General features: G+C 43.4%; 3 protein-coding genes across 5 annotated transcripts; 1 reads left to right on the top strand and 2 right to left on the bottom strand.

Annotated features, from left to right (window-relative positions):
- The first annotated feature begins 9,401 nt into the window (after window positions 1-9,401).
- On the top strand, window positions 9,402-21,735 carry LOC121578613 (fibronectin type III domain-containing protein 11). 2 transcript variants are annotated; one of them, XM_041892976.1, is made up of 2 exons: window positions 9,402-9,487; window positions 20,644-21,735. In XM_041892976.1, the coding sequence occupies exon 2, from the start codon at window positions 20,649-20,651 to the stop codon at window positions 21,645-21,647; it is 999 nt and encodes a 332-aa protein (XP_041748910.1). In that variant the 5' UTR covers window positions 9,402-9,487; window positions 20,644-20,648; the 3' UTR covers window positions 21,648-21,735. The 2 variants fall into 2 exon arrangements, with proteins under 2 accessions (XP_041748910.1, XP_041748911.1); XM_041892977.2 differs by lacking the exon at window positions 9,402-9,487 and adding an exon at window positions 19,611-19,642.
- An 11,911-nt stretch (window positions 21,736-33,646) lies between these two features.
- On the bottom strand, window positions 33,647-35,298 carry LOC121578614 (P2Y purinoceptor 1-like). Its single transcript, XM_041892978.1, has one exon. The coding sequence runs from the start codon at window positions 35,161-35,163 to the stop codon at window positions 34,087-34,089; it is 1,077 nt and encodes a 358-aa protein (XP_041748912.1). The 5' UTR covers window positions 35,164-35,298; the 3' UTR covers window positions 33,647-34,086.
- A 12,849-nt stretch (window positions 35,299-48,147) lies between these two features.
- Window positions 48,148-51,714, bottom strand: LOC121578615. 2 transcript variants are annotated; one of them, XM_041892979.2, is made up of 7 exons: window positions 50,477-51,714; window positions 49,943-50,047; window positions 49,632-49,794; window positions 49,207-49,520; window positions 49,015-49,099; window positions 48,788-48,894; window positions 48,148-48,625 (listed from the first exon to the last, which is right to left on the bottom strand). In XM_041892979.2, exons 2-6 carry the CDS (start codon window positions 49,957-49,959, stop codon window positions 48,841-48,843), a joined length of 633 nt encoding a protein of 210 aa, XP_041748913.1. In that variant the 5' UTR covers window positions 49,960-50,047; window positions 50,477-51,714; the 3' UTR covers window positions 48,148-48,625; window positions 48,788-48,840. The 2 variants fall into 2 exon arrangements, with proteins under 2 accessions (XP_041748913.1, XP_041748914.1); XM_041892980.2 differs by lacking the exon at window positions 50,477-51,714 and having other exon boundaries at window positions 49,943-50,470.
- Window positions 51,715-65,032: the final 13,318 nt, after the last annotated feature.

The following is a 65,032-nucleotide window of genomic DNA, read 5'->3' as shown; positions in this document are numbered from 1 at the left end:
TTCAAACAAAGTCAACACAGTGGCCATTGCTAGCTACCCAACACGACCAGCTAACTGTACTGTAGTAGCTAAATACAATATACTTGTCCTAGCTAGCCAACGTTTAATCATTGCTGCGTCATGAAAGGAACTTGACACAGACACGAATGATCTGTTTAGTGTGTTATCACACTATTGGTGGTTTGTTGTGACCAAGTGTTGGTGCTAAACTGTGTGTTACTGGATGCTAGTTAGCTAGTTAACACACTATTGGTGGTTTGTTGTGACCAAGTGTTGGTGCTAAACTGTGTGTTATTGTTATTGGATGCTAGCATGCTAGTTAGCTATGGTGTCATAGTTAGCTAGCTGAATAAAGTGGGTTGAGTCTATTCCTTTAAACATTGAACCGCTGTGGTTCACAACAATTCTGATTTCTAAAGGTGGAAGTTGGGAGAGTTTTTGTTCGGGTGGTTCAGTGAAACAATTTTAGTTTCTGAGGTAGAAGTTTTTGGTGAGGGAGGCCCTGCTCTCTCCTCTCCCAGATGCTTAGCTCATTTCATTCCGATCTCCTCTGCATTTTTGTAGCCATTTGCTACAGCCTGTCAACTATGCCTCTGCCTATCCCTGTTCTCTCCTCTCTGCACAGGCTACACAAACGCACCACACCGCGTGGCTGCTGCCTCTCTAACCTGGTGGTCCCTGCACGCACCCCACACCTGGAGTTCCAGGTCGCAGGCAGCCTCTGGAACTGCCGTTCTGCTGCCAACAAAGCTGACTTCATCCCAGCCTATGCCAACCTCCAGTCCCTCGACTTCCTGGCGCTGACGGAAACATGGATCACCACTGAAAACATTGCTACTCCTACTGCTCTCTCCTCGTCTGACCATGTGTTCTCGCATACCCCGAGAGCATCTGGTCAGAGGGGTGGTGGTACAGGAATCCTCATCTCTCCCAAGTGGACATTCTCAATTTTTCCCCTAACCCATCTGTCTATCTCCTCATTTGAATTCCATGCTGTCACAGTCACTAGCCCATTTAAGCTTAATATCCTTGTCATCTATCGCCCTCCAGGTTCCCTTGGAGAGTTCATCAATGAGCTTGACGCCTTGATAAGTTCCTTTCCTGAGGATGGCTCACCCCTCACAGTTTTGGGGGATTTCAACCTCCCCTATGTCCACATTTGACTCATTTCTCTCTGCCTCCTTCTTTCCACTCCTCTCCTCTTTTGACCTCACCCCTCTCACCGTCCCCCCTACTCACAAGGCAGGCAATACGCTTGACCTCATCTTCACTAGATGCTGCTCCTCTACTAATCTCACTGCAACTCCCCTCCATGTCTCCGACCACTACTTTGTTTCCTTTTCTCTCTCGCTCTCCTCCCACACTACTCACTCTGCCCCTACACAGATGGTAATGCGCCGCCGCAACCTTCGCTCTCTCTCTCCACTACTCTCTCCTCTTCCATCCTATCATCTCTTCCCTCTGCTCAATCCTTCTCCCTCCAATCTCCTGATTCTGCCTCCTCAACCCTCCTCTCCTCCCTTTCTGCATCCTTTGACTCTCTGTGTCCCCTATCCTCCCGGCCGGCTCGGTCCTCCCCTCCAGCTCCATGGCTTGATGACTCATTGCGAGCTCACAGAACAGAGCTCCGGGCAGCGGAGCGGAAATGGAAGAAAACTAAACTCCCTGCCGACCTGGCATCTTTTCACTCCCTCCTCTCTACATTTTCTTCATCTGTTTCTGCTGCTAAGGCCACCTTCTACCACTCTAAATTCCAAGCATCTGCCTCTAACCCTAGGAAGCTCTTTGCCACATTTTCCTCCCTCCTGAATCCCCCCTCCTCTCTCTCTGTGGATGACTTTGTCAACCACTTTGAAAAGAAGGTTGACGACATCCGATCCTCGTTTGTTAAGTCTAATGACACTGCTGGTCCTGCTCACACTGCCCTACCCTATGCTTTGACTTCTTTCTCCCCTCTCTCTCCAGATAAAATCCCTGCGACTTGTGACTGCAGGCCGCCCAACAACCTGCCCGCTTGACCCCATCCCCTCCTCCCTTCTCCAGACCATCTCCGGTGACCTTCTCCCCTACCTCACCTCGCTGATCAACTCATCCTTGACCGCTGGCCATGTCCCTTCCGTCTTCAAGAGAGCGAGAGTTGCTCCCCTTCTCAAAAAAACCAACACTCGACCCCCACTGATGTCAACAACTACAGACCAGTATCCCTTCTTTCTTTTCTTTCCAAAACTATTGAGCGTGCCGTCTTTAGCCAACTCTCTTGCTATCTCTCTCAGAATGACCTTCTTGATCCAAACCAATCAGGTTTCAGGACTGGTCATTCAACTGAGACTGCTCTTCTCTGTGTCACGGAGACTCTCCGCACTGCTAAAGCTAACTCTCTCTCCTCTGCTCTTGTCCTTCTAGACCTGTCTGCTGCCTTTGATACTGTGAACCATCAGATCCTCCTCTCCACCCTCTCCGAGCTGGGCATCTCCGGCGCGGCTCACTCCTGGATTGCGTCCTACCTGACCGGTCGCTCCTACCAAGTGGCGTGGCGAGAAGCTGTCTCCGCACCACGTGCTCTCACCACTGGTGTCCCCCAGGGCTCAGTTCTAGGCCCTCTCCTTTTCTCCCTATACACCAAGTCACTTGGCTCTGTCATATCCTCACACGGCCTCTCCTATCATTGCTACGCTGACGATACACAACTAATCTTCTCCTTTCCCCCTTCTGATAACCAGGTGGCGAATCGCATCTCTGCATGTCTGGCAGACATATCAGTATGGATGACGGATCACCACCTCAAGCTGAACCCTGGCAAGACGGAGCTGCTCTTCCTCCCGGGGAAGGACTGCCCGTTCCATGATCTCGCCATCACGGTTGACAACTCCGTTGTGTCCTCCTCCCAGAGTGCGAAGAGCCTTGGCGTGACCCTGGACAACACCCTGTCGTTCTCCGCTAACATCAAGGCGGTGACCCGCTCCTGCAGGTTCATGCTCTACAACATTCGGAGAGTACGACCCTGCCTTACACAGGAAGCGGCACAGGTCTTAATCCAGGCACTTGTCATCTCCCGTCTGGATTACTGCAACTCGCTGTTGGCTGGCCTCCCTGCATGTGCCATTAAACCCCTACAACTCATCCAGAATGCCGCAGCCCGTCTGGTGTTCAACCTTCCCAAGTTCTCTCACGTCACCCCCCTCCTCCGCACACTCCACTGGCTTCCAGTTGAAGCTCGCATCCGTTACAAGACCATGGTGCTTGCCTTTGGAGCAGCGAGGGAACGGCACCTCTGTACCTTCGGGCTCTGATCAGTCCCTACACCCAAACGAGGGCATTGCGTTCATCCACCTCTGGCCTGCTGGCTCCCTTCCTCTGCGGAAGCATAGTTCCCGCTCAGCCCAGTCAAAACTGTTCGCTGCTCTGGCACCCCAATGGTGGAACAAGCTCCCTCACGACGCCAGGACAGCGGAGTCACTCACCACCTTCCGGAGACATTTGAAACCCCACCTCTTTAAGGAATACCTGGGATAGGATAAAGTAATCCTTCTACCCCCCCCACACACACAGCGGAGTCGCTCACCACCTTCCGGAGACATTTGAAACCCCACCTCTTTAAGGAATACCTGGGATAGGATAAAGTAATCCTTCTACCCCCCACCCCACAGCGGAGTCACTCACCACCTTCCGGAGACATTTGAAACCCCACCTCTTTAAGGAATACCTGGGATAGGATAAAGTAATCCTTCTACCCCCCCCAAAAAAAAATGACGTAAATGTGCCCTTGAGCAAGGCACTTAACCCTAATTGCTCCTGTAAGTCGCTCTGGATAAGAGCGTCTGCTAAATGACTAAAATGTAAATGTAAATGTAATGAACGCAATGCCCTCGTTTGGGTGTAGGGACTGATCAGAGCCTGAAGGTACGGAGGTGCCGTTCCCCTCACAGCTCCGTAGGCAAGCACCATGGTCTTGTAGCAGATGCGAGCTTCAACTGGAAGCCAGTGGAGTGTGCGGAGGAGCGGGGTGACGTGAGAGAACTTGGGAAGGTTGAACACCAGACGGGCTGCGGCGTTCTTGATGAGTTGTAGAGGTTTAATGGCACAGGCAGGGAGCCCAGCCAACAGCGAGTTGCAGTAATCCAGACGGGAGATGACAAGTGCCTGGATTAGGACCTGTGCCGCTTCCTGTGTAAGGCAGGGTTGTACTCTGCGAATGTTGTAGAGCATGAACCTACAGGATCGGGTCACCGCCTTGATGTTAGCGGAGAACGACCGGGTGTTGTCCAGGGTCACGCCAAGGCTCTTTGCACTCTGGGAGGAGGACACAATGGAGTTGTCAACCGTGATGGCGAGATCATGGAACGGGCAGTCCTTCCCCGGGAGGAAGAGCAGCTCCGTCTTGCCGAGGTTCAGCTTGAGATGGTGATCCGTCATCCACACTGATATGTCTGCCAGACATGCAGAGATGCGATTCGCCACCTGGTTATCAGAAGGGGGAAAGGAGAAGATTAATTGTGTGTCGTCTGCTTAGCAATGATAGGAGAGGCCATGTGAGGATATGACAGAGCCAAGTGACTTGGTGTATAGCGAGAATAGGAGAGGGCCTAGAACTGAGCCCTGGGGGACACCAGTGGTGAGAGCACGTGGGGCGGAGACAGATTCTCGCCACGCCACCTGGTAGGAGCGACCTGTCAGGTAGGACGCAATCCAAGAGTGAGCCGCGCCGGAGATGCCCAACTCGGAGAGGGTGGAGAGGAGGATCTGATGGTTCACAGTATCAAAGGCAGCAGATAGGTCTAGAAGGATGAGAGCAGCGGAGAGAGAGTTAGCTTTAGTAGTGCAGAGAGCCTCCGTGACACAGAGAAGTGCAGTCTCAGTTGAATGACCAGTCTTGAAACCTGACTGGTTTGGATCAAGAAGCTCATTCTGAGAGAGATAGCAAGAGAGTTGGCTAAAGACGGCACGCTCAAAAGTTTTGGAGAGAAAAGAAAGAAGGGATACTGGTCTGTAGTTGTTGACATCGGAGGGATCGAGTGTAGGTTTTCTGAGAAGGAGTGCAACTCTCGCTCTCTTGAAGACGGAAGGGACATAGCCAGCGGTCAAAGATGAGTTGATGAGCGAGGTGAGGTAAGGGAGAAGGTCTCCGGAAATGGTCTGGAGAAGAGAGGAGGGGATAGGGTCAAGCGGCCGGCCGTCACAAGTCGCAAGATTTCATCTGGAGAGAGAGGGGAGAAAGAAGTCAAAGCATAGGATAGGGCAGTGTGAGCAGGACCAGCGGTGTCATTTGACTTAACAAACGTGAATCGGATGTCGTCAACCTTCTTTTCAAAATGGTTGACGAAGTCATCCACAGGGGGGTGCAAGAGCAGGGAGGAGGGGAGGAGAAGGTGCAAAGAGCTTCCTAGGGTTAGAGGCAGATGCTTGGAATTTAGAGTGGTAGAAAGTGGCTTTAGTAGCAGAAACAGAGGAAGAAAATGTAGAGAGGAGGGAGTGAAAAGATGCCAGGTCCGCAAGGAGTCTAGTTTTCCTCCATTTCCGCTCGGCTGCCCGGAGCCCTGTTCTGTGAGCTCGCAAGGAGTCGTCAAGCCACGGAGCAGGAGGGGAGGACCGAGCCGGCCGGGAGGATAGGGGACATAGAGAGTCAAAGGATGCAGAAAGGGAGGAGAGGAGGGTTGAGGAGGCAGAATCAGGAGATTGGAGGGAGAAGGACTGAGCAGAGGGAAGAGATGATAGGATGGAAGAGGAGAGAGTAGCAGGAGAGAGAGAGCGAAGGTTGCGACGGCGCATTTCCATCTGAGTAGGGGCAGAGTGAGTAGTGTTGGAGGAGAGCGATAGAGAAAAGGATACAAAGTAGTGGTCGGAGACTTGGAGGGGAGTTGCAGTGAGATTAGTAGAAGAACAGCATCTAGTAAAGATGAGGTCAAGCGTATTGCCTGCCTTGTGAGTAGGGGGGGACGGTGAGAGGGTGAGGTCAAAAGAGGAGAGGAGTGGAAAGAAGGAGGCAGAGAGAAATGAGTCAAAGGTAGACGTAGGGAGGTTAAAGTCACCCAGAACTGTGAGGGGTGAGCCATCCTCAGGAAAGGAACTTATCAAGGCGTCAAGCTCATTGATGAACTCTCCAAGGGAACCTGGAGGGCGATAAATGATAAGGATGTTAAGCTTGAATGGGCTAGTGACTGTGACAGCATGGAATTCAAATGAGGAGACAGATGGGTCAGGGGAGAAAGAGAGAATGTCCACTTGGGAGAGATGAGGATTCCTGTGCCACCACCCCACTGACCAGATGCTCTCGGGGTATGCGAGAACACATGGTCAGACGAGGAGAGAGCAGTAGGAGTAGCAGTGTTTTCTGTGGTAATCCATGTTTCCGTCAGCGCCAAGAAGTCGAGGGACTGGAGGGTAGCATAGGCTGAGATGAACTCTGCCTTGTTGGCCGCAGAACGGCAGTTCCAGAGGCTGCCTGAGACCTGGAACTCCACGTGGGTGGTGCGTGCAGGGACCACCATGTTAGAGCGGCAGCAGCCACACGGTGTGAGGCGTTTGTATGGCCTGTGCAGAGAGGAGAGAACAGGGATAGACAGACACATAGTTGACAGGCTACAGAAAATGGCTACAATAATGCAAAGGAGATCGGAATGAAATGAACTAAACATCTGGGAAAGCGAGAGAGCGGGGCCTCCCTCACTTACGTTTCACTGAAACACTCAAATATAACTCTCCCAACTTCCACTTTAGAAATTATAATTGTTGTAAACTACAGCGGTTCAATGTTTTCTAGGAATAGACTAACTTAGTGTATTCAGCTAGCTAACTTGGTACAGTATTCTTCCGTGAAAACCGTCCAGGGCACCGAATCCTATGATGCCATATCCAACTAGCATGCCAGCCTCCAATAACACGGTTTAGCACCAATACTCGGTTACAACAAACCACCAGTGTGTTAACACGCCAAGCAGATCATTCGTGTCCGTGTCTAACGTTGTGTAAAGTTTTGGGTTAGTTTTGACAGTTTGAGTGAGTCCGTCGTCAACTTATTCAGCCAGTTAGTTAGCTAGAATAGTTAGCATACTAGCTAGCCATTGCTCTCTGCCAACGAAAAACCCCTCCTCCCACGGCACGAACACACAGAGAGAGCCAAGCTAACGTTGACTAGTCACCCATGTCCCGAATTCCCTTGAACGACTCTGGTTACCAGTATGTAAAAACAAAACACAAATGTAGGTTATAACTTACCCTTAGTAGCTACTGTTAGCCAGTTAAGTGCAAAGCTAGCCACTGAATCGATTCAGCCAGTTCGCGTCTGTTCACTAGGTCATTCCAGCTATTGTTTAGTTAGCTATCCAGGTAGCAACAAGCTAGCTACATTTCGACTACAGTAGCTACTAACTACCTAACGCTAATGCTTCAGATAATGAGGTTTTAAAAACTGCTGAATGGTAGGCAGCTAGCTGGCATAATTACAGGTACTCTTAAGCGTGAAATAACACTGGAAACAACTATCCACAGTTGCTAATAGTTACCAGTAGCTACCCGCTAGCTAGTCCAGGTAGTGGGTTAGCTAGCCTCGTGCTTCACCGGTCTCAGCCGAATACAATACTTACCTACAATAATTACCTACAATAACCTATGATAACTACCTAGATAAACTACCTACAATACCTAACTACAATCTAAATACATGGTTTAAGCTTTACTCTACACCATATAAGCCAAGCTTACCTCCCGCCAGAGAGAGACACAACCTCACCCGACGACTCCTTCAGAACATATCAAATCAATGTTTATTGGTCGCGTAGGCTACACAGATTTGCAGATGTTATCGCAGGTGCAGCGAAATGCTTGTGTTTAGAGGTTATTTTCCTGGCACCAGTCCTCCAGGGCTCTCACCTCCTCCCTGTAGGCTGTCTCATCGTTGTTGGTATTCAGGCCTACCACTGTTGTGCCAGAAGAGGCCTTATAGAAATGCTTTGCAATCAGAACTGTCTGTAGGCCTATGGTCAGTTATGATAATTTCAATTAATCTAAAACAGAAATGGCATAGTTTTTCTTTATGTATGCTTTTATCAACATTTAGTCCTAATGTCATCGATAAAGGCTATCGAATGACTGACTCAAATGTGATATTTGGGAATAATTATTGGTCTTACATTGGTCTAAGGCACTGCATCGCAGTGCTAACTGTGCCACTAGAGATCCTGGTTCGAATCCAGGCTCTGTCGCAGCCGGCCGCGACCGGGAGACTCATGGGCGGCGCACAATTTGCCCAGCGTCGTCCAGGGTAGGGGAGGGAATGGCCGGCAGGGATGTAGCTCAGTTGATAGAGCATGGCGTTTGCAACGCCAGGGTTGTGGGTTCGATTCCCATGGGGGGCCAGTATAAAAAAATATATATATATGTGTTCACTAACTGTAAGTCGCTCTGGATAAGAGCGTCTGCTAAATGACTAAAATGTAAAATGTAAATGTAACAATTCATTTCCAATTGAAACGCAGCTAGCCTTTTGATTTGGAACCTGGTTAAGAAAAGGGCACCCTTGAAAATAACAATTTCCTTCAGCTGATTTTTCAGTAGGGTACTTTACCTCATAAGTTTGTTATTACATTTATAATTACATTTATTAAAAGTACATTTTCTCTTTGAGAAGTTATTGGTACAAGATGGCACCGACAGACATGGCAGCTCTGTTTCTAGCTCCTAAGTACAAGCATTTCGCTACACCCACAATAGCATCTGCTAAATATGTGTATGTGACCAATAACATTTTATTTGATCTTCCCAAGTGCACTGCTCCATGGTATGTATAGCCTAATGAACACACACACGTGAAATAAATTGGGACTGGTTTTCCAATGTTAAGATACATTTGTGTGTGTGTGTGTATACAGCTTTATATCAAAGTCCTAACAATTGTTTTGAGGGTTCAACCCTATAAGTCTTTGTTCAATCAGATGGTGTGCTTAACAAGTCATTACTGCAGTTCCAGTGGCAGTTGCATTACTGCCACTTTGTGGTCGTCTATAGATGGTGGAGGTGTCAATATTCTCTCCATCATAGGCCTACATTTCGGTTTACGTCCTTCTCTGTTTCTCTCTAAAAAATATATATATTATCTACTGGGAAACATAAATATTGGAATGAAAATGTCTTGCATTTCATGGTATTGGTGTAGGCCTGACGGGTGTAAAAATAGGTTAGTAGTGCAAAGTCATTCGAAAAGACGCATGATCTCGCAAATGATTGATAGGCTAATAATCGAATTATCGGACATTCAATTTCCAACACATTATAAAGAGGTATAATATGTTTTTTTAAAACATCGTTGACAATCTTGAGAAATTATGCCAAGACCTCTGGCTACTGTAATCGTCTCAAGTATGACCTCATAATGTTGCGCCTGTGTCATTTGTTCGTAGCTATGGTAACTTTGAAAAGCACCAATAAACCAATAAAAACAACATTTGTTTTCAAACTATTCGTGGTGCGAACGGCAATGCATTAGACCGAACAGGTAAGAAATTACGCTTGAAATACAGTAGGCCTAATGAACACCGTCGGTTGGTCAAAGAGAATTGAGCTTCTCTGTGAAAATAGCTTCTCTGTGCATGTTTTGACCACTGTACCGAAAGCCTAGGCCTTCTGTAAAGTTGTACGATGTTTTTAGTAGAGAGGAAGAGGCGAAGCGAGAGGGATAACTGGGCCCAAAATCTGTCTTGTCCATCAGGTGGCGGTTTTTAGTTTTATTTTTTTTTGCTCACCAAGCGATTAGTTTTTTATGGAGGTCAATGAGAGTGTCGAATTTGGTCAACAAAAAATGTAATGGCTTATTTGCTTCGTGAGGCTTATTTGATCGAATAGAATTGTCGTAATGATTATGTCGTTACGAGTGTACTGATATACCTGCTAAGTAGGACACGTGACATCCCGGCAACTTTGAGAAAAAACACGTTTTATTGGAGTTGTACCTGTTACTCACATGCGTATCTGCCCTTTCATTGGCTAGAAGGGTCACACCTGATCTCGCCTCCTCCCGACTGCTTTCCATTTTTGAATGCATTTATTTTCATTGTTAGAGCAGCCATTTGAGTATCTGGTCAATATAATGGATAATCTGTGACTATAGCCTATCTTCTGCTTTCAGTAGTCATTTGGGGAGTGAAGATTAATATATTTTCATGTGGGCGAATTTCCTGGTGCTACTGTAGCTAGGAATGAATCATGACTGAAAAGCTATTATGCTAGCCTATAATTTGATGAGCATAGGCCATAGCATACAGATTCAGTCAAATATTGGCAGACTGACCCTTGCATGAAGAAATATTTTTCAATATTTGAAAAATATTTTGGTGTTTACATGTGTATTTGTTTGACTTGTTACTTTATTCCTAGTTATATGTACATATCTACCTCAATTACCTCGTACCCTTGCACATCGTCCCGGTACTGATACCCCGTGTATAATTTATCGTTACTCTTTATTTTATTACTTTTATTATTATGTATTTACTTTTTCAATGTACCCTGCAATCACACCTGCAACCCTGTACATGTGACTATTAAACACTCTGAATCTATAATTTTTCTATTTTCTTTCTCTCTGCATTGTTGGGAAGGGCCTGTAAGTAAACATTTCACTGTTAGTCTACACCTGTTGTTTACGACAAATAAAATTGGATTTGATTGGATTTGATTTACAACTGCGCAGGACCCAAAAAATTATAATCTGAACTGAAATTGAGATTTTTCCCTTCAAAGTCAAAAATGGCCTGGACAAAATTATTTACAATTCTGATAAATTTAGTTGGAGGAGGTTATTCTCGTTTACTGTATAATTTATCTCACGTGGTAAATTGCAGGTGCCTACAGGGGAAAAATAGCCATTCAACCAGTTTTTAAAAGAAAAAACATAACATTCTGCTCCATTGAACTTCATTGTAAAGTGTGACGGTGGCAAAATATTTGACCGCATCTGTAAATAACGATTTTGCTGTATATTTTATTTATTCAGACATATTTTAACCAACAAGCTGTCAATGTATTATTTCATTTAATTTTGGTTTTCATTTAGGATTTTTCGTTTAACCAAGTAATCAATTGTTTTTTATAAAAAGGCCAAACGTTGTCCAACTTACTTTCGGTCTTGCTGTATTTGTTTTGAGGGTGGAAAAAAAGTTAACATTGATCATAGGTTAGGCCTACTTCTTAAAGCGCTCTGTTTGGTCCAGCCTATATCTCAGTCTGACCTTTGAATCAGGAACATTCCACACCCCTTCCATAGAACTGGAGCTCCCCAATGTTTTGATTGTGAAACATGCTGGCATGCAATTGTGATGCAAATGATAATGAGACCTATTGGCCTCATAAAGTATTCACACCGGTTGACTTTTTCCACATTTTGTTGTGTTACAAAGTGGGATTGAAATGGATTGAATTGTCATTTTTTTGTCAACGATCTACACAAAATAATCTGTCATGTTAAAGTGAAAGAAAAATTCCAACATTTGTACAAAAAATCATGAAAAATAAACACTAATATATCTTGATAAGATAATCATTCAACTCCCTGAGTCAATACATGTTAGAATCACCTTTGGCAGGGATCACAGCTGTGTCTTTCTAGGTATTTACATTTACATTTTAGTTATTTAGCAGACGCTCTTATCCAGAGCGACTTACAGGAGCAATTAGGGTTAAGTGCCTTGCTCAAGGGCACATCGACAGATTTTTCACCTAGTTGGCTCTGGGATTAGAACCAGTGACCTTTCGGTTACTGGCACAACGCTCTTAACCACAAAGCTACCTGCCGTCTCTAAGAGGTTTCCACACCTGGATTGTGCAACATTTGCCCATTATTCTTTTGAAAATTCTTTAAGTTTTGTAAAATTGGTTGTTGATCAGTGCTAGACAACCATTTTCAGGTCTTGCTATAGATTTTCAAGCAGATTTAAGTCAAAACTGTAACTCGGCCACCCAGAAACATTCACTGTATTCTTGGTAAGCAACACTAGTGTAGATTTAGCCTTGTGTTTTAGGTTATTGTCCTACTGAAAGGTGAATTCATCTCCCAGTGTCTGGTGGAAAGCAGACTGAACCAGGTTTCCCTCTAGGATTTTGCCTTTGCTTAGCTCCATTCCGTTTCTTTTTTATTGTGAAAAACTCCCCAGTACTTAACAATTACAAGCATACCCATAACATAATACAGCCACCACTATGCTTGAAAATATGGAGAGTGGTACTCAGTAATGTGTTGTATTGGATTTACCCCAAACATAACACTTTGTATTCAGGACAAAAAGTTAATTGCTTTGCCACATTTTTTGCAGTATTACTTTAGTGCCTTTTTGTAAACGGGATGCATGTTTTGGAATATTTTTATTCTGTACAGGCTTCCTTCTTTTCACTCTCTCAATTAGAGTAACTATTATATTGTTGATCCATCCTGTTTTCTCCTATCAAAGCCATTAAACTCTGTAACTGTTTTAAAGTCACCATTAGCCTCAACTAGCTACTTGCTATTAGCCACAGCTAGCGGTGTTTCACCCAGAACATTGGATTTTTTTCCGCGGGATTAATTTTAATCACTGGACATTGATCACCGGATATTCGGCCAGTCTGCACAGCGCGTTATCGACCTAGAACATATCAGTTTTTCCGCCGGAATCACTGAATCACTGGACCTTTAACTCCGGATTCATCGCTACCAGCTGGCTACAACAAAACGGACGCTGTGGTCTGGCTAATCATCCTGAGCTAGGCCCATCTCCCGGCTATCTACCTCTCTGTCAACCGGACGGGACCACCTAGTGTTGACACGGAGCCCCGCCGATCCTACACGACTGGTCTGCCGACGAAATCGTCTGATGTGGTTACGACGTTAACCACGAAGATTCCATCCATCGGCTAGCCCTGGCCCGCTAGCACACGCTATCCGTGGCCTCTTACTCACTAAACTGAACTAGCTACTGAACTAGCTACTTGCTATTAGCCACAGCTAGCGGTGTTTCACCCAGAACTTTGGATTTTTTTCCGCGGGATTAATTTTAATCATTGGACATTGATCACCGGATATTCGGCCAGTCTGCACAGCGTGCTATCGACCCAGATCATATCAGTTTTTCCGCCGGAATCACTGAATCACTGGACCTTTAACTCCGGATTCATCGCTACCAGCTGGCTACAACAAAACGGACGCTGTGGTCTGGCTAATCATCCTGAGCTAGGCCCATCTCCCGGCTATCTACCTCTCTGTCAACCGGACGGGACCACCTAGTGTTGACACGAAGCCCCGCCGATCCTACACGACTGGTCTGCCGACGAAATCGTCTGATGTGGTTACGACGTTAACCACGAAGATTCCATCCATCTGCTAGCCCTGGCCCGCTAGCACACGCTATCCGTGGCCTCTTACTCACAAGTGCTTCACCACCGGACCTTATGATAACTCAGCTATACAGCTGATATCTGCTGGACTGTTCCTTTTTACGGTACTACATCCTGTTTATGTTTAGCCTCAGCCCAAACATGGTTAGTTTATTGTTGTTTCGGTTATTTCTAATTGTACTATATCACTGTAGACCCCCCAGCCTAGCTAAACCTGCCTTAGATAGCTCCTTTGTCCCTCCCCCCATACACTCAGAGACCGACTCAATTGATGCCTCTAGAGATACTATCTCTTTCATTGTTACCCAACGCTTAGGTTTACCTCCACTTTACTCATATCCTTCCATATCCTTGTCTGTACATAATGCCCTGAATCTTTTCTATAACACCCGGAAATCTGCCCCCTTTATTCTATGTACCCAACGCACTAGAAGACCAGTTCTTAAAGCCTTTAGCCGTATCCTTATTCTAGTCCTCCTCTGTTCCTCTGGTGATGTAGAGGCTAACCCAGGCCCTGCAGCCCTCAGTATCACTCCTACTCCCCAGGCGCTATCATTTGATGACTTCTGTAATCGCAAAAGTCTTGGTTTCTTGCACATAAATATCAGAAGTCTACTTCCTAAGTTTGAGTTATTCACTGCGTTAGCACACTCTGCCAACCCTGATGTTCTAGCAGTGTCTGAATCCTGGCTCAGGAAGGCCACCAAAAATTCTGAAATTTCCATCCCCAACTATAACATTTTCCGTCTAGATAGAACAGCCAAAGGGGGTGGAGTTGCAATCTACTGTAGAGATAGCCTGCAGAGCTCTATCATACTATCCAGGTCTGTGCCCAAACAGTTTGAGCTTCTACTTCTAAAAATCCACCTTTCCAGAAATAAGTCTCTCACTGTTGCCGCTTGCTACAGACCCCCCTCAGCCCCCAGCTGTGCCCAAGACACCATATGTGAATTGATTGCCCCCCATTTATCCTCAGAGTTTGTACTGCTTGGTGACCTAAATTGGGATATGCTTAATACCCCAGCCATCCTACAATCCAAGCTAGATGCCCTCAACCTCACGCAAATTATCAACGAACCTACCAGGTACAACCCTAAATCCGTAAACATGGGTACCCTCATAGATATCATCCTGACTAACATACCCTCTAAATACACCTCAGCTGTCTTCAACCAGGATCTCAGCGATCGCTGCCTTATTGCCTGCGTCCGTAACGGGTCCGCGGTCAAACGACCACCCCTCATCACTGTCAAACGCTCCCTAAAACACTTTAGCGAGGAGGCCTTCCTAATTGACCTGGCCCAGGTATCCTGGATGGATATAGATCTCATTCCGTCAGTAGAGGATGCCTGGTTGTTCCTTAAAAGTAATTTCCTCTCAATCTTAAATAAACATGCCCCATTCAAAAAATACAGAACTAAGAACCGATATAGCCCCTGGTTCTCCTCAGACTTGACTGCCCTTGACCAGCACAAAAACATCCTGTGGCGTACAGCATTAGCATCAAATAGCCCCCGCGATATGCAACTTTTCAGGGAAGTTAGGAACCAATATACACAAGCAGTCAGGAAAGCAAAGGCTAACTTTTTCAAACAGAAATTTGCATCCTGTAGCACTAACTCCAAAAAGTTTTGGGACACTGTAAAGTCCATGGAGAATAAGAGCACTTCCTCCCAGCTGCCCACTGCACTGAGGCTAGGAAACACTATCACCACCGATAAATCTACAATAATCGAGAATTTCAACAAGCATTTTGCTACAGCTGGCCATGCTTTCCATCTGGCTACCACTAACCCGGCCACCAACTCTGCACCCTCTGCTGCAACTTGCCCATGCCCCCCCGCTTCTCCTTCACACAAATTCAGACAGCTGATGTTTTGAAAGCGCTGCAAAATCTGGACCCCTACAAATCAGCTGGGCTAGACAATCTGGACCCTTTCTTTCTAAAACTAGCCGCCGAAATTGTCGCAACCCCTATTACTAGTCTGTTCAACCTCTCTTTCATAACGTCTGAGATCCCCAGAGATTGGAAAGCTGCCGCGGTCATCCCCCCTCTTCAAAGGGGGTGACACTCTAGATCCAAACTGCTACAGACCTATATCCATCCTGCCCTGCCTTTCGAAAGTATTCGAAAGCCAAGTTAACAAACAGATCATCGACCATTTCGAATACCACCGTACCTTCTCCGCTATGCAATCCTGTTTCCGAGCTGGTCACGGGTGCACTTCAGCCACGCTCAAGGTCCTAAACGATATTATAACCGCGATTGATAATAGACAGTACTGTGCAGCCGTCTTCATCGACCTGGCCAAGGCTTTCGACTCTGTCAACCACCGCATTCTTATTGGCAGACTAAATAGCCTTGGTTTCTCAAATGACTGCCTCGCCTGGTTCACCAACTACTTCTCAGATAGAGTTCAGTGTGTCAAATCGGAGGGCCTGTTGTCTGGACCTATGGCAGTCTCTATGGGGGTGCCACAGGGTTCAATTCTTGGGCCGACACTTTTCTCTGTGTATATCAATGATGTCGCTCTTGCTGCTGGTGACTCTCAGATCCACCTCTACGCAGACGACACCATTTTGTATACATCTGGCCCTTCATTGGACACTGTGTTAACAAACCTCCAAACGAGCTTCAATGCCATACAACAATCCTTCAGTAGCCTTCAACTGCTCTTAAACACTAGTAAAACTAAATGCATGCTTTTCAATCGAACGCTGCTAGCACCCGCCCACCCGACTAGAATCACCACTCTCGACGGATCTGACCTAGAGTATGTGGACAACTACAAATATCTAGGTGTCTGGTTAGACTGTAAACTCAACTTCCAGACTCACATAAAGAATCTCCAATCCAAAGTTAAATCTAGAATCGGCTTCCTATTTCGCAACAAAGCCTCCTTCACTCATGCTGCCAAACATGCCCTTGTAAAACTGACTATCCTACCGATCCTTGACTTCGGCGATGTCATTTACAAAATAGCCTCCAACACTCTACTCAGCAAATTGGATGTAGTCTATCACAGTGCCATCCGTTTTGTCTCCAAAGCCCCATACACTACCCACCACTGTGACCTGTACGCTCTTGTTGGCTGGTCCTCACTACATGTTCGTCGTCAAACCCACTGGCTCCAGGCCATCTATAAATCACTGCTAGGCAAATCCCGCCTTATCTTAGCTCATTGGTCACCATAGCAGCACCCACCCGTAGTCTGCGCTCCAGCAGGTATATCTCTCTGGTCATTCCCAAAGCCAACACCTCCTTTGGCCGCCATTCCTTCCAGTTCTCTGCTGCCAATGACTGGAACGAATTGCAAAAATCTCTGAAGCTGGAGACTCTTATCTCCCTCAATAACTTTAAGCATCAGTTGTCAGAGCACCTTACCGATCACTGCACCTGTACACAGCCCATCTGAAATTAGCCCACCCAACTACCTCATCCCTATATTGTTATTTATTTTGCTCTTTTGCACCCCAGTATCTCTATTTGCACATAATCTCTTGCACATCTAGCATTCCAGTGTTAATACTATTGTAATTATTCTGCACTATAGCCTATTTATTGCCTTACCTCCATAACTTGCTACATTTGCACACACTGTATATATATTTTCTGTTGTATTTCTGACTTTATGTTTTTTTTTACCCCATATGTAACTCTGTGTTGTTTTTATTGCACTACTTTGCTTTATCTTGGCCAGGTCGCAGTTGTAAATGAGAACCTGTTCTCAACTGGCTTACCTGGTTAAATAAAGGTGAAATAAAAATAAATAAAATAAATAAATGGTGAAATCACTGAGTGGTTTCCTTCCTCTCCGGCAACTGAGTTAGGAAGGATCAGTGGTGTAAAGTACTTAAGTAAAAGTAAAAGTGGGGAAAAAAAGTATTTAGTCAGCCACCAATTGTGCAAGTTCTCCCACTTAAAAAGATGAGAGAGGCCTGTAATTTTCATCATAGGTACATGTCAACTATGACAGAATCCAGAAAATCACATTGTAGGATTTTTTATGAATTTATTTGCAAATTATGGTGGAAAATAAGTATTTGGTCACCTACAAACAAGCAAGATTTCTGGCTCTCACAGACCTGTAACTTCTTCTTTAAGAGGCTCCTCTGTCCACTCGTTACCTGTATTAATGGCACCTGTTTGAACTTGTTATCAGTATAAAAGACACCTGTCCACAACCTCAAACAGTCACACTCCAAACTCCACTATGGCCAAGACCAAAGAGCTGTCAAAGGACACCAGAAACAAAATTGTAGACCTGCACCAGGCTGGGAAGACTGAATCTGCAATAGGTAAGCAGCTTGGTTTGAAGAAATCAACTGTGGGAGCAATTATTAGGAAATGGAAGACATACAAGACCACTGATAATCTCCCTCGATCTGGGGCTCCACGCAAGATCTCAGCCCGTGGGGTCAAAATGATCACAAGAACAGTGAGCAAAAATCCCAGAACCACACGGGGGGACCTAGTGAATGACCTGCAGAGAGCTGGGACCAAAGTAACAAAGCCTACCATCAGTAACACACTATGCCGCCAGGGACTCAAATCCTGCAGTGCCAGACGTGTCCCCCTGCTTAAGCCAGTACATGTCCAGGCCCGTCTGAAGTTTGCTAGAGTGCATTTGGATGATCCAGAAGAGGATTGGGAGAATGTCATATGGTCAGATGAAACCAAAATAGAACGTTTTGGTAAAAACTCAACTCGTCGTGTTTGGAGGACAAAGAATGCTGAGTTGCATCCAAAGAACACCATACCTACTGTGAAGCATGGGGGTGGAAACATCATGCTTTGGGGCTGTTTTTTCTGCAAAGGGACCAGGACGACTGATCCGTGTAAAGGAAAGAATGAATGGGGCCATGTATCGTGAGATTTTGAGTGAAAACCTCCTTCCATCAGCAAGGGCATTGAAGATGAAACGTGGCTGGGTCTTTCAGCATGACAATGATCCCAAACACACCGCCCGGGCAACGAAGGAGTTGCTTCGTAAGAAGCATTTCAAAGTCCTGGAGTGGCCTAGCCAGTCTCCAGATCTCAACCCCATAGAAAATCTTTGGAGGGAGTTGAAAGTCTGTGTTGCCCAGCGACAGCCCCAAAACATCACTGCTCTAGAGGAGATCTGCATGGAGGAATGGGCCAAAATACCAGCAAGTGTGTGAAAACCTTGTGAAGACTTACAGAAAACGTTTGACCTGTGTCATTGCCAACAAAGGGTATATAACAAACTATTGAGAAACTTTTGTTATTGACCAAATACTTATTTTCCACCATAATTTGCAAATAAATTCATAAAAAATCCTACAATGTGATTTTCTGGATTTTTTTTCTCATTTTGTCTGTCATAGTTGACGTGTACCTATGATGAAAATTACAGGCCTCTCTCATCTTTTTAAGTGGGAGAACTTGCACAATTGGTGGCTGACTAAATACTTTTTTCCCCACTGTACTTAAGTTGTTTTGGGTGGTATCTGTACTTTACTTTACTACTTATCTTTTTGACAACTTTTACTTTTACTTCACTACATTCCTAAAGAAAATAATGTACTTTTTACTCCAAATGGTCCAATTCACACACTTATCAAGAGAACATCCCTGGTCATCCCTACTGCCTCTGATCTGGCGGACTCACTAAACACACACGCTTCATCTGTAAAGTATGTCTCAGTGTTGGAGTGTGCCCCTGGCTATCTGTAAAGTATGCCTCAGTGTTGGAGTGTGCCCCTGGCTATCTGTAAAGTATGCCTCAGTGTTGGAGTGTGCCCCTGGCTATCTGTAAATTAAAAGAACATGAAAATTGTGCCGTCTGATTTGCTTAATATAGAATTTGAAATTATTTATACTTTTACTTTTGATACTTAAGTATATTTTAGCAATTACATTTACTTTTGATACGTATGTATATTTAAAACCTAATACTTTTAGACTTTTACTCAAGTAGTATTTTACTGGGTGACTTTCACTTTCACTTGAGTCATTTTCTATTAAGGTATCTTTACTGTTACTCAAGTATGACTATTAGGTACTTTTTCCACCACTGGGAAGGATGCCTGTATCTTTGTAGTGACTGGGTGTATTGACACACGATCCAAAGTGTAATTAAAAGCTACACCATGCTCAAAGGGATATTTAATGTCTGCTTTTTTGTTTTTACCCATCTACCAATAGGTGCCCTTCTTGGGATGCATTGGAAAACCTCCCTGGTCATTGTGGTTGAATCTGTGTTTGAAATTCACTGCTCGACTGAGGGACCTTACAGATAATTGTGTGGGGTACAGAGATGAGGTAGTCATTCAAAAATCATGTTAAACACTATTATTGCACACAGAGTGAGTCCATGCAATTTATTATGTGACTTGTTAAGCACATTTCTACTCCTGAACTTATTTAGGTTTGCCATAACAAAGGTGTTGAATACTTATTGATGCGAGACATCAATTTAATCCATTTAAAATCCAGGCTGTAACACAACAAAATGTGGAAAGAGTCAAGTGGTGTGAATACTTTCTGAAGGCACTGTACTTAGTCCTATTTCATGATCTTCAGCATTGTCTTACAACAGATGGCACGACAGCTGTCACATTAGAATAACACCACCTGTTGGAAGAGAATGGATCTCTAGCCTGTTAGTTTTTTTCCATAAAGTTGCATCATTTCAACTGTCAAGTGTTGAACCACAAAATCTTTCTTTAGGGGTTGACAGTTTGTGGCTTTTATCTTGAAAGAAGAAATCTAAAATCTGTCTTCAATGGAAAGCCTGACCAAAAAAATTACTAGCCAAGCTTATCGTTGCTTATCAATCTTCAGAGTACATTCAGTGTAAAGAAAAGTTTGTGGTCATACGCTCATACTTTAAAAAAAGTAGGCGCCTGGCTAATGAAGTATACTTAAAAATAACAGAATGTCCTGCACACTGTGTATGCGTCCAATTACCACCTTTATTGACAATGTTTCCATCCACAAGGATATTCTACAGATCAAACGGGCTGAGTGCGCACATACCCAAATAAATATACACATTTCACCCCAGGTTACAGTGTATAAGATGAGAAATCGGTCGATGTGCCCTTGAGCAAGGCATTTATCCCTCATTTGCTCCAGGGGCGCCGTACTATTATTGGTGACCTTGTAAAACAACACATTTCACTGCACCTATCTGGTGTGTGTGACAATAAAACATAATATTTTTTTCATTCAGTTTAACCTTCACATAAGAGAGAAAACATGTAGCTAGCCAGAGATGTTGAATTATATGACTAAGGAAAATCTCCATGTATGTTTTGCAGCTGACATGAAAAGAATGATGAACCCCCCAAGCGATGACAGTGACGTCAGCGAGCAGCGCCACCCCATGAAGACGCGCTGCGCTGGTGGCCAGGGAGGAGACAGCCCCGGCATGGACCCCAAAAAATGGATCACCTTCAAAGACCTCCACGACCAGGTCACACAGCTGCTCTCCACCAAGCTCAACCCATGTAACATCAAGCAGTGCAAGTCCAAACTGGACATCCTCAAGAAGTGCTCCTACTACCTGGAGGTCATGCGCCAGGACACACTCCACCAACCAGACCCACAGCAGCAGCAGAACTACCTGTCCAACTCCACCATCCTCCACCTCATCGACCCCTGGAAGTTCCAGCGCATGAAGAAGCTGGGCCACAGCCAGGTGCAGATCCAGCTGAGCCTGCTGGAGGAGCTCTATGAGCAGTTCTGTAAGGGCAAAGTGGAAATGGAGGCCATAGCCAGCCAGAGCGACTATGGATATCAAGAGGTCGACCACATAAATGGGAGGATAGCGCATCTCATTAAGGCGTTGACGGACTTTGACTCGACACTGATGCCCGGGGAGCTGCACACAAAGCATCGGCTCATCTCCGAGACGGGCAGCACCAAGATGCCCCAGATCCATTTGAGGCTGTCCGTCAAAATGCCTGTGATGTTCGACACGTCACGCTCGGAGGCTCTGGCCGACTGCGCCCGGCTGCACTGGGAAATCGCCGGGCAGGAGCAGCAGGAGCCCAGGGAACAGTTCGAGATCCGCTACAAGCTCCTCCAGCCGACTAACACGGAGGAAGGGAACCAGCTAGGAACGGTGACCTGCAACTCCTACTGCATACAGGTCAACAACCTGTTGCCGCAGAGGTGCTACGAGTTCACAGTGAAGCGGGCTGACGCCTGCTGCCTGGTCTACGGGTTCTGGAACGACACCATGGTGCTCAGAACCACGCCACTATCCCCAGGGGGCTTCACCGGGAGCCAGGAGAAGAGGAGGAGGCTGTTCCCCTGGTAATGGGCTAGCGGGGTGTGAGTGCATAGCAATATGAAAATAAAGACATTTTAACATTTTTTTATCTCTCTAATAAAATACATTGTCAAGATTTTTGGGAATCGAGCCTAGTCCTTTAATCATGATACAGAGCAAAACAAATATTGTCCTTGAGAATGTATCTGATATGTTGTTATGGCATTGTTATGTCTTCCTCCTAGCCTTATTGCCATACCATACATAACACCTACAACTGTGGACAGAGTGAGAAAGGGTTTTTCATTTCCAATAGCAGCGTAAAGATAGACATTTCAATACAATAGCGGAGGTCCATAAATATGACGGCCCCCATGCACATGGCACAAATGCCTTGTTTGCTAAATTCGCCGTATTGTACATTGTTCTCCTTTTTTTTTTTGCATTGTCTTTAGCAGAGTATACATTATCCCAATTTTAGCTCCAAGACCGTGGAAATTTACAGTATATTGGTGCATTGAACCATGCTGTGCACCGTAGTTTCATAACTCTGTGGATTGTGCTAAAACAATGACGTCATATCTGAATTCCGCAATCTTTATGCACTTTTGCCATTGCAGATTAAATACATTGTTGATACTTTGCGTTCAAGCAGTGCTTTGACGGTTAAGAAAATATTTTTTTTTTTGTGAACTGTGTGTGGTGTAGCATCTCTGTGATCAGGGTTACTCACAATCAAACAATCTGATGTTTAACTTAATACACTGATGTTTAACTTAATACATTGATGTTTAACTTAATACACTGATGTTTAACTCAACACACTAATGTTGAACTTAATACACTGATCTTTAACCTATCACACTGATGTTTAACTTAATACACTGATGTTTAACTTAATACACTGTGTTTATGCAATCATATAGGTTATGTAGAGCAGTAGGGATTGCCTCTCTCCTAACAAATGGAAAATGCTAATATTTATAATGTGTATATCTACGAAAACACGTGTGAGGCCTTAGTAAGCCCTAGACAAAACAATGGTTGCATCCCAAATGGCACCCTAGTCCATATATAGTGCACTACTTTTGACCAGAACCCTATGGACCCTGGTCAAATGTAGTGCACTACATAGGAAATAGGGTGCCACTGTTGGAAGTGGATTTATACGTTTTATATATTTTATACTCTTGTCTTAAATATCATAGTCACTTTTGCATTCAGTGTGATATTGTTGGGAAAGTTAATAACAACTAATGAAAATGATTTATTCTCTCTCTCACAAACACGAGCCAGTGAGCAAGCCCCTCCACAGCTCGCTAAGAGATTCAAGGACAGATGGGCAGACAGACACAAACAGGCTCTCTTAAGCTGAACATGCCATTATTGTACTAACAATGACCTATATTAATTGGGTAACTAATGACTATGACCTATGATAACCAACTAATAACCAGGATTATGAGACCTTAAGAACACAAACTTTCATAACCAGCATAACACTGAAAACACTAACACTTAGTAACAAAAGCAACATGTACAGGTATGCTGAGACAGAAGAGCAAATTGTCTGAAATAGGCAGAAAGCAATATAAACGTGATGACAGATGATTGATATGCAATTCACTCACACTGGTGATTCTCAGAGAATGTATCTCGTCACATACAGTATATTTCCCAGAGTGTACAGACTTGTTTTGAAGATCATTTAGAATACTCCATTGTTCATTATCAAGCAGCTAGTTTTCGTCTTATTCGCCAAATCCCATGGTTTAGCCTGTCTGTTATCAGACAGCTACAAGATTGATTTGTTTCTATGATACATTTTCCAGACATGATTAATCTTCTCCTGTCTATGTAAAAACATCATTTATATTTTGCACACTGTCTACCCACCGTTCTATATTAACCATTCAAGTAGAAGTCTTGCGTGACAATCAAAGGAGGAACTCTCTACGACCTTCTCCTAAATCTATGGGTTTATAATACAATGTCATATTCTCCTGTGTACATCATGACATTAAAGAAGTTGAAGTGAAGTTTCAATTGTGGTCCTCGCCATTCTTTCACAGCCAATCTCATATCCGGCCTCCCAAGTATCAAAACGGATAGAGGGTATTGTGAAATATGTGCATGTTTTATAGTGCATGAGAACCTTGCAGCATTAAGCCCAAGAACACGCCTATACTTCCTAGTGTTTTACATTGCGTCATTTATTGGGTGTGTGTGAATTATTTCACAAGAAGGGCACTGTATTATAAACCCTGTAACAACTCGCAGCATTGTGGTGCGGAAATTTCTCCAGTTCATTTCAAGTCCAGGTCAGCGTTTCACCCCAGGAGGTTACTCTGCCTTTCCCTAGCCTGGTCCTAGATCTGTTTGTGCTATCGCGTCACATCCTCCTCTTCAACTGTGTAATCCTGTTTACTGCCATGTCATGAGCCAAAATGCAAACCAGAGAGGAAGTGCAGTGTGTCATGGACTCCAAATTAATTAATGAGCAGCCTCCAGATCCTGTTGACCACTGCAGAGACAGCACTACAAGGGGCCAGAGCTGGTTGTGACTAGATGGAGTATAGCCAAGACCAGAAGTACATTTACGTAGCAGGTTAGGAGAGCATTTTAACTAATCCTAACCCTAATTCTCCTAACCTGCCATGTTAATTATCCTAACCTGCTGCGTAAATTCTCCTAACCTGCCATGTTAATTATCCTAACCTGCTGCGTAAAATCTCCTAACCTGCCATGTTAATTATCCTAACCTGCTGCGTAAAATCTCCTAACCTGCCATGTTAATTATCCTAACCTGCTGCGTAAAATCTCCTAACCTGCCATGTTAATTCTCCTAACCTGCCTTGTTAATTCTCCTAACCTGTCATGTTAATTCTCCTAACCTGCTACAAAAAGGTAACTTCAGGTCGTAGCTGTATACCACCTACAGATGTATTATCTTAATTTGAGCCAGTTTGCTACAGCAGGCAAATAATCCTGCAGCAACAGGAAATTTGAATTATTCTGGGGATTGTAATTAATATACATTTATGTAGGGGTTGATGCATTTTTCGTTAGGGCAAATCAAGTCTGACATTTTAAACTGGAAATTACAAACATTTGAAGCTTTATTAAACCCTGAATAGATACACATGGCGAGGCGTGGCTTAATGTTACCATGCCCCCAAGTAGCCTACAGCCATAGGGTACTCCCGTTACTCAATTAGCCTAACTTTGGCATCATCCTAAGCAAACTAATGACACTTTTTTGTTTTTGTTTCAATAAACGTTTTCTGCTGCCTCACGTGTCGTTATTAACATTCTTGGCTGTCACAACAACAAATTATTTACATGATACTTATTCTGACACTAATTTGTTACCCGACCTGCTAACATGGACAGTAAAGCTAGTAATGCTGTCGCATTATACTAACGTCACTGTCTGCACAGTTTCCTCACACCAAAGACTTTAAAAATAAGTATTGAACGCACAGGAAAGTTGATAATGTGAGATTTCAAAACTTTTAAAACCATGACTAGAGAGAGACTCAAGAATTGTTAGCATTGTTAAGTATTTTGCTAGCTCGATCGAATTCTCCGTTAGCTAGTTAACTAGCTGACGAACTAACTAACTTACTATCTATGAACTAATGTTTTCCCTCTACAGTATGTAGTTACTTTTCAGAATGAGACAATTAGGTGAAAATGAGGCGTTCAATTAATCAATCAACTGTATTTATAAAGGCCGTTTACATCAGCAGATGTCACAAAGTGCTATACAGAAACCCAGCCTAAAACCCAGAACAGCAAGTAATGCAGATGTAGAAGCACGGTTGCTTTTAAAACTAGTGGATTCAGGGATGAAGTGTAACGTTAGTTGGAGCTGGGCCTGGCTTAAGCTGGATGCCACTATAGAGGTGAAAGGAACACCACACACTTTCCCTCTTTCTCACTTTTATCAATACAGTGGATATAAAGGGGTATGCCAGGTGTACTCTTTGCCTGAAAGAGATCAATTATGCCAACAAAGGGTCTCATGCTCTGCTGCTGGCACATTGTAGAACAGATGTCCACAGGCAGAACGTGTACAATGTAATAACGTGCAGTGTGGCCCAAAGCTATTGCTTTTGTTGTGTTGAACTTGACACACAGTTGTGTGTGAGTGAGGGGGGATTCTTTTAGTTTTTACTCAGTGAACGTTATTTTTACACACATATAGCCTTGTGCACTTGATCAATGTCTACTATAGTGGGCACTATAATTGTAGCCACTATAATAGATATGTTTTGTTTGTTTGTTTCATTCTATTTCTACTTTAAGATGTTTTTTTCCCAAGTGCAATATTTAGATGTGTGTGGTCACAAGCGTTCTATTACGAAGGCTGTCATGGCTAACTGCAATATGAATGTATTGTTTTTTCTCTGGACTTGAGTGTCATTTGCAGTAAAGTCTAGGCATCAAATAACATTGGATTGCTTTCTTTACATTTTTTAGCTGTGCGTTAGGTTCACATTAACCACTTTTTATTTTACACACAGAGACTGATCATGTAGATCATATTCTTTGTTGTTTAATTAGTAAAACCTGCATTTCAAAAAGGGATTCAGCCTAAGTCACTAATAATTAGCATTTTAAAGCTGCAGTTTTTAAAAAAAAAAAATATTTTTCAGTGCAAAAAAAAAGTGTCACCTTTTTGGGCCCTCAGGAGTTTGCATCCCTGGACGCAACGAATACAGCAAAGAGCTGCTGTTTATATGAGTAAGTTGTTATTCAGCACTGTCAAAAGTTTTATAAGCCATAAAATGCGCATTCTCCCTACTTCCACTCATGCAACAACCAGAACTGCAGCTGCAGTGAATGATAGTAAAGTATTTCGATAAGCTTGCGGTGTTATTATTTGCGTCTTGTCTTTTTTTATGTCAAGGAATATTTCACTTTCTCTGGTCAGAGGAGTAACAACATGAATTGGTGCATGAGGCAGAAATAATGCAGTGCAACTTAAGTTTCACCATCAGCTGGAAGACTGTGTCCCTTCAGCGGAGGGAGGGAGAGTGGAGGGACGGTGAGTGGGATGAAAGGCAGCCCTACCGCTGCTCCCTCCCTCCCCTCAGACTGACCATCAGAAGATAGCCCTATTTGGTAAAAGACCAAGTCCATATTATGGCAAGAACAGGTCAAATAAGCAAAGAGAAATGACAGTCCATCATTACTTTAAGACATGAAGGTCAGTCAATACGGATCATTTCAAGAACTTTGAAAGTTTCTTCAAGTGCAGTCACAAAATCCATCAAGTGCTATGAAGAAACTGGCGCTCATGAGGACCACCACAGGAATGGAAGATCCAGAGTTACCTCTGCTGCAGAGGATAAGTTCATTAGAGTCACCAGCCTCAGAAATTGCAGCCCAAATAAATGCTTCACAGAGTTCAAGTCACAGACACAAGTCACAGACACCAATAAGAAGAAGATACCTGCTTTGGCCAAGAAACATGAGCAATGGACATTAGACCGGTTGAAATTTGTCCTTTGGTCTGGAGGTGAAATTGGACATGTTTGGTTCCAACCGCTGTGTCTTTGTGAGATGCGGTGTGGGTGAACGGATGATCTCCGCATGTGTAGTTCCCACCGTAAATCATGGAGGAGGAGGTGTTATGGTGTGGGGGTACTTTGCTGGTGACACTGTCTGTGATTTATTTAGAATTCAAGGCACACTTAACCAGCATGGCTACAACAGCATTCTGCAGCCTGCCCGCCCATTTGATCAATGCCAAATACATTTGAGTGACAACTAAGAGATATGCTATCTGTGGATAACAGTCGTTCAAGTTCAGCATAGCTAGCTAACTAGCAAAGCAATTCACATTTCTTGCTAGCTAATCAAATGACACCTGCATCTCTAGCTGTAGTCACCGAAAAACGATATGAGGGGAAAAAGTCGGTCACTTACCCACTCTTCCAATGACATGACATCCTCCCAGCAGATAGCTAGCTAGCTAACGTTAGGCTCTGTGTTTTTAACTTGCTAAATAAATAGCTGGCTACATAAATAGATACGCTAGCCCAGGGGTGTCAAACTCAATCAGCGCAACGGCCATATTGAAAAAACAAAACTAATTTGAGGGCCAGACATAGCCTATTTGTTTTTACAAAAGAATGTGCAACTGCGACCCAAACTGGGCATTGTTTTATTATAAAAATATGTCCCTTTATAAAGTCCACTTACTATACCTAGACCAGCATCACCAACCTTTTCTGATTTAAGATCACTTTCTGTGTCAAAATGCAAGCAGAGATCTACCGCTCCGAATTTCTTAAAAACAGGACTTAAAAACGTAACCCTATGCAACATTAACCAATTAAAAGCAGTTCTGCAGCAATGAGGTTTGTGCAGTAGGCTATAGGCCCAATACATTATCACTGCATTTGGCTTCGCTTGAATTGCCCTGCCAATGTTGTTATTCTCAGACCATTTTGAAATTATATTTAAAAAATATAAGGTATATGATCACACTGGTAACAGATCATTTGTTGTAAACTGGACACAATATATTTACATAAATGGCATACTGTACCCAAGAAGGCACACTGTAGACAAATACAAATCAGGTTGATTGTAGAGATTTTTAAAATAATGTGTTATCATAGTCCCGTGTAGCTCAGTTGGTAGAGCATGGTGTTTGCAATGCCAGGGTTGTGGGTTCGTTTCCCACGGGGGACCAGTATGAAAAAAAAAAAAAAAAATGAATGTACTCACTAACTGTAAGTCGCTCTGGATAAGAGTGTCTGCTAAATGACTAAAATGTACGTTCCCATTCAGTTGTCAAAACGTGGGTTGGGACAAGCATGCATTGGCAGGCAAGCTGCAGAAGGACAAATTATTCCCCATCGTTTTGGCAAAGCGTTCTAATGATCTAAAGCCGCACTGTTGCTACTGCCTCTAAAAACACAGTCCAGTTCAAAGTGAATGATTGCAGGCTCGTGTGGGAAATGGCTTATTTGCATATAGGCCTACTGTAGCTCTGATTGGCTATGGCGCACCGGTCTGTGTAGACTCCTGTCCTGGACAATACAGATGTTTTTATTAGGTTTTATTTACTTCAGTGTCTATTAATTGTCCAAACACGCAGCCGCTTTCCCACTCTATATTGCTATAGAATTTTCACAAATACCTTACTACGTCATTCCCAAACATTCTATGAATTTATGAAAAGGTGAAAATGACCGTTTCTAAGTTCTCGCTTGTCAGAAAAAAAAAAAAAAAAGGTTTCATATTCTCCTTGTGGGTGTATATGAACAGATTTTAATAAGATTTCATGTTGCTAAAACCCTGTCAGTTCCACTTTAAGACGACATGAAAGTATATTAAAAACGACCAACCAAGCATATACAAAATGTTTATAGAATGATAAAAAAAAATGAAAAGAATACAGCCGTTGTCAGGTTATGAGTAAAGTAGGAAATGTAACATGGGTGTAACGGGAGTACCCTATGGCTGCACCCTGCTAGGGGGCGTGGTCACGTTAAGCCATGCCTTGCCATGTGTATCTATCTATACACTACGAGTTTGTATTTCCTGCTGTGCAGGAAAATTCTCAGCAACAAAAGACTGCCCGAGCTGGACAGCAAACCGGGGTTCAAACTGTATTCGAAATCATTCAAATACTTTAACTGTGCTTGATTTAGCTGGCCTGTTGCAATGGAACCAATACAAAAGTCGCAAATGTGCAAACCCCCTCCCACCTGGCATTCCAGGCAGGCTTTATCCTAAAGCAAACACTCAAAATATTGAAAAGATTTCAAATAGCATTTGAACCCAGGTCTGCTGGACAGGACAAAGGATATGACAGAGAAACTGTAGAAGTCAACAACAAAAAAATAATGAGAATTTTGCAGTCATTATGGTTTTTTCCCACCTCATTAACATCTCACCTCTTCCTGTTTTACTTCTGGTGATGAATGGGTTTTTTGGGGGGTGGGGGTTTGTTGCTCGCTAGTATGGTTTCATTTACCAGAAACAGTTGTTGTGAGGGGAACAGATTTTATCAGGTCTGTTCTTGTAAACGGTGACCATTTTAATTTCAGATTAAATGAAAATACCGTCTTTACTTTTATTTACGGTCACCTCTGGAGATGAGCAGGTGTTTAGAGTTTCCCTTGTCTTGCATGGCCACCCCTGATCATGAAACACACTGTACAGCATGCCTCTGTCCTTGACAATTTTTTTGATTTAAATTAACAATATTTAGCCACTGATTCTTGAAGGATATAACTTAAAAATACCTCATGAGCTTAGTTCAACTGTCGAACCCCGTCAAAAAACCCAAATATAAGCTTGTCTTACTCCAATGTTTACACCAAGTAAATGTAAACAAACACAATATAGCCTCAAACATAGTTAAAAAAATATGTTTCATATCATGGAGTGTCAGTCCTTGCATCCATAGCTATGTCTATGAATTTGAGAGTGGTTACAGTAAGTAAGCATTTGACTCTTATGTATGTGACAAATAAAATGTGATTTGATTTGAGTTCTCCGGCAACATCCCTCAGCTTTTTACCAAAACAGGGGCATGGAGTACGCTTTGTTATTGTTTCTACTGCTGATCGCCACTTTAACAAGTGTTAAATACGTTTTTTTTTTGTTGATAAATTAGTACATGAAACTCTGTTGTACAGTATGTGTGACTGATAGAAGATCCTTAGCCTGGTCCCAGATCTGTTTGTACTATCATGTCAACTCCTTGTCACTCATTGTCATACTGTTATTCTTAGCTGATCTTGTGTAAATTTCCCCGGTGTACATATGTATAGATTGCATTTCATTATTGCTACAGTTCTATTTGGGTTGTTAATCAGATTCGTCCTGCCGTTCTTGATGTCTTGTCTTTTTTCCCCGCTTACATTTAAATTGTTTTACATTTTACTGCATTGTTAGCAGTTAGTAACATAAGCATTTTGCTGCACCCGCTATAACTGTCACGCCCTGGCTCTGGGGACTTTTATATGTTGAGCCAGGGTGTTCGTTTCTATGTGTTAGTTTCTGGGTGTTAGGTTCTATGTTTCGTTTTCTATGTTCTTGTTCTAGGTTATGTGTTTCTATGTTGGTCAGGGTGGTTCCCAATCAGAGGCAGCTGATTCTCGTTGTCTCTGATTGGGAACCATACTTAGGCAGCCTGTTGGCACTTTTGTATTGTGGGATCTTGTTCCGTGTAGGTTTGTGTTTTATGACCGAGGACTTCACGTTTCGTTTTGTTGTTGTATCGTGTTGGTAAAGTACTAATTAAAAGATGTACGCATATCACGCTGCGCCTTGGTCCACTTATTACGACGATCGTGACAGAAGATCCCACCAAAACAGGACCAAGCAGCGTTTCCAGGAGCAAACGCCGGAGGTAACGTTGGTAGATGTCCTCCTCGGTTGGGGGAGGATAACGGAGGAGGAGGCCGTCCGTTACCGGAGGGCGATAAAGGGGGAGACCCAGGCAGGAGAGGAGAAGCGGCGCCAACCGGGCCGTCATCGGACAGGCGAGAGGCAACCCCAAGACATTTTTTTGGGGGGGGGCACACGGCATGGACAACGGGGCTGCTGGAGGCAGCTACAGGGCGAGATTGTGGACTAGGAGAGAAGGCCACCAGGTTACGGGGGCCATTGGTCATTAGAGGGAAGGAGAGTGTAGAGGCACGGCGAGAGGTACTGGGGTGTGTTACCAGTCCGGTCCGGCCCGTTCCTGATCCCCGCACAAGGCCAGTGGTGTGTGTTTCCAGTACGGTCCGGCCTGTTCCTGTCCCTCGCACCAAGCCTGTGATGCGCGTCGCCAGCCCGGCCCGGCCTGTTCCTGCTCCTCGCACCAAGCCTGTGGTGCGCGTCGCCAGCCCGGCCCGGCCTGTTCCTGTCCCTCGCACCAAGCCTGTGGTGCACGTCGCCAGCCCGGCCCGGCCTGTTCCTGCCCCTCGCACCAAGCCTGGGGTGCACGTCGCCAGCCCGGCCCGGCCTGTTCCTGCCCCTCGCACCAAGCCTGGGGTGCGCGTCGCCAGCCCAGCCCGGCCTGTTCCTGCCCCTCGCACCAAGCCTGTGGTGCGCGTCGCCAGCCCGGTCCGGCCCGTTCCTGCTCCCCGCACCAAGCCAGTGGTGCGCGTCGCCAGCCCGGTCCGGCCTGTCCCTGCTCCCCGCACCAAGCCAGTGGTGCGCGTCGTCAGCCCGGTCCGGCCCATTCCTGCTCCCCGCACCAAGCCTGTGGTGCGCGTCGTCAGTCCGGCACAGCCCGTGCCTGTTTCACCGGTGCCTGGTCAGGTACCGGTCAGCTGCTCCACACCGGAGCCTAAGCAATCCGCTCCACCGATGTCCAGTCCAGCTCCAGCCAGCGGGGCCAGACCAGACCAGGGGCGCTACGGGGGGTTAGTTAGAGGGTGGTGGTCACGCCCGGAGCCGGATCCGCCTCCGAGGCGGAATGCCCACCCGGCCCCTCCCCTGTTGGGTTTAGTTGGCGCGGTCTCAGTCCGCGCCTTTGGGGGGGGGGGGGGTACTGTCACGCCCTGGCTCTGGGGACTTTTATATGTTGAGCCAGAGTGTTAGTTTCTATGTGTTAGTTTCTGGGTGTTAGGTTCTATGTTTCGCTTTCTATGTTCTTGTTCTAGGTTATGTGTTTCTATTTTGGCCAGGGTGGTTCCCAATCAGAGGCAGCTGATTCTCGTTGTCTCTGATTGGGAACCATACTTAGGCAGCCTGTTGGCACTTTTGTATTGTGGGATCTTGTTCCGTGTAGGTTTGTGTTTTATGACCGAGGACTTCACGTTTCGTTTTGTTGTTGTCTCGTGTTGGTAAAGTACTAATTAAAAGATGTACGCATATCACGCTGCGCCTTGGTCCACTTATTACGACGATCGTGACAATAACACCTGCTAAACTGTGTACATGACCAATAAACTTAGATTTGATTTGACTCAATAGCAAATCGTAGGTTGATGGTTTTCTTAAACTGCTGACCTCAGTGGAGTGCCTGGTGAGGTCATTCCCTAGCTATGAATGATCTAGGTCATAGATTCAAATCATTGCGCCGCAGACTTAAAATTAAATTAGACTTATTTTGGCACCGTTTTCTCATAACACAAACAGTCATCCACTAGGCCTGCACTAATGCCAACCCCAGCATCCTCAGGAATGGTCTCAGTGGTCTGTGAAGGTAACAGAGAGGAGAGAAATATCACTGCATGCTTGTGCTGCTGGAGAATGAGACTTCTCAATAAGCCTGGGTGAATTCAATTAGATTATTTATCATCAATCTCTTACTTTGACTTGGATGATTCAGTCATTCACTATTTTCTATTACTCCTGCTCGTAAGTCTAAGTGGACAATGGCACTAACATTAGCCTAAAAAACAGACCTGTCTTGTGCTGACAATCCACTCCTTGTACTCGAATGCTAACAGACTTGTGGTTTGCTTTGTTTTTATCAACTGTTCTTACGTGAAAGTTATTTATCCAGAGTATAAACTGCTATCATCCTAGCCAGTCAAACAGTCCCCCTCTTTTATGTAAGGATGAGCGAAAATGTTTCTGTGTCTGCCAAGAGAGAGTAGACACATTTTTATATAAGATAATTCTGGAAACTAGTAGTTGTTCTCCTATTTTCACTGCTCTATTTGTCATAAGGTTTTAGGTTTATCCCAAAGGGCACCCTATTCCCTATATAGTGCACTACTTTTGACCAGAGCCCTATGGAGGAATAGGTTGGAAAAAGGTTGCCATTTGGGACATACCCTATGTTTGCTCAGTCTTCTCAATAAAGTGAGCCTCAAATCCGTGTTCTGTAACCCACACCCGAAATGCAACTGACCAGTCATATGACATTAATAAACATGTATGACATACATTTCTTGTGCATTTTTGTGTTGAGGGATTGTTCCCCTTAAGGGAATCAGTTCAAATCTTCTGTTTCCCCTGGGAAGACAAGAATTGTGGAGGAGTATATATTTTCTCAAGCACAAGGTAAGATGGACAAAATCCTTTGAGCTTGATACCTTTTTATTGTTTATGGACAACAGAGATAAATACTTCCGCTAGTAGGCTATGTGTAATAAGCTGCTGGAATGCCTGTAATTCTTATGCAATATCTGAAATGCATATTGAGTTTATGTTTATTTCAGTGACATAGTATTTCACTTTACACATGGGTATTTACACATTTTTATCTAAGATAGTTCTGGAAACCAGTAGTTAGCCCTGCATATCACTGACTAAATGCATGTAACAGTAATTCGCTTTACACAAGGGTATTTACACATTTCAATATATTAGATAGTTCTGGAAACCCGTAGTTAGCCCTGCATATCACTGACTAAATGCATGGAACATTATTTCACTTTACACAAGGGCATTCAACGACAAAAAGGAGTTCACGTTTACACAATAAAATACTCTGAGAATGAGCATAGCATATTTACATACTTACAGGCCTTTGGTACAATAATGGCGTAGACAACCTCAAATACTAGAATACTCAAATACTGACAGTCAAGTTTTGGGTTAAAATAACTAACTGATCAAAGTTTACTGGTTGAGATTCTTCTGTTGCTGGATCTGCCTCAGGTGTATTGCGGTAAATCACAGCACCAGTCCATTGAACAAGAGACATCCTGGCTCGATTGCTGAGATTATGAAAACGCATGATGAAATCATCATTTCCAACTAAGTAAATTAACGGATTGATTGCGCTATTCATGCAAACCAGGCCACGGCTGATTTGATGAGCAACATAAATATCATCGAAGCTTGCTTTGCAGGTCCCTTCCATTTTCAAAATCCTTATTTTCAAATTGAGATTTCTCAAAACATGGTAAGGGATAAAGCAAATTGAGAACAACACAGTCAAGATGATGACTAGTTTTAGACACCGTTGTTTCAACAAAGTATTGACATTGGCTTTGGTGGCAAGAACCACTACTATATGTCCATAGCAAGCCAGAATGATCAGTAACGGTATAACGAATCCGGTAATGGTCCAGCCAATACTGTACGGAAGGTAATCCTTGATAAAGTCGTCGGCTGTTGAGTCATAGCACGAATATGAGGAATTTGTCCCTGTCTTGTCAAAGAACATATCGGGAAGTATCTGAATGAAAACCAAAATCCAGACAAGAAAACTTATTGCCACGGAGTGGCGAGTGTGGATTTTCCCCATCACTTTCATTGGGTGCACAATACCGAGGTATCGATAAATACTGATGCATGTCAGGAACCCGATGCTGCCGTAGAGATTCAAATTGAAGCAGAATCTAGTTATCCTGCAGAATGCTTGTCCAAATATCCATTTACTGTTTAGCGCGTAATAGACAACCAAAAATGGTAACGTAAATAAGTACAGCAAGTCAGCTATTCCAAGGTTGAGAATGAATATGTTTATACTCCCAATTTTCTTCCAGCTTGTACAAACAGTTTTTAACCCACAGAAGTTTGCAAATGTCCCGACGACAAACACCAGCATGAACACCGCGGGTAAAAATCTGTGCGTAAAAGGCAGGTTAATTCCTTCACATGCTGTCATGTTGAGAACGTGTATGCTGTTGTTCTCTGACATTTTCCCCGTCTTTCTTTTCGATCAGAGTGAAGTTCAAACACAAGTTATAGAATATGAATCGATGACGCCCAGAAGGTAATGAAATCAAACTTGGTCATGGAAACACTTGAAATCATAGCCGTCCACCATCATGTTGAGCACGGTGAAACCAAAGATATACACCCAGTGAGTACAGAAGTCCATGGACGTTGAAAAGACATAGAAATTTGGTCCATCTGCCCTGGCCTTGATTTTAACGTCCACAGACGTTGTTTTTAGGTCCGGACCGGCCTTGATTTCAACGTCCACAGACATCCGGACCAGCTTCAATTTGGCCCAAACAAAGATGTCTATGATTGGTTAAGATTTGGTCCGTTCCAGACCACATCTGAACCAATCATAGATGTCTATGTTTCACAAGTTTGGACAGCACAGTACAATAGAGCACATCATAATACAGTACAGTAGAGCACAGTCAAGTAAAGTACAGTATAATATACTATATTGTACTGTCCCCTATTGTACTTTACTGTACTGTTCTCTACTGTACTCTACTGATCTAAACTCTACTGTGCTCTGCTGTACTGTTCTGTGCTGTCCAAATTTGTGAAACATAGTAGATGCCTATGATTGGTTCAGATTTGTGGTGTGTTCAAGACAACTGGGAACTCTGAAAAAAACGAGGTCAAATCGTGGTCGGAATGTCGGTGCTCTAGGAAGATTCCAGAGTTTCTGAACTGGAATTCCAAGTTGGATCACCATGCGAATCTATTTTTTCCAGACGGAGCTCGTTTTTCAGAGTTCTCAGTTGTCTTGAACGCACTGAAGTCGGCTGTTTTTGGGGGCGGACACTCTTATGCAGAGCAACTTACAGTCAGTGCATTCAACTAAGGTAGATAAACAACCAAATATCACAGTCATAGCAAGAAAACCTTTTCTCATTGAGCATCCTTGATAAAGTCGTCGGCTGCCTTTTACGCACAGATTTTTACCCGCAGTGTTCATGCTAGTGTTTGTTGTTGGGACATTTGCAAAAACTTTTCTGTATCTGTTTTTTTCTGTTTGTCTGAAAACTTTGAACATGGTCACTGCCAGTTTTAAAGCTTTTGAAAAAGCTAACTTACAGTAACAGATGGGAGAAATAATAAATATTCCATACTGCAATCTTCAGTTTGCTCAATTTTCCTGTTTTAATTGTAATAAAAAATGTTGAATGTAATATAATGCTTTGTTCATTGTGTCACGATTCTCTAAAGCAGAACCCAGAAGCAGACCAGGACAAGGTGAGTTGAATGAAGGTGAGTATTTATTTAAAGACTTAAATGTGGAAGCAGGAGAATCCAGGTGACAGAGCTGGCAGTGGAGGTGAGTTGGTGGGAGTGACTGGGCAGATCCAATGATGTCTCTGAAGCCACAGACGACCAGGCAGCGGTGGAGTGAATGTTCCGGGAGAGTAACTGTAGACAGAGTAAACAAAGGTGAGTTCACAGCAAGCAAAAAGTACAGAACAGCAAACCTAACTCTTAGTAATCTGAGGCTGATACGCAGGCACAACATACTGTTCATGGCTAACGATCCGGCAGGGAATGGATGTCAGGTCAGAGCTTATGAAGTGGAGAGGTGATGATCAGGACCAGGTGTGCAGATAGCTGATGAGATGCAGGTGCGGGTAATAGAGAGATCTCCCACCTAGCTTTGTCGCCCGGCAACCAGACAGGGTGCGTTCAGGAAACTCAGGAAAAAAGATTCCAGGACAGAAAACAGGCAACTCAGGCAAAAACAGACTCAGGAAGCGGGATTCATGACACATTGACATGAACAAAAATATAAACGCAACATGCAACAATTTCAACGATTTTACTATTTTAATTGTAATTAAAAATGTTGAATGTAATATAATGCTTTCTTCAATAACATTAACAAAAATATAAATGCAACGTGGAACAATTTCAGCGATTTTACTTAGTTACAGTTGACACGCCACTTTAATAAATGGAACACTAGTCACTTTAATAATGCCACTTTAATCATGTTTACATATCTTGCATTACTCGTCTCATATGTAAATACTGTATTCTATACTATCTATTGCATCTTAGCCTATGCCGCTCTGACAATGACATGCTCATCCATATATTTATATATTCTTATTCCATTCCTTTAACTAGATTTGTGTGTATTAGATATTTGTTGTAGAACTGTTAGATATTACTTGCTAGATATTACTGCACTGTCGGAACTAGAAGCACAAGCATTTCGCTGCACTCGCAATAACATCTGCTAACCATGTGTATGTGACCAATACATTTGATTTGATTTGATTTATAAGGAAATCAGTCATTTGAAATAAATTCATTAGGCTCTAATCTATGGATTTCACATGACTGGGCAGGGGTGCAGCCATGGGTGGGCCTGGGAGGGGCATAGGCCCAACCACTTGGGAGCAATGCTTACCCACTGGGGAGCCAGGCCTAGCCAATCAGAATACGTTTTTCCCCACAAAAGGGCTTTATTAAAGACAGAAATAGTCCTCAGTTTCACCAGCTGTCCGGGTGGCTGGTCTTAGACGATCCCACAGGTGAAGAAGCCGGATGTGGAGGTCCTGAGCTGGCGTGGTTAAACGTGGTCTGCGGTTGTGAGGCCGGTTGGACGTACTGCCAAATTCTCTAAAACGACGTTGGGGACAGCTTATGGTAGAGAAATGAACATTAAATTATCTGGCAACAGCTCTGGTGGACATTCCTGCAGTCAGCATTCCAATTGCACACTCCCTCAAAACTTGAGACATCTGTGGCATTGTACTGTGTGACAAAAGAGTGGACTTTTATTGTCCCCAGCACAAGGTGCACCTGTGGAATGATCATGCTGTTTAATCAGCTTTGCGATATGCAACACATGTCAGGTGGATGGATTATCTTGGCAAAGGAGAAATGCTCACTAACAGGGATGTAAAAATAATGTGTGCACAAAATTTGAGACAAAAAAGCTTTTTGTGCATCTGAAAAAATGTCTGGGAACTTTTATTTCACCTCATGAAACATGGGATCAACACTTTACATGTTGCGTTTATATTTTTGTTCAGTATAGATATAAGTGAATGTATATATGATTCAAATATGACCAAAAAAATACTTATTTCAACGTCTGTAAAATACCTATTTTCAATGTCTGTAAAATATGTAAATTATTTTCAACATCAGTAAATGACATATTTTCAATGTCCATATAACATGGCTTTTCAATGTCCAGAAAATATGTATTTTCAACATCCGGAAAAAGGTATTTTCAGCTTTCATTCAGAACCGAAAATTTACCTGATTTCAAATTCTGGAAATTAAGTCTAAAAGACGTATTTTCGATGTCATTTTGCTCATTGAGCGCCCACTTCCTGAATGGGCACTTCCTTAATTCCATAGATTACTCGAAGCAATAAGAATTTGTTCTTAACTGACTTGCCTAGTTAAATAAAGGTAAGAAAAAAATGACTGACAGCTAAGCTTGCATACAAAGGTCATTTGGAATTGACAGTAACCTATTCTTACCTAGCTACTATAGTTTCCTTTCCATATTTACTTTGAGGTAACCGACACAGCTGCAATAGGCCTCCACCACCATCCGTCACTTGTCCTCTCTCTGTCTCTCACTCACACACACACAATCATTGGTCAAAAATTAACATTGTTATTACACATTCAAATGTATTTGAAGTAATGCAAAGAATTTGACCATGTTTACAGGGTAAAAAGGAACCACACAGCGCAAGTTTGTTTTAATCCTACCCTTCGATTCTCTGCTTAGATCGTTGTCCACTATTTTCACTGACAGGGCCTGCTCACCTCAGGCGTCGGGCTGTTTCACTCTTCAAGGTCCTATACTTTAAAGCCAGGGTATGGCTCTTCTGTAGGCTGTGAGTGGGGACTGAGGACAGTTGTAGTGGTGGCAGGAGCAGGACTCAATCATCATCACCTGCTGGTGGCTCATCCTGCCCTGGGGGCAGCGAAGGCCATGCGGACAGTCCTGGTGCGGTACAGGCTGCAGCAGCGGCCGTCCGGACACTGTAGGCCACAGAACCGGGATCTATAGGCCCGCGTGCTGAAACAGCCCTGGTGCTCCAGACGAATGGGTAAAGGAGACATATAGCTGCTCTCGCAGGCACCCGTTCTTTGCAATACACATGCTGTACATAGCCTAGTGGGCTTCAGACAGCAATTAATAACGGTGAATGATTCTGATTGATATCTTGCATTAACTTGTATTTGATCAATATGAACTATGAAATATTTTGACAACAATTCTTCTGATGGCATAGATGTATGATCAATTGATGGTCAATGTAAGTACAGGTACATGTAAACCATATCAAGTAATTCATCCCATTTGCCAAAAAGTGAGGTACGAGAAGGAAAGCAAACCGTTTCTAATGCACAAACTGTGTCCATCCATCTCGAGTGGCAATCCATCCTACCTGAACCAACCTCGAAAACAAAGCCGACAGTCTGAGCAGTAAGAGTATTTGCAAAGTGTTTGAAGTAAAGAAAGGTGAAGATGCGGCTTGGCTCCCACTCACCTCCTGCGACCTGCTGCGCTGCACGGCGGTGGCCTGGCATAGCCTGACCTGGCACAGTCTGGTCTGGGTCTGCGGGCGGCAGGCCCAGTTCTGGTTTGAACTGCGGGTGGAGACACCTGGACCACAGCTGCGGGAGCAGAGGCTCCAGTCTGTGATTTGCTCGATGCAGTTGGAGCTCAGGCACTGGCCCTGAGAGTGAGCTGCATCACCACCAAAGTCCTGACGCAACCTCTCCCTCTCTGATGGTCTCTCCACTGGGTCTTGTTGAAAGACAAGGGCAATGTGATGCCTTTAGGCGATTTGCATACTCATGGGATTTGTAATGTGATGTTATTGTGGTTGGATATGGCTATGCTATTACACACAAAATAAATGTTATGAGTAATGAATTAAAAACAATTATTGTTCATTAACCAGTTAATGTAACTAAATGTAATAAAGAATGTAATCTACATAATCCCCAAAAGTAATTATTTATCATGAGAGGGCCATAAACAATAACTAGTAATGCTTCATACTCCAATAAAGATTAAAATCTCACCTTTCTGATAAAACATTTTATAAATTGCTGAGGTGTAGTCACAGGACACAAGCTCAAGTACACAGTACAAATATGCTAAAAATATGAAATATTTTATATCACGTATTTCCTATTCAACTAAACTGTATGAATAAGGCTTGAAATGACTTATATTCTTTCTAAATATAGTATAATATTTAAAAACACTCACAAAAGCTCTGACGAAGGCCAAGAAGCCGATACGTAAAGCTGTGGTCCTCTGTAGCTCAATTAGTAGAGCATGGCGCTTGTAACGCCAGGGTAGTGGGTTCGATCCCCGGGACCACCCATATGTAAAAATGTATGCACACATGACTGTAAGTCGCTTTGGATAAAAGCGTCTGCTAAATGGCATATTATTAATAAAGAACAGTGATACTATCAAGAGCACCTGCAACAAATATACACTGCTCAAAAAAAATTAAGGGAACACTTAAACAACACAATGTAACTCCAAGTCAATCACACTTCTGTGAAATCAAACTGTCCACTTATGAAGCAACACTGATTGACAATAAATGTCACATGCTGTTGTGCAAATGGAATAGACAACAGGTGGAAATTATAGGCAATTAGCAAGACACCCCCAATAAAGGACTGGTTTTGCAGGTGGTGACCACAGACCACTTCTCAGTTCCTATGCTTCCTGGCTGATGTTTTGGTCACTTTTGAATGTTGGCGGTGCTTTCACTCTAGTGGTAGCGTGAGACGGAGTCTACCACCCACACAAGTGGCTCAGGTAGTGCAGCTCATCCAGGATGGCACATCAATGCGAGCTGTGGCAGGAAGGTTTGCTGTGTCTGTCAGCGTAGTGTCCAGAGCATGGAGGCGCTACCAGGAGACAGACCAGTACATCAGGAGATGTGGAGGAGGCCGTAGGAGGGCAACAACCCAGCAGCAGGACTGCTACCTCCGCCTTTGTGCAAGGAGGAGCAGGAGGAGCACTGCCAGAGCCCTGCAAAATGACCTCCAGCAGGCCACAAATGTGCATGTGTCTGCTCAAACGGTCAGAAACAGACTCCATGAGGGTGGTATGAGGGCCCGACGTCCACAGGTGGGGGTTGTGCTTACAGCCCAACACCGTGCAGGACGTTTGGCATTTGCCAGAGAACACCAAGATTGGCAAATTCGCCACTGGCGCCCTGTGCTCTTCACAGATGAAAGCAGGTTCACACTGAGCACGTGACAGACGTGACAGAGTCTGGAGACGCCGTGGAGAACGTTCTGCTGCCTGCAACATCCTTAGCATGACCGGTTTGGCGGTGGGTCAGTCATGGTGTGGGGTGGCATTTCTTTGGGGGGCCGCACAGCCCTCCATGTGCTCGCCAGAAGTAGCCTGACTGCCATTAGGTACCGAGATGAGATCCTCAGACCCCTTGTGAGACCATATGCTGGTGCGGTTGGCCCTGGGTTCCTCCTAATGCAAGACAATGCTAGACCTCATGTAGCTGGAGTGTGTCAGCAGTTCCTGCAAGAGGAAGGCATTGATGCTATGGACTGGCCCGCCCGTTCCCCAGACCTGAATCCAATTGAGCACATCTGGGACATCATGTCTCGCTCCATCCACCAACGCCACGTTGCACCACAGACTGTCCAGGAGTTGCCGGATGCTTTAGTCCAGGTCTGGGAGGAGATCCCTCAGGAGACCATCCGCCACCTCATCAGGAGCATGCCCAGGCGTTGTAGGGAGGTCATATAGGCACGTGGAGGCCACACACACTACTGAGCCTCATTTTGACTTGTTTTAAGGACATTACATCAAAGTTGGATCAGCCTGTAGTGTGGTTTTCCACTTTAATTTTAAGGGGGACTCCAAATCCAGACCTCCATGGGTTGATAAATTTGATTTCCATTGATAATTTTTGTTTGATTTTGTTGTCAGCACATTGAACTATGTAAAGAAAAAAAAGTATTTAATAAGATTATTTCATTCATTCAGATCTAGGATGTGTTATTTTAGTGTTCCCTTAATTTTTTTGAGCAGTGTATTTTGAATTTTAAATATAGTATAATCAAATTATAGAATGACTGACTAACATATTTTATCCTTATAACTATAAAATACATATTTGTATGTTCAGTGCATATTTTGTACATATTTTCTGATGGTCTCTCTTGAGCAAAACGTCTGCCCCTGTCGCTGAGAACGTCTCACATAGCTCTAGCTTGGCTTCCTGAACTCGTTAAGAACTCGCCTTTCATCTCATTTTAACCTCGTTCGTCTATGACAAACAGATTACTGGCTATTAATCGATCTCTGAATGTGCTACAGCGACGAAACCACTCTCTCCTGCTGTGCTACGACGTAAGGATTCTATTAGTGGCTGTGACGTATGGTTCAGCCAGGCGTTGAAGAGCGAATTAAAATGGTAGGAGGGACATCCCAGCTTCAAGTGGTGTCAGATTTCCCATCCTGCTGTGCGAGTGAGAATCAGGGTGACCGCTCAATGCAAGCCATTTCGATATATGGTATACACAGATCGATTTATAAGCGAACATGTTGGTCGGAACCGGTACCGGAACCACGTAGGTCCCCAAAACAGGTTCTTTACATCTAAGAGGTTTTAAATATGAATATTGTGGTTTCAAATGCTTTACTATATTTGACTGCAGGATTCAATACAGCCTGTCTACTGCTGTGCTGTAACTACTGTACTCCTTGCACACACTACACGCCTTTGAAGCATATACAGTAGGCTAGCTGCAAAAACGGGAAATACTTTACTTGAAGGGGGTATCTGTGCATAAGGCATTCATAACACCTTCATGAAACCAGTCATAACATGTTTTAAGAACGTTGTTATGAATGATACTGTAACATTCATAAAGCTGTTATGACTGCTTTCATAAAAGTGTTATGAATGCTTTATGTAAAACCCTGTTCAATTAAACTGTTAACCAAAAACAGAGTCAAAATTATTCAATGATGTTATTTCTCAACTGGAATGCTACTGTGTAAATACTGCCATGCAGGTGCAATGGAACTGCGCCCTTTTGTCCAAAAGGAAATAGCTTAAATGCATCCACATTCCTCTGTGTTGTGAGCCTCAGGATGTTTATCATGGCAAACAACATGTAAATCTCATTGCAGCACCAAAGTTATTTCAAGACTTTAAGCAAGTTGTTGCTACATATTTTCAACATTTTGACCAAGGGATACTGTTCTCTGTGTATTTTGTTACTGTGATATGTTACATGTGAGCAAATAATAGGAATAACTCAGAATTACATGTTATATGAATTAATGAAAGAAAAGTAAATATGCATATTCGGACCACTTTATTTGGAAAGGCCCCTACAGATGATTTGTAGATGCTCAAATTGATTTTACTTTGCCAACCTGTAGTTGTTGTTTTTAAAAAATCTTGTTCTTGGAAAGAAAATGGACAGTTGATGGAAAGTTCAGCCTGATCACCAGCTTTAGGCTTCCTTTCTAGATGTTTGTACAAGGTAGTTGGGAGCAATGTTCCCTCTAAACTGTGCAGCTCCCCTGCCGCGCAGAGCGCAGAAGAACCATCAGCCCACAGAGAGAAGCATGAGATTGGACTTCAGTCAACTTTCTCGAGCTTTCCCTGTGTGTTAACACTATCAACGTTTCTCTTTACTGTGGCAATTGTGATCGAATCAAGGCAATATTAGCCACTTTCAACGCAAGAGATTTTGTCATAGGTGGACCACATCTGAGTAGGATTCTATTGCATTGACACACACCCGTACTCTACACAGACCGGTGCGGCATAACCAATCAGAGCTGCAGTAGGCCTATGTGCAATTAGACCATCTAGACATTTACTTTGAACTGGACTTTGTTTACATCTGTGGTCATGAGCAGATGCGCTTGTTTTTACAGCTGTGGTCGTGAGTAGATGGCTTGTTTTGAGATCAAATAAAGAGCTGCATGTGCACATTTTGTTCATATCCTTTGCTAGTTAGTGAGTTATTAGCCCAGTTATAGATCATTTGTAGTCAGCAATAGGGGAGTGATTGCTTCCTACAAGAGCACAAAATGTGTACATTTCTAGACATATTTAAAAACAATGTTTTATTGCCTTAAAGCAGTCCTTCTCAAATAGTGGGGCGCGCCCCCCTGGGGGGGCTCGGCGCGATGCCGGGGGGGCGCGTGTGACCCTGGGGAACATGCTTTTTTTTGCCGCAGGGAGTAGTTTTTTTTTGCACCGAACAAGAGCACACAGCACAGAGCAGGAGATATGAAGTGCAGATAACAAACCCTTAGGAGACACCATGGAAAAATATTCAACAGGGATGAAAAGAAAGGCGGAGAGAGACGGAGATACTGAGACAAACGTAAGTCTCCCGAATGCTAAGACGAGGAAATATGATGAAGCGTATGTAGCGCTTGGCTTCACTGTGACTACGGTGGGAGACGAGGAAAGACCGGTATGTTTACTGTGTCTAAAAATGTTGGCAGCGGACAGCATGAAGCCAAATAAATTAAGGCGTCACTTAAAGACATTACACCCCAATCACGCTGATAAGCCGCTTGAGTTTTCAGCGAAAACGTGCCGAAAATTGCAAACAATCGTCCCGCTTTGTGAATGCTACTTCAGTAAACCAGCGAGCACTGTTGGCATCATATAAGGTGGCGTTCCAAATTGCTCAGTGCAAAAAAAAACACTCCATAGCAGAGGAGCTGATACTGCCTGCAGCATTAGACATGGTCTCTGTCATGCTGGATGACGCAAGTGCTGCAAAAATAAAAACTATCCCTCTGTCCAATGACACTGTCGCCAGACGTATAAATGACATTGCTAACGATCTTAAAGAACAGCTGGTAGATAAACTCAAAGACAAACGTTTTGCCTTACAGTTCGATGAAGCAACAAAGACTGTTTGTTTATCGCTTATGTACGTTTTGACATGACAAACTCCCTGTGTGAGGATCTACTTTTTCGTAAATATGTCAGGGACAGAGCCACAGCTGAAGAGCTATTCAAAATGCTGGACTGCTTCCTGACTGAGAATGGGCTAAAGTGGGAGAACTGCATTGGTGTTTGCAGTGATGGTGCACAGACCATGGCAGGGATGAGAAAAGGACTTCGGGCACTCATCAAGAAGGCCTCACTTAATGCTGAGTGGACACACTGTGTTATACACAGAGAAGCACTGGCATCAAGGCACCTTTTCTCTGAATTAAGTGAGGTTATGACTGACATTGTAGGTGTAGTCAATTTTATAAAGACCAGACCACTAAAAACAAGAGTCTTCTCTGCTATCTGTGAGGAGATGAGAGCTGAACATCAAGCTGTGCTGTTTCACAGTGAAGCAAGGTGGCTGTCACGAGGAAAAGTCTTGTCCCGAGTTTTTGAGCTCAGAGAGCAGATAAGAATGTTTTCGGAGCAGGAGCACAAGTATGACCTCGCAGAAAAATTTAGTGATGAGAACTTCCTGGCAAAACTGGCCTACCTGAGTGACATATTTGGAAAGCTAAATGAACTAAATCTACAGCTTCAAGGGAAAGATAAACACCTCCCTCAGGTCACAGACAAGATCAGCTCTTTCACTCGAAAGCTTGCAATGTGGGGCAGGCGACTTGATGAAGGAAATACTGATTCATTCGAGAACCTGCATGAATTTGTTGACACTACTGACTATGATGCCACCTCAGTGATTCCATATATTAAGGAGCATATTTCATCACTGATGGGATTCTTTAAAAAGTACTTCCCTGAAAACAGTTCCCAATATGACTGGGTGAGAGATCCTTTCAATGCACCAGCTCCAACTGGTTTCAGCTCTGCAGAGGAGGACCAGTTCATTGATATGACGTCTGACTCCACATTGAGACTGAGGTTCACATCACAGACACTGAGTGAATTCTGGCTGAGTGCAGAGAGGCAGCATCCACTCATAGGGCAGAGGGCCATGGGCATTCTTCTTCCTTTTGCAACATCTTATCTTTGTGAGACTGGCTTCTCTGCTGTTGCTGCACTGAAGACCAAGTACAGGTCCCAGCTAAACATTGAGCAGGAGCTGAGAATTGCAGTATCATGCTTCAAACCCCGCTTCGAAAAGCTGTGCACTGCAAAACGTGCTCATTGTAGCCATTATTCCTGACTTCCTCATTTTGATTTAAAAAATAATAATAATCAGCACAAATTGTTTTATTCATTTTTGTTTTATAGGTCAAAGTGTTTCATATATTGTGCTCCTGAGTTAATGTTGCTGATCAATTTGAATGTATTATTATTTATTGATTATATTTTATTTTATTTTTCAGTATCAAATGGTCAAAAAAAATTTACAGTTTAAATAAGGTTTGAATTTTTTTTTTAATTTCAGGCAAATTTATGCACTTTTAGTATTTTCTGTTACAGACTAAAAAACAATGTTAATAAAGTTTATTCTTTGTTGTAAGTTGATCTATATTTTATATACAGTTGCGGCGGAGAGTTGGGGGGCGCTAAATGTTTACTTCTTCCTAGGGGGGGCGTAACAGAAAATAATTGAGAAGCACTGCCTTAAAGGGACATTGTAGTATTTTGAGACAAGTTTGAATAAGCTAAGTAGCCAATAGGCAGAGGGCAGAGGATTTTCTACAGTATTTTAAGCTTTCATACAGCATTATGCTAACCTTAACAGGAGTTATGCCTCAACTTAACCCTAGAGGTTCTTGCATTGTGCAAGTTATAATTGGACCATGGAACGTCATGATTTTGATGAGCGAATGAGCCCTGCATCTTGGTCGCGCATTTGGAAATATGCAAATTAAGCATGTGTCACCCAATTATTCATTCAAATAGGATAAAGTTGAAGTCTTATTTGCCTTTCGTCTATCGAGTACTGTACCTACTGCTATGGTGTCTGGGTAAATGTTGTTGTCGAGGCTGTCACAGTTGGGTCTAACAGTTGGCAAGACAGCACAAACAGATATATCTTACAGTTGGCATGACAGCACAAACAGACCTCTACAGACCTGTGAAAGGTTAACAGGGTAGCACTGTACTCACTGACACACTCTCCACTACCTCCGGGGTAGCTGGTGCTGTAGTCGCAATACAGGCCCCTCTGGCTGTCACCCACAAACCTCTCTGTGCAGCCTGGCACACACCTGGCAGCAGCGGCACCCGTCCAACACCATGGGCACCTCTGGAGGGCAGCGTGGCGCAGGCCAGGGGCAGTAGTGGCACGGGCATGTCATGCCAAATAATGTCCCCCGGCCAAAAAGTGTCCCCCTCTGCGTCACAATGTGATTCAATAAACTATTAATGTTCGTTGCTATATCAATCAATCAATCACATTTTTTTTTATAAAGCCCTTTTTATATCAGCGGTGTGATGACCTAATGATTAGAATTCTGGAGGTCATTACAGCCTAAATGACATTATTTTCATCATCGCTATGCAAACAAGGCTGATTTCCACTACAATTTTGCTTTTCAAACAAGTTTGGTTTAGCTAATAAAATGAAAACATTACTTCGAACTACTTTTGGGTACCTTGTTAACATTACAACATGAAATCTATGTCTTAAACATTGCTACGTTTCAGAAATGGCAATGAAAATGTGTAATCTGCTTGACACATTAAAGTTATTTACCTTACAGATCACAAAGTCGTCAGCTAATTTCCACTCCATTCATATGTAAATCCGTTTGATTCATACACTGGCTTGTCTGGCTGTCATGTTTTTATTTAAATCTGCCCTTCCCTTATCTACACTGACATAATGTAATTTCAGTAGTCCTCTTTCATGATTAATTTTTTTCTATCTCGCATAGCTCATTAGTACATTCTTGTGGTTGAATATATATGTATCTATTTTAGGACCTAGGATACAACAATGAATAATGTAGGAATAAATAAATACCATCAAAGGATACCTTACAACTTACAATAATGAACACCTTGTGAAACAGCTGTGAAAATCAACCTGTCAATATTTAAGATTTTAATACATAAACTTTTATATTTTTTGGGACAGTTGTGTCATTAATATATTTGCACACATTTTTTGTATACTCACATGGCAAACATAGACTAAAATACAGAATGTTGGTGTGTGTAATAGAGAGGAGGTGGGTGCTGTGTGGGTGGGAGGTTCTGCCTGTCACATGTTCTCAACAGGCAGCCAGTCTCAGAAAGGGGACTCAAAGAGGGAGACTGCAAAGTCCAGGCACTGCTGCTCTCTTTGTTCTGAGTGTTTGAAAGTGCTAGTGTTTTTAGTTCATCTGTGTATCTCACATATTATGTGCCCAGTATGATAGAGCAAGAAAACTTTCTTATCAGATAATGACAACAACAGTAGCGTAGATTATGTAATGAAAAGTTGGAGGGTTGGTTGGTAATGGAGGACATCAGGTGGATCCACGTCTGGGTGTTGGGCAGAACCCCTAGATCCTGGAGAACAGGAGCAGAGTTAAAGGGAACAGGGGAGGAGACAGAGACGTAAACAAGCAAACACACAGGTTACACTTTACTGTGAGAAAATTGGATGGATTATTGCAGTGTTAATCAATGGGAGATATGTACTTTTCAACACTTTTGGAAGGTATAGCCTACCTCAAGCTGGTCCCCCTCCGACTCAGCGCACAGAGAATCAGACTGATCCGAACTCACTGGTTCTGGTGGATGGGATACCTCCTGGGGGGCTCGGACAGTCGATGGTCCTAAAGTCATTTGGAGAGGTAAATTGAAGAGGTACATTTTTATAAGCTCAGCATAACTACCATTTCTTGCTTTCTCAAATGTCAACCAAAGCTTAACATATTTTGTCTATTGGGCTTCACCGAAGTGTAGGGCGTCAGTGCTTTCAGTGGTCGACTGTCCATCTGCTTCAACTGGAGAAGATTGTTGGCTTCCACCGAGGTAACCCTATGAAGACAAAGATAAAAATATCAGTGTTAGGAAAACTAAAACTAGCTTCAGGTTATTTTGTGTGCAAATGCAAATAGTTATTATCTGAGATGTTTTATATTCACCTTAACAGATGGTGACCCCAGCTAAGAGCGAAAGAGCAGTGAGGTTTCCCAGGTCTCGCCTTCCTTTCGTCCTTCTTCCAAACCAAGTAATTCGCCCGGATGTCGTAGCACTTGGTCCCCTTCTTGATTCTGCTCCGGTAGCTCTCCTTCTGTTTCTCCTGCACCTTGTCGATGTTCAGTCTCACCTTGATTGATAACATTTTTACCTGGTCAAAAACCTCCACATCCTTCTCAGTCCGTGCCTGAAGCTGGTCCTTGAAGGCGTTCTGATCTGGTTCGACAACTTCCACCACATCAGGTTGGGTTTCAGTGATCTGAAAGTGCGTTATACAAAAATAGCTATAGACAAACAACAACACTAAGTCAATCACAAATTTGAAAGACTACAGTATATGCAAAATAGTATATACAATTGCATTGTTTACCTCAGTCAACAGCTGCGGTTCCCGTCTGTACTCGGTTGAGGCCTGGATGCTGCTGTTGTGTGCAAAGAGAATTACCTTCAGGTTGTTCTCCCACCCTTCCTGGTACCAATCAAGGGACTTGCCCATGGCAGTCTTGAGGGTCTGATTGGTCCATTCACCAATCCTGGAGGAGGGGGGAGAAAAGTGATATCTATTGACAATGTAAGATATTGAAATATGTCTGATTATGTACAATGGAAAAACAAAAATGAATTGTAAAAAATGAATAAAACAAACCATTGGTGACAGAACATAACCTATAACATCCGTACCTTGTTCCAGCGTTCATGACCTCGGTCACTCAAGATGACCTCAAGAGAACCGTGGGTGTTGAAGATAACCATTATCGCCTTGGAGGTGGCCTCACCAGTCTCGTCCTTGATGGGTATCATACAAAATTAAAACAAATTTTAGGTTCCAAGCACCCTTTTTAATGGGTTACAGAAGGGAATTTAGAGTTCAGCACGTACTCTTCCTTTACTGGAAAGATAAAAGAAAATCTCCTCGAGGGATGCCATTGAAGTGCAAGCTACATACAAAGAGAAAGCTACAATAACAGTTACAGTAGCTAGCTAGCTAATGTTAGCTAAATAAAACTGTCTGTCTAGCTAGCCAGCTACTGTAGCTGGCTATCTGACTAGGCAGGCTGAGGTAAATAAGTACAGTAGCTAGCAACGTCAATCTAAAAACAGCTTAAATTATTAATTCCTATTTAACAATATTTTATTATATAAAGACAAATATATGGTAAAGAAAGAGTGTTCTCTTTCCAGTCTTTTCGATCCTCTGAAGCAGCAGGTAGTCACCATCAAAAACACGTCCTTGGAGAGCGATTCTGAGGTAATCATTTTGCACGGACTGAGCAAGCGCTTATGAGGTGAAATAGAACGAGAACTGCCCGTGTCCTCCTTCCTTCGCGACCACTACGAGGTAGTGATGGGTCATGCGCACAAGCATCGGCTCTGAGAGCCGGCTCTTTGTAGTGAATCAGAAGAGCCGGCTCGCATCGAGTGAGAGCCGGCTCCCAGTTTTTTGCCCATTCGCTGCTTAGGTTTCACTTTCACAGAGGTCTGTTATGATTGGCCAGCATGGCGACCAGCATGCGGCATTCACGTGAGAATTAAGGATGTGTAAACAGAGAGGGGGCGGGGCAGACACACCACTTGACTCCACTGCAAGTGAAGAGAGAGACAGAGCGGACTGAGGAGCGTGTGTGCGTCTTGCATTGTCGTGTCGTTTAACTATGAGTGACACTAGAAAGCGAAGCAGCATCTGGCTGCAGTTTAAAGATATTGGGAACAAGAAAGCAGAGTGCCTTCACTGCAAAACGAAGGTCACTATAAGAGCAGGTTCCACCACAAACCTGCATAGACATACAAGAACTGTCCATCCTACAGTGCAGTTAGAGGAGAGAGGGCAAGCCAGCTCACCATCTACTGATCCTGGTGTGTCTCATACCAGAACAACAGCTGCTGTAACGTCTACTGCCATCCCCATGCGTGCAAGTATAACCTCTCCTACTGCAACTGATGTGATGGAGGGGAGACTATGTATTGTTGCCACATCAGTTCCTTCTGAGAGAATCTTCTCCAAAACAGGGCAGATACTCACGGAGAGGCGAAATCGTATCAGGCCTATCAGCCCATCCAAGCTGAGGCATCTGATCTTCCTGAATGCCAACCTGCCCTGAGGACTAATGCTGTTTGCTGGAGTTTGGTTCTGGTTTTGATTCTGTTCTGTGGATTTGTTTGAAGTTTATTGTTAATTTGTGCAATAAAAAAGTTTAATTGAAATAAACAAATGTAAGAGTGGTTTTGTCACAGAATAAATGCACAGAATTAGGCATTATAAGGTCTCTCATAAAAACACTGAAAGCAAAAGGGTTTTCAACACATAAACCATGATTTTTTTTCAAAGTTAAGGTAAAATATAGGCTACAAAAGATCCTAAATAAAGAGCCGTTCGGGAGTCGAAAGAGCCGGCTCTTCTTTGGGAGCCGAGTCAAAAGAGCCGGCTCTCAGAAAAGAGCCGAACTTCCCATCATTACTACGAGGTAAAATAGAGGGGCGGAACGGACAATTTTTGGCAGGGGGACACTATTTGGCATGACAGGCCACGCACAGCTGGCACCACACCAACACATGTGGGTTTACAGTAGGATGATGAACTGCAGTGGCGTTTGTGGAAAAAATGTTTTATCCAGCTGCCTTTTGTTGACTGTACAGGTGTAAGGCTTTTTTTGTGTGCTGTAAATGTTACTGTACTTTTGTGTGTATTTGTTTGTGTAACTTGTAGGGTTGCAAAAATTTAACTTTCCCCAAATCCCTTGGAATTCCGGTTCGAGGCTTTCTGGAATACGCAGGGAATTAGCTGCAAAGGAATCCTCCTACCAGGAATTTTTCACCCAGGATTTCTGAAAAACCTGAGAATTTCTAGAAAGTTTAGGGAATGCTTGCAACCCTACTAATACAGTAAAAAATATAAAAAAAAATCTGTTAAAACTTTTGGGCTGGTGTATTTCGATTGGAATCAATTTAATCCAGGATTCTGAACTAGATGTGCCAATTTTCATGGGAAACAACACAAAAAGATTAGGAGGAGGTTCCACCGAGCCCCTGCCACTTCAGTAAATTACACCATGATCATCACACAGGATGTATTGCACATATATTACGCACATAAAATGTAAGCTGGTCATTTACAGCATCACTTCCACCTTTGTGCTGTTGTAATTTCCTTTAGACAATTGCTGTGTAGACAAAATACATAACCCCAAAGGAGTTCTGCTAATTCTGTGGAATATAGCCTACAAGTCTTTAATCTCTTGCTTCATGCAGTCAAAGATAGGTTATGCAATACACAACTCCCCAGCCTCTCACCATGGAGCACCTAAACTCCCAGCATTCCTGAACATCCAAATGCTCCAGCGAACATCCAGCTGTGTGCTTTCAGCTCTACCATAGTGCTCTACTTTTAGAACATTTAGTATCAGTTTGTGAACCACCATATATAGTTGAAGTCGGAAGTTTACATACACTTAGGTTGGAGTAATTAAAACTTGTTTTTCAACCACTCCACAAATGTATTGTTAACAAACTATAGTTTTGGCAAGTCGGTTAGGACATCTACTTTGTGGATGACACAAGTAATTTTTCCAACAATTGTTTACAGACAGATTATTTCACTTAGAATTCACTGTATCACAATTCCAGTGGGTCAGAAGTTTACATACATTAAGTTGACTGTGCCTTTAAACAGCTTGGAAAATTCCAGAAAGTGATGTCATGGCTGTAGAAGCTTCTGATAGGCTAATTGACATCATTTGAGTCAACTGGAGGTGTACTGTGGATGTATTTCAAGGCCTACCTTCAAACTCAGTGCCTCTTTGCTTGACATCATGGGAAAATCAAAAGAAATCAGCCAAGACCTCAGAAAAAAATGGTAGACCTCTACAAGTCTGGTTCATCCTTGGGAACAATTTCCAAATGTCTGAAGGTACCACGTTCATCTGTACAAACAATAGTACGCAAGTATAAACACCATGGGACCATGCAGCCGTCATACCGCTCAGGAAGGAGACGTGTTCTGTCTCCTAGAGATGAACGTACTTCGGTGCGAAAAGTGCAAATCAATCCCAGAACAACAGCAAAGGACCTTGTGAAGATGCTGGAGGAAAAAGGTACAAAAGTATCTATATCCACAGTAAAACGAGTCCTATATCGACATAACCTGAAAGGCCGCTCAGCAAGGAAGAAGCCACTGCTCCAAAACCGCCATAAAAAAGACAGACTACGGTTTGAACTGCACATGGGGACAAAGATCGTACTTTTTGGAAAAATTTCCTCTGTTCTGATTAAACAAAAATAGAACTGTTTGGCCATAATGATCATCGTTATGTTTGGAGGAAAAAGGGGGATGCATGCAAGCCGAAGATCACCATCCCAAACGTGAAGCACAGGGGTGGCAGCATCATGCTGTGGGGGTGATTTGCTGCAGGAGGGACTGGTGCACTTCACAAAATAGATGGCATCATGAGGAAGGAAAATTATGTGGATATATTGAAGCAACATCTCAAGACATCAGTCAGGAAGTTAAAGCTTGGTTGCAAATGGGTCTTCCAAATGGACAATGACCCCAAGCATACTTCCAAAGTTGTGGCAAAATGGCTTAAGGACAACAAAGTCAAGGTATTGGAGTGGCCATCACAAAGCCCTGACCTCAATCCTATAGAACATTTGTGGGCAGAACTGAAAAAGCGAGCAAGGAAGCCTACAAACCTGACTCAGTTACACCAGCTCTGTCAGGAGGAATGGGCCAAAATTCACCCAATTTATTGTGGGAAGCTTGTGGAAGGCTACCCGAAACGTTTGACCCAAGTTAAACATTTAAAGGCAATGCTACCAAATACTAATTGAGTGTGTGTAAACTTCTGACCCACTGGGAATGTGATGAAAGAACTAAAAGCAGAAATAAATCATTCTCTCTACTATTATTCTGACATTTCACATTCTTAAAATAAAGTGGTGATCCTAACTGACCTAAGACAGGGAATTTGTACTAGGATTAAATGTTAGGAATTTTGAAAAAGTAAGTTTAAATGTATTTGGCTAAGGTGTATGTAAACTTCCGACTTCAACTGTAGGTGATAAGTGACTATGCATAGATAATAAACAGCGAGTAGCAGCAGTGTAAAAACAAGGGGGGGGGTCAATGTAAAAAGTCCGGGTGTCCATTTGATTAATTGTTCAGCAGTCTTATGGTTTGGGGATAGAAGCTGTAAAGGAGCCTTTTGGAACTAGACTTGGCGCTCCGGTACCTCTTGCCATGTGGTAGCAGAGATAACAGTCTATGACTTAGGTGACTGGAGTCTTCGACCATTTTTGGGGCCTTCCTCTGACACCGCCTAATATATAGGTCCTGGATGGCAGGAAGCTTGGCTCCAGTGATGTACTGGGCCGTACGCACTACCCTCTGTAGCGCCTTACGGTCGGATGCCGAGCAGTTGCCATACCAGGCGGTGATGCAACCGGTCAGGGTGCTCTCGATGGTGCATCTGTAGAACTGGTAACTGCTGAAATAAAATAAACACCAACGTAAAGTATCTTAATAGGGTGTTGGGCCACCACAAGCCACCATAACAGCTTCAATGCACCTTGGCAAAGATTTTACAAGTGTCTGGAACTCTATTGGAGGGATGCGACACCATTCTTCCACAGGAAATTCTGTAATTTGGTGTTTTGTTGATGGTGTTTGAAAACGCTGTCTCAGGTGCAGCTCTAGAATCTCCCATAAGTGTTCAGTTGGGTTGAGATCTGGTGACTGAGGCACACAGACACACACACACACACACACACACACACACACACACACACACACTAAGACACACACACACACACCCTTTAAACCCCCTATGCTCCTTTGAGACCCCTCTTTCAAAGTCACTGAGATCTCTTATTCTATCCATGGTAACCAAAATAATGGGCAATTGGGCTTTTTCATTCATGACCCTACGCATGATGGGATGTTAATTGTTTAATTAACTCAGGAACCACACCTGTGTGGAAGTAACTGCTTTTAATATACTTTGTATCCCTCATTTACTAAATTGTTTTCTTTATTTTTGCAGTTACCTGTGTGTCAATAATTAGCACACACTTGCCTATGTCTACGTATTGCATGTGAAATATCACCTACTGTTGTTGCAATGCACTACAGTGTAAAGGTAGGGCATGTCACAGTGAAAAATTGTATTCTCAATAATGAATCAAATGGATTTGAGACAGTTTTCCTTGGTATATATATTACCACACAGCATTGCCACACAAGCAATGACTATCTAGTGCATACAGTACAGAACTATTTGACTTTAGATGGGCAGTTTCATTAACTCAGATCAGTTAAATGTAATCATATAAGACACATTGAAAGGTAATGATAATGAATTGCAATTTGGGGAAGATCAGATGAACCATTTCTCTCCCTCTGTGTTCACAGAGAGAGCAAAAACCTACTGAGCAAAGACCAACCCTGGCACTGTGGACACTGTCCGTCATTCTAGATACTTTGAAAATTACAACATCTGCAGGGATGTAAAATCCATACACGTCCTTCGGGCCCTTCTCAATGTTTTGTGGAAAATCGGAAATGTGTTATAGTTTACTTACGTTGTGGATTTTGTATTAAAGCTTTTTCAGATTTCACTGAACTCACTGCAAGTTTTGTCTGTTTGATAGGGTTAAAGGGATAGTTCACTAAGTCACATCCCACTGGGAACAGACGTCAGTTCAACGTCTAGAATGGCACTGGAATGAATAGTTGCCATTGTGATTTTGTGTGTTTTCTTGCGCTGATCTTTTTTTGTACATAATGTTTTCCCCATCATTTCCTATGACCGAAAAGAGCTTCTAGAAATCAGAACAGTGATCACTAACATCGATTTGAATGAAGATTTCTACTTCAACGAGTCGGCAGCACAGGATATACTGCTCACCCCGGACCAGGCCCTAATCCCGAGACTCGGAAGAGAAAGAGACGGCCAACGTGTGGGCACCCTGACAAAACTACATCGGCAAGTAAATAAACCGCCTCTACCATCCGTTCAATTGGCGAATGTACAATCACTGGAGAACAAACTGGACGAGTTCCGTTCGAGACTATCCTATCAACGGTACCTGAAAAACTGTAATATCCTATGTTTCTCTGAGTCGTGGGTGAACAAGGACATGGATAATATAAATCTATCTGATTTTTCTATGCATCGGCAGGACAGACCGCTGGTAGAGCACGGCGCTTGTAACGCCAAGGTAGTGGGTTCGATCCCCGGGACCACCCCATACACAAAAAAATGTATGCACGCATGACTGTAAGTCGCTTTGGATAAAAGCGTCTGCTAAATGGCATATTATTATTATTATTATTATTATTATCTCAAGGGAGGAGGTGTGTCTCTTTGTTAACAACAGCTGGTGCGCGATCTCTAATATTAAGGAAGTCTCGAGGTTCTGCTCGCCTGAGGTAGAATACCTCATGATAAGCTGTAGACCACACTATTTACCAAGCAAGTTATATATATATATATTTTCGTAGCTGTCTATTTACCACCACAAACCGATGCAGTCAACAAGCTAAATAAGATGTTCATCCAGAGGCGACGCTCCTAGTGGCCGGTGATTTTAATGCAGGGAAACTGAAATCCATTTTGCCTCATTTCTACCAGCATCTCACCTGTGCAACTACAGGCTAAATAACTCTAGATCACTTTTACTCCACACAGAAACGCATACAAAGCTCTCCCTCGCCCTCCATTTGGCAAATCTGATCATAAATCTATCCTCCTGATTCCTGCTTACAAGCTAAAACTAAAACAGGAAGTACCAGTGATGCGCCGAATATGGAAGTGGTCCGATGAAGTGCATGCTAAACTACAGGATTGTTTCGCTAGAACAAACTGGAATATGTTACGGGATTCATCCAATGGCATTGAGGAGTTTACCACATCAGTCACCGGCTTCACTAATAAGTGCATCGATGACATCATCCCCACACTGACCGTACGTACATATCCTAACCAGAAGCCATGGATTACAGGCAACATCCGCACTGAGCTAAAGGCTAGAGCTGCTTCTTTCTTTACTAATCCGGGCGCTTATAAGAAATCCCGCTACACCCTCCGACGAGCCATCAAACAGACAAAGCATCAATACGGGACTAAGATTGAATCCTTCTACGCCTGCTTTGACGCTCGTCGGATGTGGCAGGGCTTGCAAACTATCACAGATTATAAAGGATAACCCAGCCGCGAGCTGCCAATTGACGCAAGCCTACCAGATGAGCTAAATGCCTTCTATGCTCGCTTAAAGGCAAGCAACACTGAACAATGCATGAAACCACCAGCTGCTCCGTAGCCGATGTGAGTAAGACCTTTAAACAGGTTAACATTCACAAGGCCGCAAGACCAGACGGATTACCAGGACGCGTACTCACAGCATGCGTTGACCAGCTGTCAAGTGTCTTCACTGACATTTTAAATCTTTCCCTGACCCACTCTGTAATACCTACATGTTTCAAGCAGACCACTATAGACCCTTTGCCCGAGAACACCAAGGTAACCTGTCTAAATGACTATCGCCCCGTACCACTCACATCTGTAGTCATGAAATACTTTGAAAGGCTGGTCATGGCTCACTTCAACACCATCATCCCAGACACCCTGAACCCACTCCAATTCGCATACCGCCCCAACAGATCCACAGACGACGCAATCTCTATTGCGCTCCACATCAGATTCACTCCATTCATTAAAATCACAATTTAACCAACACCCATCTATTTTTGTGACTACATGGACCTACCATTTGGTTTTGAAGTACTGAAACCAAACCATATGATTTGAATGAAAAGTATTTTAATAAACAACAGGAAAAGGTGAATGTAAGAAGCACAAATAGGTTACATGTCATATTAGACAGCATATAAACGATCTAAATAGATCAGGAGTCAGACAGAGAGCCTAAGAAGGAAAGAAAATGAGTTATTTAGGCTATATTATTATTATTATTATTATTATTATTATTATTATATTTATATTATTTCAAGGCTGTAGCCTACAAATAAATAAATTGTGAAGCATTTGTGAGCGCGGCACACTAGGCTGGCAGGGACATTAAGCGCTCAGGATTTTAACAACATGTTGTTGTATTAAGTCATTATAGTCTAAATAAATCATTATAGTCTATATATAGGCTGTGACTTACTTAGATAAATATTTTTTTCAAATGGAAAATGCCTTATTAGGCTCCATCTACATGAGTTTGGCCAGAGTCTGTGGCTTCAGGTTCATGCGATGGTGTGATGAGGTGTGAATGAAGGAGTCAGGCGCAGGAGGTAAAACACAGAAGTCCAGAGTTTATTCCGTTTACATAAATAAAACGCACCCAGCGGCAAAACGAAAATATTACAAGGGAAAATATTCCACCTTGGAAATAACAAGATATTATAATATATATATATATATATATATTTATATATATATATATATATATATATATATATATATATATAATATAAGCTAATCGATCTCACAATGAAACAATCACTCACAAAGACAAGGGGAACAGAGGGAACACTTATACACATACTAATTAGGGGAATGAGCACCAGGTGTGTGTGATTGACAAGACAAGACAAGTGGAGTGATGAGAATGGGATCGGCAGTAGCTAGTAAGCCGGTGACGCGAACGCCGAAACCTGCCCGAACAAGGAGGGGAGGCAGCCTCGGCGGAAGTCGTGACAGATGGTGCCTGGAGAGCAGGCCAGCAGCGGAAAATGCCCTCTCAGTGCTTGCAGAGCCACTTCAGGCCACTCTTGCCAGGCTGGGCAGGGATGCGTATTTTTTATTTTTTTGTAGGTAGGTAGGCCTAAAGGATTTTAGGTCAAATAACCTTATGAAAATGTAAAGCTCCTTGAAAGAGGCAATATGCCAGGCCTATTGGCCCAAACTCAATGATGACCTATTGTACAGTGCCTTCGGAAAGTATTCAGACCTTTTTCCACATTTAGTTACGTTACAGCCTTATTCAAAAATTGATTAAATTGTTTTTTTCCCTCATCAATCTACACACATTACCCCATAATGACAAAGCCAAAACAGGTTTAAAGACCCTTTGGCAGCGATTACAGAATCGTCTTCTTGGGTATGATGCTACAAGCTTGGTACACCTGTATTTGGGGAGTTCTTCCCATTCTTCTCTGCAGATCCTCTCAAGCTCTGTCAAGTTAGATGGGGAGCATTGCTGTACAGCTATTTTCAGGTCTCTCCAGAGATGTTCGATCGGGTTCAAGTCCGGGCTCTGGCTGGGTCACTCAAGGACATTCAGAGACTTGTCCCAAAGCCACTTCTGCATTGTCTTGGTTGTGTGCTTAGGGTCGTTGTCCTGTTGAAAAGTGAACCTTCACCCCAGTCTGAGGTCCTGCACTCTGGAGCAGGTTTTCATCAAGGATCTCTCTGTACTTTGCTCCGTTCATCTTTGCCTCGATCCTGACTAGTCTCCCAGTCCCTGCCGCTGAAAAACATCCCACAGCATGATGCTGCCACCACTATGCTTCACTGTAGGAATGGTGCCAGGTTTCCTCCAGACGTGACGCTTGGCATTCAGGCCAAATAGAATCTTGTTTCTCATGGTCTGAGAGTCTTTAAGTGCCTTTTGGCAAACTCCAAGCGGGCTGTCATGTGCCTTTCACTAAGGAGTGGCTTCCATCTGGCCACTCTACCATAAAGGCCTGATTGGTGGAGTGCTGCAGAGATGGTTGTCCTTCTGGAAGGTTCTCCCATCTCCACAGAGGAACTCTGGAGCTCTGTCAGAGTGACCATCGGGTTCTTGGTCACCTCCCTGACCAAGGCCCTTCTCCCCCGATTGCTCCGTTTTGCCGAGCGGCCAGCTCTAGGAAGAGTCTTGGTGGTTCCAAACTTCTTCAATTTAAGAATGTTGGAGTCCACTGTGTTCTTGGGGATCTTCAATGCTGCAGAAATTTTTTGGTACCCTTCCCCAGATCTGTGCCTCGACACAATCCTGTCTCGGAGCTCTATGGACAATTCCTTCGACCTCATGGCTTGATTTTTGCTCTGACATGCACTGTCAACTGTGGGACCTTATATAGACAGGTATGTGCCTTTCCAAATCATGTCCAATCAATTGAATTTACCACAGGTGGACTCCAATCAAGTTGTAGAAACATCTCAAGGATGGAAACAGGATTCACCTGAGCTCAATTTCGTGTCTCATAGAAAAGGGTCTGAATACTTATGTAAATAAGGTATTTCTTTTTTTCATTTTTTATTAATTAGCAAACATTTCTAATAACCTGTTTTCGCTTTGTCATTATTGGGTATTGTGTGTAGATTGTTGAGGAAAAAAATATTTAGTCAAGGCTGTAACATAACAAAATGTGGAAAAAGTCAAGGGGTCTGAATACTTTCCGAATACGCTGTACAGATAAAAGAAAGAAAATTAACGAAACTTTTAAGAGATCTGATTTTTGGTTTATAAATACTTTGCTACAATGACACACAGCTACCCACCTCGTTCCTTTCTGTTAGCAGGTGCACATAGTAAGTACACCATCATGCTTCGGGATACCTGTCTTTACTGATTCCACAATGATTCTTTAGTTGTGGACACTACATCACAGCACTCCCTCTCTTGCTCTTGTTCATGTGTGTTTTATCAGTTTCTTTATGAAAATATTTAGCATACTAGATGACAGTAGCTAAAGCAAGGGCTATAGCAGCATACAAGTAGACTACAAATGCATGCTGGGCCGGGCATGCCCTGAGCTTGTGAAATGAGCGCTACTGGAGCGAAATTGGAGCGGGCGAGAAGGCCGATGCTCCACCCTTTGGGAAACTTGCTCCACGCTCCAGTCAAATTTGGCACGCTCCACTCCTCGCTCCGCTCCAGCTCCGCTTCACTCACATATTCTGCTCCACACTGCCCTCTCCCATCCGGACAAGAGGAACACCTATATGTGAGAATGCTGTTCATTGACTACAGCTCAGCGTTCAACACCATAGTGCCCTCCAAGCTCATCACTAAGTTAAGGACCCTGGGACTGAAGACCTCCCTCTGCAACTGGATCCTGGACTTCCTGACGGGCCTTCCCCAGGTGGTGAGGGTAGGCAACAACACATTCACCACGCTGACCCTCAACACTGAGGCCCCTCAGGGGTGTGTGCTTAGTCCCCTCCTGTACACCCTGTTCACCCACGACTGCGTGGCTGTGCACGACTCCAACACCATCATTAAGTTTGCTGACGACGTGGTAGGCCTGATCACCAACGACGATGAGACAGCCTATAGCAGGGATGGGCAACTGGCAGGGTGGAACTCAGTCGGGGGCTCAACTTACTGTTGAGAGTTTAAAAAATAGAATGATCGTGGACTACAGGAAACGGAGGGCCGAACACACCCCCATTCACATCGATAGAGCTGTAGTAGAGAGGGTTGAGAGCTTCAAGTTCCTCGGTTTCCACATCACTAAGGATCTATCATGGTCCACACACACCAACACAGTCGTGAAGAGGGCACGACAACGCCTCTTTCCCCTCAGGAGGCTGAAAAGATTTGGCATGGGCCCTCAAAGTTCTACAGCTGCACCACTGAGAGCATCTTGACTGGCTGCATCACCGCTTGATATGGCAACTGCTTGGCATCCGACTGCAAGGCGCTACAGAGGATAATGCGTACGGCCCAGTACGTCACTGGGGCCGTGCTCCCTGCCATCCAGGACCTCTATACCAGGCGGTGTCAGAGGAAGGCCCTAAAAATGGTCATAGACTCCAGCCAACCAAGTCATAGACTGTTATCTCTGCTACTGCACAGCAAGCGGTACCGATGCACCAAGTCTTTAACCAACATGACCCTGAACAGCTTCAACCATAAGACTGCTAAATTGTTAGTTAAATAGTTAACCAAATAGCTACCCGGACTATCTGCATTGACCCTTTTTGCACTAACTTGTTTTTACTCATCACAGATGCTGCTGCTACTGTTTATTATCTTGTTGACAAGTCACTTTATTTCTAGTTATATGTACATATCTACCTCGTACCCCTGCACATCGACTCGGTACTGGTACCCCGTGTATATAGCTTAGTTATCATTACTTATAATAACAATATAATATGCCATTTAGCAGACGCTTTTATCCAAAGCGACTTACAGTCATGCGTGCATACATTTTTTTTGTGTATGGGTGGTCCCGGGGATCGAACCCACTACCTTGGCGTTACAAACACCGTGCTCTACCAGCTGAGCTACAGAGGACCACTTATTGTGTATAATATTACTTTTCTATTATTTCTCTATTTTATTTCTCTGCATTGTTGAGAAGGGCCCGTAAGTAAGCATTTCACTGTTAGTCTACTACAGCTGCTGTTTACGAAGCATGTGACGAATAACATTTAATTTGATTTACATTTGGTTGAGTTGTCAGCTAAGTGAATTCAACAAACAAATTCACCATGACATTGGATTTAGGTTAAAAGTTGGGTGAAAACAAGAAGAAATTCCCTTACGTTGATTACTTTATTCAAATCCAATCAGTTTTTCACGTTGATTCAACGTCATCACATTGACTTTTTTTGTTGAAATGACGTGGAAACAACGTTGAATCAAACAGTGAGATATTTGTTTCCTTACCCTCTAAGCAGTCTATGGACAAGGTATGACATCAATCCATGCTTTGGTTTTGGTTACCTACCTAGCCATAGTAATACATTTGTCCTCCAAAGAGGGGGGGATGGAGGATGGGCCCCAAAAATATTTGCAGTCACTTTTCTTGAATATGTGTACAAAAAACAATGTTCCTGTCACGTTTGTTGTATAAATGGTCAGACCAAGGTGCAGCGTGGTATGCGTACATGTTTAATTTATTAAATAAACACTTGACAAAATAACAAAAGCAAGCTTCTCCTGCTCCTGTCCCAGCCCCTGCTCCTGTCCCAGCCCCTTCTCCTTTCCCAGCCCCTGCTCCTGTCCCAGCCCCTGCTCCTGTCCCAGCCCCTGCTCCTGTCCCTGTCCCTTCTCCTGTCCCAGCCCCTGCTCCTGTCCCAGCCCCTTCTCCTTTCCCAGCCCCTGCTCCTGTCCCAGCCCCTGCTCCTGTCCCAGCCCCTGCTCCTGTCCCAGCCCCTGCTCCTGAGTTAGAAATGCAGCAGATGATCCAAGAGTGACTGGAGAAAGTTGAGGTGAAACACTCAGTGGAGCTCAGGATAAGATCTGCAGACAAAATAGGAAAGATCAGTTTAACATCCCCATTAGGGATCTGAAGCTCTTGATGGAGAGAAGCCACACTGAGCTCATTGAGATTGAGATGAATCAGAAAGCAGCAGATAGGCAGAATGAAGGGCTCCTTGAAGAGCTGGAGCAGGAAATCACTGAGCTACAGAGGAGAAGCACTGAGCTGCAGAAACTCTCACACACTGAGGACCACCTCCGTCTTCTACAGAGTGAGAGTCTCCCATCCAAGAACTGGTCTGAGATCAGTGTTCATAGTGATTTGTCTGTGGGAAAAGTGAGAGGACTCCTGTCTGGGCTGATGGAGAAACTTCAAAGTGAACTCAAGAGGGTTGAGCTGATGAATGAGGAGCTGAGGGTGCTGCAGCAGTATGCAGTGGACGTGACTCTGGACCCTGACTCATTCTGAGTCAGAAGCCCCAACAGGTGGGAGTGTTTGTGGATTATGAGGAGGGTCGAGCCTCCTTCTTTGATGTGGCCAGGTCTCATAACTACTCTTACACTGGCTACACCTTCACTGAGAAACTTTACCCTTACTTTTACCCAGCCCCATTGGTCATCACACCTGTCAATTAAACAGACAATGTTAATGTAATTTATAAGTCATTGCTTTAGAATTTTATTTTTTAAAAATTGAAATTCCATAAACATTTTGAAAGACAAGCATGGCACAAATAACCGCCAACAACAACCCCGGGCGCCGATGACTTAGTCGTCGATTAAGGCAGCCCCCCGCACCTCTCTGATTCAGAGGGGTTGGGTTAAATGCGGAAGACACATTTCGGTTGAACGCATTTAGTTGTGCAATTGACTCGGTATTCCCTTTCCCCACATCCTTATCAATTGGAACAGAAAACATCTAGGCTAGTCTCGTGCACCATACCCATTCCTCCTAATGCCTGGGGAGGAGGTTACAAACTCAATAACACACTAACAGATTCAGGGTTTCAAGGAATTTGTGTACATCAATAGATTTCATGGCCTTCTTGATCTTACACAGCTTATTATTCAGTGAGTCAAAGTAAACTTGTTGAGTTTTCTTCTTCAAAAAATCATTAAAAACATTGAATGTATGTCATATTTGGCAATAATTGTAATCAAATGTATCACCAACTGTTTGTTAGTAGAAAATCCTGAATTATAAACCCAATATATTTTTTTACATTATCTTGAATAACATTCTATTCTATCCCATCAAAATGACGCAATTGTAACACTTTCAAATCAAGTTTCTACTGAATTTCCGTTGTGGGAAAATAGTTATACTTTTCTATGGGCCTATTCATTTTCCTGGTGCGACACCGCAAAAACATATACAACCAAAATGTAGGCTGTGGTGCAAAGGTGCATTTCTATAACTTTTTTTTTTTTTTTGAAAATAACGTTTCTAGTGGTTGGTTGGGATGGGTAGGTGTATAAGAGTAGCGTTAAGGTAGCAGCACTAGCTGGATCCTATCCACATTCAGACTTCCGGTTTTCGGATTTTGCCTTAAAAATAAAAGTCTGTGGTAAAAAGCTTTGCGTATGATACGAAATCAATATTTTTTGCAGCTATGCATAATGTTAAAATTA

Source organism: Coregonus clupeaformis, chromosome 12, assembly GCF_020615455.1.
Source record: "Coregonus clupeaformis isolate EN_2021a chromosome 12, ASM2061545v1, whole genome shotgun sequence".
NCBI classification, from domain to species: Eukaryota; Metazoa; Chordata; class Actinopteri; order Salmoniformes; family Salmonidae; genus Coregonus; species Coregonus clupeaformis.
This window is presented reverse-complemented; position numbering and strand designations above follow the sequence as displayed.

Bases quoted from the DNA above. Each gene is read 5' to 3' on its own strand.
- LOC121578614 (XM_041892978.1), bottom strand. From the start codon at position 35,163: ATGTCAGAGAACAACAGCATACACGTTCTCAACATGACAGCATGTGAA.
- LOC121578615 (XM_041892979.2), bottom strand. The intron at 49,521-49,631 runs GTAAACAATGCA...ACGCACTTTCAG, and splicing joins AACCGCAGCTGTTGACTGAG to ATCACTGAAACCCAACCTGA. The intron at 48,895-49,014 runs GTGAAGCCCAAT...AAATGACTTTAG, and splicing joins CACTGACGCCCTACACTTCG to GACCATCGACTGTCCGAGCC.
- LOC121578613 (XM_041892976.1), top strand. From the start codon at position 20,649: ATGAAAAGAATGATGAACCCCCCAAGCGATGACAGTGACGTCAGCGAG.